Source organism: Anthonomus grandis, chromosome 12 (genome assembly GCF_022605725.1).
Source record: "Anthonomus grandis grandis chromosome 12, icAntGran1.3, whole genome shotgun sequence".
Lineage (NCBI taxonomy): Eukaryota > Metazoa > Arthropoda > Insecta > Coleoptera > Curculionidae > Anthonomus > Anthonomus grandis.
Window position 1 is genome coordinate 29,737,574 of NC_065557.1, and position 72,089 is coordinate 29,809,662.

Here is a 72,089-nt window from a genome sequence, read left to right on the forward strand (position 1 = left end):
TCTATCTCGATCTGATGGAAACCATAAGCAAGGTCGAGAGTGGAAAAATATTGGCATTTTCCCAATTGATCCAATAAGTCAGATATGTTCGGTAGAGGGTATTTGTCATTTACGGTGAATTCGTTTAATTTCCTGTAATCTATGACGACACGCAATTTTTGTTTTGGTGACGCATCCAATTTCTTAGGTACCACCCAAACAGGTGAAGACCAGGGTGATGTAGAATGTCGTATGATGCCTTGGTCTAACATTTTTCCTACCTGTGTTTTCACTTCTTCTTTGTGGATTTGTGGGTACCTATAAGATTTGGTAAAGATCGGTCTGGTGTTATTGATTTTGTTGGTAAATGTTAAGGTGTCTCCTTCGAGATAGAAAATATCTTCAAATTCCAAGCAGATTTCTATTATAGCTTCTTCTTCTTCCGGGTTAAGATGTTCAGTTCTTAATTGATCTTTTATAATATGCCATCTGTCTATTGGTTCGGGTATAACATTGTCTTATGCAATCCATCATGATTGGATTCGATGAATCTAAAGTTTCTACGGTTAAATCGGAGAAATCTACTGTCTTAGGAATTGCATTTACATTAATAATTGTTGTTAGAAATTCACCTTTTTCATTGACTAGGGCATGAGGAAGCCTAACTTTTTCTTTTTCTTGTCCTAACAAGACAGCATCGGTATTCGAAAGATGACATTTTAATTTAAAAATTTTTTTCTGTGCGTGCGTCAATTGAAATGGTATTTGAAGAGGGTTGAGTTTCGGATGGAAAGGTATTGGAAGTTGCTTTATGCAAGGGTATTGTTTTAAAATTTATAAAAAGTTGTTTTGTATTTAAATCAATTGTGCATTGATAATGTTCTAAAAAATTAAGACCCAACATTCCATCGAATTCTATATCCAGGTTAAAAATGAAAACTTTATGCGGGTCTTTTGCATTAAAAGGAACTATAGTAGATTCGGTTATTTGCAATTTTTGGCTGGTTATGCCTTGTATGGTAATATTTTCTTTAAATCTGTGGGGGAATTGTGTTGCAATATTTTATTTGAAAATTGATATTCCTGCTCCCGTGTCTATTAAAAGTTTAAAGGTATTGGAAGCACCAATTAATAAGCATTAATGTAATATAAATTTTTCGCATTGATGGTAAGAAGTGGATTAAGAGAAAGTTTTGTTCGGGGAAGTTGGAAGGTGTGGGTTCAAGTCGTCTAGGTTCAATGTTTGAATAGTATTCTGGATGTATAATAGGTTGTTGTCTTCCGGAGGGTGGTTTTGATCTGGAAGTGCCCGAAAATTGTGGTAGTCGCTTTCAGGTATTACGGTGACTTAGGACTAATTTCCTCGTTTTGGTTATTATAAGAATAATAATTCTGATCCTCTTCTAAGTGGGATTCTTGATTATTATCATATTCGTTGGAGTCTGGTATATCAGAATTATTAGAACTCATATGATTGGTACGATGTTGATTGTTGCTTACATAGTTTGGATTTTTCTGAATAACGTAAGAACGGAAGGGGTATTGAGTTGAGCTAGGTTGGGGTCGATTGTAATGAGTCTGCGTTGGTGGAAAGCGTTCAGCTTGTAGCTGATGTATATTTGGTCTTTGTTGCATACTCTGGTTATGAATATTATTATTGTTATAAGAATAATTAGATCGCTGTGTTTGAAAAACGCGACAGTCATTGGTATAGTGTCCTATAGGGCCACAATTTGAACATTTAGGTGGTTGAAGTAAAGGTCTTCTAATAGTTTGTTGTTGAGGTTTTGGAAGAATGACCGTCCCAGGGGAGGGTTTCTGGGTTTCAAAATAAGAGAGTTGCAGTTCTCTACGAATTCTCGATTGAGCATCTAAAAGGCCTCTTGGATTTCCAGCACGAATGATGGCCTAATCTAGGTTCCAAACCAGTAAGAAGGGTATTTAGAGCCATAGTATCTATTAGATTGCTTTGAGCAAGTTTTTGATCAACATTTAGTAAAGATTTTTGTATGGAAGCATGCATTTTTGAGTTTAGAATTTCTAAGCGATTGAAAAATGTAAGAGGGGATTCATTTGGAAGTTGCCTAAGTCGTTATAGGTCTTGAATAAGAGACGATAAATCTCTAGAATCTCCAAAATGAAGATTAAGAAGTTGCTTTATTTCTGCATACGATTGGGGATTTCTTGAATTTATTAGTTGGGCAGCTTTGCCTTTAAGTTTATTTTTTATAAATGGAGTAAAGTTTTTTTATCATTTATAGCCATATTATTTGCACAATCGTTCGAACTAATAAGTATGTTTAAGGATATTTGATCACCTTCATACTAGGGATAATTGAAAATATCTCCGAAAGTTTATAGGGTTCAATTTCTGTTTCTTCGAAATCTATTTTAGCGGTTGTTGCCATACGAGTTTCTTTCGGTAGCATTTTGGTTAATAGATTTTATTATATTAAAATATTTAAACATAAAGATATATAAAATATTCAAATAAAAATGGGTAACCTATATCAAATTATCGAACAAATGGTATCAACAAATCGTTTATATAAAAGAAGACGGGATGATTCGATTACTTACATTAAAGCCAGATGCATGGATTTGTCTTATTCTCTATTAGTCAGAACAAACAGAGGTTTCCCAACGATGTTCCACTGCCTGTGCCAATGAGTGAGGTCGCCTTGTTTGCTCTTTGGGAGTCCTGAAGATGGTCCGTTGTCCGTTTAAGGGCTTGGAATCCGCCGTGAATAGTTAGAATTCTCTTATTCTGTTGACGTTTTACGGATCCTACCGACTGCGCCAATTGTTATCACTTTAAAAGTCGATTTCGCTTTTTAAAAAAGGTTTATTTAATAAGATAATTATTATTTAATTAAAATAATTATTAAAACTTCAAAATTCAAATGAACATAGATTAAATATACAACTGAAAATTAATCTTACAGAACTGACTTAAAATTATTATGTATGCTGTATTTATACAAAATAGTATAGCGGTGTCAGCGGTTCCCATGGTAGGAGCATCGGGCGTAGACAATGGTAGAGCTGAGTGAGCGGTTCCCATGGTAAAGGAATCAGGCCACCGGTTTGCTAATCGACGGAAATGGTAATGTTACCAATTCCTAGAACTGCTGACTCTGGCTCGTTGCGAAATTACACACGTATGTGCCTTTGTATTTCAACATATAACATATACAGTGCTTTTCTTTGAAGTCCCCCCCCATTTATTTTTTGAACGGGTCAAAAAAAATTTTTGAAACTTGGTATAAGTAAATTGGTCTATAGATACTATTTTTCACTGTAAACTAGGTAGTTGTAAATTCCAAGATGGCGGCTGGGTGACATCTTGAGAAAAAATTTTAAATAGAAAGGGGGGTCGTGTGGTACCTCATTTTAAAGGTCTTAATGAGTACTTTATAACCCTGAAATATTAGACCCATATCTTAACTCGTTTCAAAATGGCGGCCTAATAAAAAAGTATTTTTTTTTATTTTAACGTTTTACATTTTTATGATTTTTAAATAGGTAAAAATCAGTGTACGAAAATAAATGCGTCACTATTTTATTTTGACATAAAAACGACAGTTCTAAATGTCAAAATAACACATAAGCGCCATCTTGAATAAATGCATTAAATAGAAATCTTGTGTTACCTCATTTGGAATTTGTGTTACCTCATCTTGGAATTTACAACTACCTAGTTTACAGTGAAAAATAGTATCTATAGACCAATTTACTTATGCCAAGTTTCAAAATTTTTTTTTGACCCGTTCAAAAAATAAATGGGGGGGGGGGACTTCAAAGAAAAGCACTGTATCTTTGCTACCTGAAGTGGTACCTAGCATCATTCAATTCAAATAATTTTAAATTGAAAATTCAAAAACCAGAAAAAAATTACATACTTTTATATTTAAATTGATTATGACAAGGTGACACGCTGAGGTAAACGTAAACCCCTAAATTATTATTTACTTAAATGTTCAAAATAATGGCAACCAATATACTGGCATGGTATCAATAAGAAAGGTACTTAAATTTCATGTCAAATATCCCTATAAACTGCAAATAGTGCAAGAAAATCCAGTTTTGTGAAATAATGATTACGGCAGAACCTCGACTAGTTAAGATATTTGCTTCAGTAATGAGTGTACTTTATTTAAATGGGCATTAATAAGCAAAACTGTCGTTACTGACGAGAAATCACACGTCTTTTAGAAGGGAGCATTCCCTTACACCCAGAAAATAGGGAGATTCGGAGATGGTATTCGCGGCCCAATATTCATACCAGGAAATTTAAATAGAGACATGTATGCTGAAATGGTACAGAGGTCTATCGGACTCAACAGGATGGAGGACCTCAATATGTAGTTCCCATTAGGCAATGATTGGAATTATCTATTCATATATTCTAACAAACGGATTGGAAGAAGAGGTCCTATTAAATAGCTACCTAGATTTCCGGACCTAACACCTTTTGACTTCCTTTTGTGGGGTCACCTAAAATCTGTGATTTTTAAAATGTAACCAGAGTCACTAGAGCAATCCAGCATAGAATAGTTCAGAAATTACTGATTACTTATTTTTATTTAAAAAAAATTATATTCAAAGTTAGTTCTCTAATTATAGTTAGTTTACAACAAATACTAACTGTTAGCTGATATTGTTGGGTTTTTGTTAAGTATGTATTGTAATTTTCTTTTTGTACTGCCTTGTAATTGGGGGTTTACCTGTAAGGTAGTGTTGGTAAATAAATAAATAAATACTCAGAAAAATGTTTGTAAATGAATGTCAAGCATTTGAAAGTAGGCTTTATTATTGTCTTCACAATAACGGAAATCATGTTCAACGTTTAATTAAATAAAAATAAAAATTACAAAATAGTATTTTTATTTATTGTTTTCCTTTTAAAAGAGGGAAGAATTTTTTGATATGTGGCTTTTTATCGTAACATTGAAAAGCACTTTTCAAGAGCTTCAAGATGTATCACTCGAACTTCTTTCTATTTAAGATTTTAGGGGTGTATCTCACCCTATCCAAAGGGTTATCTATATAAGAATGAGATAATATGATTGTTTTTGTTCTCCCTACATTTTATAAAAAGTGTTTTCAGCATTTTTTTATTAAATTTTTGCGATCTAAAATTAGATTTTTTAAATTCTAGAATTGCATTTATTCGGTATTCTACCGCTTTCGAGACACCATGTACATCATCCTTATCTTGGACACCCTATATTGTTAACTTTTTGGAATTCTGGGCCTAAAGTAAGTTTAGCTAAACCACAATATTCCTGGTGAATCCTGACTAGTTATTACTTAAAGACCATCAAATTAATAAATTGATTTAAGATTTCCTTGAAGAAGTAAAAGAAAGAAAAATAGAAAATGGCTCTTCTACAAATTGAGAACTAATTTCTTTAAGACCTCTGTTTAGTTTTTGTAGATAAAATGAATAATTTTTGGTGAGGTTTATAACTACATTTTTTTAAGATTTGCTAATAGGGTTTTAAGTTTCCCATTTTAGGCTATTATAAATCGGAATCGAAATTAATAACTAGAAATATTATCTGCCATGAACATAGGTTTACTATATTTATTTTTGTTTTATCTAATAATATTTTATAAATTGACTTGAATAAATTATTAGTTCCTCTTACAATATGATAAAGTTCATTAAATGATTTTGATGTTTTGATATAAATTGAGAAAATGGTCTGATGGCCTTATTACAGAAAATTCATCATTTGATTAAGTAGTGTAACTAATTATAATGCTTGTAGAGGTAATTTAAAAATAACAAATTTTTATTGGGTTCTATATTTGAAAATTAAACTTCACTGGTATGACATCATCCAAATATAAAAACCTTTGGACATCTTTACAAATTCCACTTTCCAATGATTTTTGCAATCTAATATTAATGTTACATTGCAAAGCAATCCGATACTGCTGAATACTTTGCTTTGTCTCTACACCTGTTTCTTATTACAGAAAATAAATTCTCTAGGAGATCTTAATTAAGGTTCTTAATTAAAATATATTCACAATCCAAGGAGTTTTTGTTTCTTTTTATTATGAAGTCCTTTATGAACCTGTTTATTATGAAGTCCTTTTTGATTTGTTGCCAGTATAACTGTGTATAGTATGTAAGAGAAGCAGCTTTTAATTACGCTACTAAACATAATAAATTACTGTTTATCACCCATAATGTCCACAAAAAAATTAAATAATCTTTCGAAGTACACCTGTGGAAAACATTAATAGATATCAGCTCAAACGGGTCAAAGCGCCCGAGTTTTCAGGGCGAATGATAACGCAAAGCACAAAACACAATTGTATGCAAACATAGAGAAATGAATATTAAATACATACTTCTAATTACTCTATGTATGCAAAGCAGGCAGACAGTGGCTGTCGGCACCATTCTCGGGTTCACCTAAGCCGACGCGACGGTGTCGCCATCCTATTGTCGGGTACATTTTCATCCATAAGGTTGCGCATCTTCCCAAATATTCAATCAACGTTACTGGGCTGGATCATGGAGAGTGGCAAGGTCTTATTACAGTACTCCCTAGTGTATTTTCTAGAATTTTTGTTCTGTTTTGGCATTGCGGCTTTTCTAAAACTTTATAAAGTTTTTTTTGGAGATGTCAATTCCGACATCTATATAATGCTCTGTGTGTCATTATCATGTTCTTGAGATTATTAGCGTAAACATCTATATACTGTAATATAAGGTTTTACATTTTATTCCTGTCCTCTTATTTGTATATACTGTCCTGGAGAGAATCACTGCCTATACATATTTTATTATTGCTTAATGTCATGCAGAGGTCTACTGATTCAGTACCAGTCATAGATTAGATATCTACTATTAGATTGTTGAATTTAAGTGTGTGATTGTGGCTAAGAATGTATGTAATTTGGATTACTAATCTTTTTTTCTGTTCAGGGTGTCTAGGTCTAGGCTATATTTCTCTTTGATTCTTTTTTTTAGGCGTAAACCACTTATATATAAAATAAATTAAAACACAAATCAAGAAAATAATTTAATATATAAATACAAATAATCCGCGGTATCATAATGTAAAAATTTTATGAGCGAGATCTGCACTGTACAACAAAAGCTGACCGACTGCTAATTTTCTTTAAGGGTACAGGCATAGATGCCTGCTATAGCTCAAGCCATAGCTCCGCACGGTGTACATAGCTGAGGTGCAACATCTGTGGTAAAGGTCATTTCAGAAAAAAATACCATTCTCGGGTCGGCATTCGATGGCTAAATTCTCGGTGAATTATTTCTGATGTTTTCAAAGCATATTCTTTTTTCCGTATGCATTTTTTTGATTAGATACTCTCGTTGCGTAGCTCATCATAATATGACAATCAGTAATTTGACCTCCAGTTTTTTTAATACGTTGCTATAGCTATCTGTAATAAATCGTTTATTTAAACTTAAAAAAAATTGTCGGATTTAAATGGATCTTTATTTTCCTATTTAGTAATTTTATATCTATTAGGTATATTAGTAAGCTTACCATATTTGTGACTTTTCTATCTATACTGTAATACTCAATGGGAAATGCGAAGATTAATAGAATTAATAGAATTAAAAAAAAATAGTGGTATTTCTTTAATAGTGATTGATTTAAGTTAGTAAATTACTTAAGTTATCAAAACATTCTTATTCCATTTGAAGTAAATGATACCTATTTCTAGAAGTAAATGATATCTATTATTTGATACCTATTTTTTATTACTGGCTTGGCAATAATATTATGTACCTTAAGCACACGTCCTAAATTAATACAATTAGATATTCTTGTAAGCATTACATATTACAATTATTATCTTTAAGGATTTACAGAACATCGAACGGGTTAACTAACCTTCCATTTCTCTAAAATATATACTTAACGGTAATATTTTTATACACTTCCTAAATATATGTTAATTTATAGGTTTCTGATAAATAAGAAGAGGATAACCCTTAATATTCTTATATATTATAAAATAGATACGTAGATTAGGTGAATTAACGATACTAACTGAATTACTAACAAAATATCTTTATTTTAAATAAATATGTGCTGACATTTCTACTAATACAATAAGGTTTGAATTAAATACTTAAATTAGAAAGCTAAAACTGGATGTAACAATATTTAACAACAGTCAAATAATGGCTACGACGCTAAGACACACATATTACATTAGCAATACTTATTTACACAGCATCATATAGCACACCTTGTATATATTATTTACAAACAGCTACTATGAAGCTAATCATGAGATTCTTGAATTAAATTGATGTTTGGTAGAGATGGCTAGAAGAATGTGAAGTGAAACTTGGACCTTGGACCTGAAGTTCCTAAATTAAAAAAAAACATTTTAATAATATGATAATAGTAAATTTATTCGGATAAAACACGAATTATTTAAGCAAATTGCTTTAGCTTCATTCGGTTAATACTAGTATTTCCTGGATAATACTGCTTAATGCAATACTTAGCAGTTACGTTTCAGATAGCTAAAGAGAATGACAGATTTGAAAGTATTTTTACATATTAAGAAAAGATTTATTAAATTGATGTATAAATTGGTATCACACAAAGACTTAAACATATCTTGTATGAATGCTACAACGTAAAGTTATTTTGCGGCGTTGCCAAAGGTGTCGAAAAAAACAAAACAAAAACAAAGCTGATTTATAGGTTATAATCATATCTAAAACAGTGGCATATCAAAAGCGACAAAAATTGTTATTTATTGCAGGTAAAAATGACTGCAGAAAGTATACTGGGTATTGTTTGTATGTTAGGGGTACCGTCCATCTTAGTGGGATAATAATAAGTAGAATAATTTCTAAAGGTATTTAAAGCGAAGTTAATTAATTATATGTGTTTTTCTGTTTATCTAAAGTACTGTCGATATTGTCACTTATACAAAAAAAAATTATAAGTAATTTCAGTCAGTTGTATTCTCAAGATACCGATTTACAATATGTGAGAACAAACTCGTCGATATTGATAACGTGTCACCAGAAAAAAACATCTTTACGCCAAATGGCTACCAGCATGTCTATTGGTTGAAGATATAGAAGATAAGATCGAGTGACATTTTGAGTTACATAATACTCCTGAGAACTTACACAGACATTTTGAGTGGTGTACAGGGAAGGCCCATCGAAACCAATCCAATAAGGTTTGAATGTCAATGTCAAGTGAAATTAAAAAAAGAAACCGCGGACTCGTATATTTTTACCTTCAGCGGAACCTATATAAATATAAATTTCCATTATAAAAATTCATTTAGCTAGGGTGACATTTACCATTATTTTTTTAAATGCTTTAAATTTTCTTGAAGATTTCGCTTTTTTTACTTGAGCTACGTGTTGCCATGCACTGAAATTTCAAATATTTTACTAAACACGTCTTTTAAACACTTTCCTGGAAAAGTTAAAGCTGGTGCTATCGAAGGATCCGCAATCTCTCTTCGATTTCCTTTTGTAGAGAGATATAAAATTAAAAATTTATGCCACTCAGCTTTCTTTAATCTAGACTTAAGGAACTGCACCACTAATGAATTCTATCAAATTTTATTGAATAGAAAAAATAAGGCTTAATGCCGCCTTCATTACAGGGTTCAAGTTATAATGTCTAAATATCTCCCTGAAAATAAAAGTATTCAAGTCCGACAAGTTTAAACAAATTTTCATATTCAGTATTAAACTCCAAAGTCAAACTGTTATTCGAGCTTATCTTGCTTGAATAAATACCATAAAATACTTAATCACTTGATTAAATATTAACATTTTCAATCTTAGGTTATCTAGGTCTTAAAAAATAGAAAAAATTAAGTAGACGGTTTAATAATATTTGTAATATTAAAAATAATTGTAGTATTTTTGCCCGTATATTTGAATTGTACTGCTTTGTCTGATTATTACTAGACAGATCTTGAATCATCCTGATAAAACACGAAGCCATCAAACTTTTCCGCGTTTTATCTGGCTGAATTGGTTAATACGCAATCTGCTAGATCAGACTTATTTTATTTAATTTTAGATTTTTCATAACATATGTTTATACAGGTATGGAAATTAAAGCGCCAACCATAGAAGATACAATTATTAACAACACACATCAAATTAGATATACAGGGGGACGTTTAATTATGCATTTACTGAAGTTCTGTCAACCTCCAGCAAACCTCACTTTAATATGTCGTGTGATACATCATAGTAAGCAGAGGAAAATTCTCTATTCAACGGTACCAAAAAAAATTAAATCGGTAAATGTGTAAGCAAATATTTTATTTACGCCAAACTTTGGTATGCCAAATGGCTACCCCATGGTGTGATACATTATTTTAAAGGGCATTCATTATGCTATCAATGGTTGTAAAAAAAAATAAAATTGATTGATTACACCTACAGGGGGGGTCCAAATTAACCCAAACTTTTTTTTTCAAATGGAAAACCACTTTTTTTTATCTCTCATTGAAAAGAGCCCTTTTTCCTGATTAAATTGCTCTATTTACTTTTGTGATTATCTAAAGGAGAAATACGATAAACCAAACCATTAAATTATTAAAAGTCTCGAAATATTTTGTGTTGGTAAATTTTTGGCGTGTTTGTTTAGCGTTTTTATTTTATTGGTATCGAGACATTTCCTGACATGGTTGTAGTGTCACTGTTAAAGTGAATTTCAACCAGTTGTTAAATAAGTTAACTTATATTGAAAAAATGCCCTATTTATTCGAATCCCACAAGATTGCAATCCTAATGATAATTGGTTATGTGGACAGAAGTCTTACTCAGCTAGTCTCAGGAATTTAGCGAGATAAAATTTGATTAGTTTTAACTGAATTTATTCCAGTTAAAGTCACCACACTGTATGTATATACTCTAGGATCAAAATAACAGTTGAAGGGATTTTATCAGTTTAGACGAAGAAAAAACGGATGTCGGCAATCGATGGTTTTGGAAATCATCCATAAGTTTAAAAAATACGGATGTTGTAAAATACAATGAAAACTAATTTTCCGTAATTACTTGATTAAAGATTAAAACTTTTAACGTATTCATGGCACTCTATTTTAAATGTTAAAAATAATGATGTTTCTGCGATTAATAAATTCATTTTCTATGATGAATATATTTTCTATCAAAAGACGTAATCATATATTAAGTATAACATTTAGAATAAGAAAGTGTCACGTCGGATTAACAGAAAATAACTAAATATGTCAAAAGATACTCTTATAACCATTCTATCAATATACCAAATTTAATTTGTTTATCTTAAAGAGTAAAAATTTATTAAGTGTGCCCTTTTCTTGTGAGTCACCAGATATATTTTAGGGTCAAAAAATAACGCCTCTAAGTTGATGTGAAATATTTTATAGGGCGATTTTTCAAATATTAAGGGACTGTTTCATATACAATAAAATCAAATTTAAAAGATATTTTTTGCTCTTAAAACAATATCTTTATACCTTTCTAATATTTTCTCTCAAAACTTTTTAATGCATTCAATATTATATTAGTTCATATTTAAAGGTAGCTCATCTTTTGCATATCCACTATTTACCGTCAACCTGTTTTATTTTAACATAATTAACTATTACTTCCACTCCATTTTTAAGTAAATTCAGAACAGTTCTTGTACTTCTTAAGCAATGTGATTTCGGTGTATTTTTACCCAGAGGAAACCCGCTTGCAAGTCCAAAAAGGAAATGAACACACAAAGATTGTTATATTTCTTCCGGAAAAAAAATGGAAAACAAGTGTAAATTAAAGTTTCAGAAATTATAGAAACATTATTAGAAACCAATGTGATATAGCGAGTATTTTCTCGTAAACTGCTAAACCTTATTTTTTTTAAACGAGACCAAATTTATTAAATTCGGTCAGAAAATTAAATGAAGATCTTTTTTTATATTTATATTATTTTATAAAGACTAAAAGCCATGTATAACTGAATACTGAATAGTTTGTATATTTTTTCAAAACGCTTGTTATCTCCTACAATAATAATTAGTATTCTATTTTCTAATGGCTCAACGCAAATATTTTAATCTATTCAGGCCTAATGAAATTCAATAAAATCTTATACCCATTATATACAGGGTGTTTCTTAAACTATACGCATAAACTTGGGAAATTATTGCTAATGATAAATAATAACTAATAGTGAAAAAAAATTTAAGTAAAATATTTTTAGTTTCTGAGATAATTCTTTTTTTTTCACAAAAATGTAATAACTTTGTCAGGTGGAATTTTGTTTTCAAATTAAGAAGTAAACAAGTCCGGATGTTTATTATGTTTAGTAGTACCTACTTTGCTATCAGTTGATACAGTTGTGGTCGTATTTCATTTTTCATTAAAATTATGCCGCATAATTTTTCAAATGAGGAACTAATGGATATGTTACTGGCATACGGAGAATCAAGACAAAACAGTGTGGCTGCAGCTAATCTTTATGCACAAAGGTTTCCTCATAGGTATCATCCGTCACGTGAAGCTTTTTTGCGTGTGGTTCAGCGCCTCAGCGGGGTAGAGAAACTGAAAATTTGCGGCCGAGGCCAGGGCAACATGGTGGAGCCATTAGACCTAGGCGTATTTTAAATCTGGACAATTTGATTTTAGATATCATCGAAGAGCATCCTGACATAAGCACTAGAACAATTGCAACGCAATTTGGATTATCACCAGTCACAGTTTGGCGAATTTTAAGGCATGAATTACTGTATCCATTTCACGTCCAAAGGGTACAAGCTTTACTTCCAAGGGATCATGCGCCTCGAGTAAACTTTTGCGAGTGGTTGTTACATCAGCAGCAGTTAAACCCAAACTTTACCAGGAACATTTTAGCTACGGATGAAGCAATTTTCACACGCAATGGTATTTACAATTTTCGCAACACGCATTTTTGGGCAGTTGAAAATCCGCATGCCATTCGGCGAACAAACTTTCAACAACGATTTTCAGTAAATGTGTGGGCTGGAATTGTAAACGGAATACTTATTGGCCCTTTCATTTTGGATAGTCTATCGCCTAACTGGTGCTCTTTATTTACAATTCTTGCGACAAAATTTACCGGTACTCTTTGAAGAAGTACCTCTTCACATTAGGCAGAATTTGTGGTTTCTTCACACATGGTGCTCCACCACATTTTGCGCGACCAGTGCGACGGCATTTGGATCGAATGTGCCCCGAACGATGGATAGGCCGAGGTGGTCCAATTGGATGGCCTCCTCGATCACCCGACCTTACTCCGCTTGAATTTTATTTTTGGGGCCACCTACAATCTCTGGTGTATGTAACCGAAGTTGACAATGAACAAGAATTAAGAAATCGGGTATTTGCGACCGCCGAGGAAATTCGACTACAACCTGGATTAGCTGCTGTCTGCAACTCTTGGATTAGGCGTGCTCAATTATGTATTGAAAGTCATGGAAATAACTTCGAACAGTTACTATAATAGTTAAATAAACATTTATTTTGGAGAATTTACGTTTTTTCTGAATTTTAATTAATAAGTCGTTTATCTCCGTAACTAAAACTATTTTACTAAATTTTTTTTTCACTATTAGTCATTATTTGCCGTCAGCAATAATTTCCCAAGTTTATGCGTATAGGTTAAGAAACACCCTGTATATAGGAAATATTTTTTTAAATATGTTTGTACATTTGCCTTAAGAAATATACTGGGTATCCCAGAGTATGTGTCAAATCTGCTAGATTTGGGTCTTACGAAAGAAAAAAAGGAAAGTTTTAATAAAATGTTTCTTACAGATCTTTAAGTACAGTTCTTAGCCTTTAAAGAACGCCTCGAAATATCATTTTGTCAAAATTTTTAAAATACTTTGTATTTATTAAATTATACATAAGAACATATTTGCTGTAACTAAAAAAATTATTAATGGAATTCTCGAATTAAGTTTTGGATAGACATGAATAAATTGCAATCTTTACTTGGCCAATTCTTTTTACTAATTAATTCCTTGATTTTTAAAAAATGACACTATTAACTTAACTCACAAATTACATTTATGGCCAGACAACAATATGGGTCTATTGTATCTTAAATATCAGTTTGAATTCATTAACACTTAACGAAAAGGCTAATTGGAAAACTTTACTTGCAATTTCTCCAAAATAATCTGTCATTTTTTTAAGCAATATTCATAATATCTAAAGCACGTACATTTTTAGTTTAATATTACAGCGTATATAAAATACTAAGAATGTTTTAAAGTTTGTCCCTGGAAATCAAAATTATCTAGATATGTCTCTAATCGATTAATTTTTAAGGATGCTTTTCTACTCATCACTATGTTTCATGAAATTGTTCAAAGTATTTTAAAAGTTATTTAAAGAAAATCATGATTTGCAGAGGTTGTTTATTTTCTTGCAAGCTATCCAAGTTCGGTAGATTGCCTACATATTCCCTGAAATCTTATATACAGTACAAATGTGTGTATTTAAAAGATTTTGATTTAAAAATACCCTTTTAAATTTGTTGTGGTGAAATCTGCATTTATATGGACTGTTAGATAACTATCATTTGCTTTAAAAATTAAACTCATTTCTTAGCTAAATCAACTTATAGGAGCTTTTTTACTAATTGTTAAATTGATTTATTTTGCTAAAAACAGTTTTTTTGGTTTGTAAATTTTCTCTAATAATAATTAGCTATTATCCAACTTTTAAAACTACGATTATTTATTGAATTTTAGCTCCTTACTTAAGCATTATCGACTTTAAAAAATTATTCCATATGAATATAGTTTATAATAGAAAAAAACATTTATCATTACATTAGTCGTTATATAAGTAAATTATTAATAGTAAAGTAAATAATCGAAAGTAAATCGAATAAATACCTATTGTTTTTAAGTTAAATTATTTTCACAAAAAATATGAAAACTTCCTCTAGGATTAATTTTCATGACTAATGACTTTTTATTGGTGACTTATGTCACCTCCTTGTCATTTGATATATATTTCTTTATTTATCAAACTGATCTAATTATAATTTTATTTTCTTTCTAGTAGTTATCTAAAACCATTTATGTTTAGGAGTTTTAAAAATATCTAGGTTTTAAGTTAGCTCATAATAGTAATCGGTGTATTTTGGTATTATAGTTTAATTTAGCAAACACCTGGATTGAGAGAAATTCATATTTTAATTGTAATAGAATTTTTTAGATACTTAATTTAAATATTAAGGTGCAAATAAATGACTCAATTCTACGTGATAATTATAGAAAAAAAATATTTATAGAAATATAATATTTACAAAATCTTACCTCTTAACAAATTCTATAGTTATTTATTGAGCACCTATATTAGATTCTGCGACCTAGCTCCTGAAATAAAATTTTTTAATATTAACCAAACGTTTTTTCTTATGATGATCATTGCCATGCGTGATCTACATGAATGTTGATTATTAATGAATTCAAATATGAAGCTACGGCTACAAATACACAATAAAATTAAGACCGTAAAAATATAAATATTTATTTTAAAATACTATGATTAAAAACTGAAAATGTCGATTTCACTTCTGTTTAAAGCTTTTACGATGTAGCGCTATAAAAACTGCATTGCTATTTAGTAATTTTATTGATGTATATATAAAAGATGTTTTATTTTATTATTAATTTTTAATACATTTTTTTACACACTCTTAAGAGTTTAAAATTGTAAACTAAATTTTGATTGAGGACGTTGTGGTCTAGAAATATACTTTTAAAACTTGGCTTCGTTCGCTAGCAGCCACTATTGTTTGGTTATTTTAAACATTATGACGTTGTCATTTAATTTTCATATTATTCTTGATAGTTTATAAAAATTGAACCGCAATATTTAGAAAAAAAATAAAACTTTAGCACTCAATATCTTGAAAACATAATTTTTAAGCACCGTTTATATAAACGTATATAAACTTTTCGACTTAAAATTGGTCCAACTCCTTGGGAGGTGAGCAATTTCCAATTTTTGAGTACAGACAAGAAAAAAAAGTTGGGTCTTTTTTTGTAAAAAAGAAAATGTTCCCCCAATCATTTTTTAAAAAAATACGGACTGCTAAAGGACAACACAAAAAATTGTTTTTTTTTTTTCAACTTTTTACAACTTTATATAATTTAACAATTTTATTTATTGTCTAACAAAATGAATCCATTATAGGGACAAATAATACAATCATATTAACTAAGCTAACAGAACAATAATTTACAAAAAAATACTATAATTGAATCAAATACAAATCACTGTTAAGCAATTAATTAATAATAATTATACCATTAGATCATTATCCATAACCCAAAAAGAAATTAGATCTCATGTTATTGTAATTTGCCTCATTGGAATCAAAAACGGACTTTTTATAATTGAGGTTAGATAATATTTTATTATATGAGTCTGGTTAAAATAGTTCAATTTTTTTTTCATTTATTAAAATTATTTATAAAATAACAACTTAAAATCACTTCACTGTAGGGGTTAAAATTGCTATCACTCAATAAAGATTTAAAGTTGTCCTTGCTAATAATTTCAATATCATATTTTATCAATTATTTAGTTAAATATTTTTTAAAGAAGTAGAGCAGATAAATTCAATAAAATCAAGAAACACTATTATAAAGCAATACAATTTATCTTGCAAATATTTATTTGTTATACGCGTATAAAGGCCATAAATTAATAGATAAAGTTAGACACCAGTATATATTTAATGTAAAGTGAAATTTAAATAATCGCACAGCTTATCATAAAAGCAAAAGCCTTTTAGATTAAAAGCAGATGTTCCACACAGATGGCGAAATGGTACTTGGATTAATAATTATTACAACTTTTACTAAGTCCAAATGTTAAAATGTGTATGGTGTGATATATGGTAATTATAGCTATTAGAAGCAAACGTTGCTCTCAAGTGGTCGATTTATTACATATTTTAATCTACAACAAAATTGCAAAATAATAATAAACGTTAAATTCATTAAGTGTTTAAAGATTAGAAAATGTTTGAATTACTTATAAAATAATGATTAATAAATACTTATAAAATGTAATTATAAAGTTAAAATTAAAAAAAAATCAATTAGTCTTTTTTTGCTTTTTTTGCTTGGTTTTGACCTATTTTAGTTTGTCGTAGGACCTTTGTTTTAGTCCAAAGTACTTACGTGGACTATTTGGTGGTACGAATCCATAGCCAGAAGCACCTACAACTACACCGCTAGTTTCGCCATTGTCTGGAGGAGCCGGTGGAAACACCACGGGACCAGGGTTCTGTCTAGGGTCTCTCGCTGAGGTTAGTGCGCTATCTAATCCGAAACCTCCAAATGAACTAAAGTCGACTACTCCAAACTGTGCTCGAACAACATTTGCAAGGAAACAGGCCACGAAGGCAAATATGAATGTCTAAAAAAGAAGCAAAATAATAAGATCAATGTTTTAACAATTTATATAACGTAGTAGCTGTACAACTAATAATAAAGTGTGAGCTGCTTAGATTTAAGTTTATTGTTAACTTATATCTAGCCGTAATAAAAATATATATCTTACAAACTATCCTTAATAAGAAAAGGGTCCCCAAAGAGGCTAAGCCTTTTGATATCTTAGATATCTGGGTTAAGAGGACGATGCCATTTGGCATGAAATTTCATGAAAATCAAAATAAGTTATTCGCTTTTCGGAGGGCCTTCGAAGAATAGCTCTCTAGGATGGCCAGCCTTTGGTAAGAGGCGACTATTAAGGCGACCTGGATCGCCAGGGATAACTGGTGGCACACCAGCCATAAAAATGGAGAGTAGAGGAAGCTTCGTAACTTGCAGATGAGCCGCTGCCTGGGGATCGCTAGAGCATGTCTGGCGCGGGCGCTGGAGATTACAGTATATGAGCCATCGATGGCAGGATGCTGAGGAGGTGGCCAGCTATCATGCAAGAAACTACTTTTTTACCTTGACGCAACATATACAAAAGCAGATAATGTACAGAAAGCTCAGCCAGCACTCAGTCAAGTAAGAACACCTAGACAGCGCTTGAATGGTCAACGTAAATAAGTCAATGGTATGCATTTTCTATATAGCCTTTGTATTAGATAAATTCCGCATTAACATAATTGGGGGTAAGTTACAATCAGATAATTTTCAGACGGAATACAGGCAGATCATCAAAGCCATGGACATCAAAAAAAACCTATAAATATTTAGGAATAAAACAAACTCAATGAAATATTGATCGAATTATAAAGAACGGAATAACAAAGAAAGTAATGCAAATAGGAGATGCCTTCTTAAAACGAATCTTGGCAGCCGAAAGCTGTTTAATAATATAAGTATTAATGTGGTATTAATGTATTAACATATTCTTTTGGTATTGCAGGATGGACTAAGGCCAAAATTGATAAAATGCAAAAAAAGCCAGAATACTATTAACATACCTTTTTTGAAAAAAAAAGTAATACAGACCGTTCACACTAGAACGGTAAGAGATACTTTCCAACTAAAAGGTAATGCTTTATTTAAAAAAAAGACAACAGAAATTCAAAAATTAGATTTTACTACTATAACAAAGGCTAAAAACTATTAAAAGGTTAAATAGAAACAACTAGATCCGCAAATTTCTAACCTGCGATCATTCTTCATTCTCCATCATTTTTAGAAAGGCTGAAACCGAAATAAATTGAGCGATATGTAACTCGACGATTGATTGAAACAATTGTCTTAAAAACTAGTTCATAGATTGGTACTAATTGTCTTTAAAAATAAAATACATATTAAATTTAATTAAATGAAAAACATAGATATGCATATTGGTTAAGGTTAAAATACAGTGTAAATACATATTAGCATTGTTACGCCTAACTGACTAAAAGGTAATATTTTAATTAACAAACTTATAGAGTTTATTACTAGTCTTTGGAAAAAATAATATTAAAAAATTCTGTACGGTGCGTATATTTATGTACTAAATGCATGCATGTCCGCGGTTTATTAGAGTGCAAGGCGTTCAATAAGATTTTTTTTATTAGCCGGTGGTATTTATTCTAAATTAGAAAAATAAGATGAAAACTTGGTTTTAGATAGTAAATCTTTTGCATAAATATGGTATTAGCATTGTTTTATATGGTGAACTAAAAACTGCCAATAGAAGCGACCCAAGCAATCCTCCAGTCTAAGACGCTCACTATATTCCCTCAGTATCAATAACTCTTAGAGCCTGTTCCCTATTGCATAAATAAATGTCAAATTTATATAACAGTCAGTATTTAGAGTGTCAAATACTTTTAGTCATGTTAATGACTACTACTAACAATGACTATTACAATATTTTTAAGAGTTAAGTTTTGATATTATACCTTTTCGAAAAAGATAGCATTTTAGCTTTTACAATTTTCTCCAACATTTCGGATGTTATTGGAAGCTGGGCTATTTTGGGGTGGGGCTGAGCTTAGCAACACGTATAAAGAGGGCTCTTTTCCAGATATCAGGCACATCAGCTGGGAAAGACGATTTTATAATAATGTAACGATCTTAACGACCATAAGTGAATATTCTAAGCTGTGCTCCGTAATTTAGGAATCACATTTTAAGGTCAAAGAATATTTTTTACTTAGAAATTTACTTTTGATTTAAGAAACGGATGATGTTTTAATTTAGTATTTTAATATGTAGAAATAAAAATAAGCGGTTTCTATGTAAAAAATAATAATTTCATTATTTGGCCACTGTCTCAATTAAATGTTGGTACTTTCTTGATTCCCCTGTATTGCTATTTGTCAAATAATTTGCAAATATTTTTAAGTCTATCTTCTTCTTGGAGAAGCGAAATTTAATAATGATGAAAACTTTCCCACAGGAATAAATTATGATTTTGTGGCGAACTACAAACGTCATTTTTTACGTAAAACTTAAATAATCTCAAAAATCAAATAACTTGGAAATATCAATAAATGAAATAAAATGAAAATATCTTAGTTATGTCAAGTACTATTAAATTAATGGGATGTCGGGTTAATTAACTTAAGCTTTTATTATTAGATAAAATTAATTATTAACTACAAACATCTTTTCTTAAGACTTTCAGAGATTAACATATAATTTGACATATAAAAAGAAATAGATTTTTCAAGTTTTCATTAAAACACCTGTAAAATATTTATCACCCTATATACGGTAAAAGAGGTCCTTTCTAAAAAGGAATGAAAAACTTAGGGTAAAAACAATTAAACTAATAACTGATGCTTGCTAGATATTTGATAAATACCACACAAAATATTTTTTATAGAGAATATCTACAGAAAAATGTTTTAATGAAAATTGTTTTTGATATAAAAAAATATGTTCGATAATGCAGCTCCTTAATTACTTTGACATTTTCATACAATATATAGACTTAATTAATTTCAAAAAGTATAGTTTACTTTTACTTTCTTTTTAGACTTCTAATGTGAATTAACACTTATCTAAGTCGATAGTTCCTTAAACGTGTAGGCAGTTGGCGCTAAACCTGAAAATTTACACTGTTGTAACAATAAACGGTAAATACTTAAGAATTCGTGAGTGTCACGGTCTGATTCTCTCGTGCAACATTTATCAAAAAGGAAAAAATGTGTATAACAGTAATTGCTGACTGGACATATGCAAGCACTAATATTAATAATGCGAGGGCGGTTGCATAATATCATTTGACTATTAAATTTGGATGCTAACATTCCTTAATTCATTTACTTTTTTTATGAGTACCGATTTCCTTTTCTTACAAGAAAATAATGCAATATTTTATGAATATATGTTTAAATACTAACTAATTCATTTGTAGAATTTGTTTTTAAAGATGCTTCAAAATTGGTGCAGTCTTTAAGTGTTACATTCAGTTCAAAAATATTCGAAATTATTAAAGATCTATTTACTGAATCAATATCAGAATGATTAAAATGTCTTTAAAACTAATTTTACTGGCGCAAAGCAGGATACGGTTGCAACCGCACCTTTCTCAAAGAAATGGTGGAAGGTGGGTTGCGGCAACGATCTCCAGTTGCATTCGTTCATTAAAAGGGAAAGCTCACCGCTCCGCTACTATACGGCCACTACGACCTTCATGCGGCAAGGTCGCTTGGTCAATTGGTAGTACTATGTCACGTCCGTCATGCAAGTAATGTTTGTATAATGTTGCCAACTAATGTTTTTTATTTGAAGTTTTTTTTGTGTTAAAAAATTATCCGCATTCCTCGGTTTGAAAGAATTATTAACGTATTTAGTATAGTGAAAGAAAATAATATTTTTTAAACTATTGCGTAATAGATAATTACTTTTTCGTATTCAAGTATGTCCCCTCTGTTAAATTTTATAATTTTAATCCTTAGATAAATGGTTTTCAACTAATTTTATATCTAAAGATAACCCAATTCAACATTACTTTAAAAATTCTTATTTTATGTCTGAAGAAAAATCCGTTTTTTTCTGTTAAGGATAAATATATTTTTAAACAATATACGATTCTAAGTTAAGATATGGCAACACTGTTACCATAACTAAATAAACCGTACGTATAACAAACTGCTCAGCTGATTTTTGTATTACGTAAGGAATAATAAACATGCGGTTTTTTTATAAAGTTCTTACGGCCAGTTCCTAGAGAAGAATAATTGACACCTTTAAAGTTTTAATTAGTAACAAATTCAGTCACGCACTATAAAATTTATATTTTTATATGAAATGAAGATATATAAAGGAGAAAGGATACTTCATTATTTAATAAGAAATGAAAACAAAGCTTTAAAAGTACATTTTTAAATCATTAGATCATACTTCAGGTATATGATTTTAAGTCTTCCAATATTTCGCAATCATTGTACAATGTACAAAAAACTTTCAATCATTGATATGCAGTATACACAATTAGCTAAATTTTCTATATAATTTATTCTCAAAGTATATAACATTACGAAAATGTAAAGCTAATGAGACGTAAAAGAAACGAGACGTAATCGTCTCAACATTTTCTGTTTTATCTATATAGGTCAGCAAATGCATGCAAAACTAAATTCATGTGTTAAATATATACCACCCTATACAATATGATTTAGCGCGTTAATTAGATCCCTGTTTAATAATGTTATAATTTTGTTTTATTGAGAAATACATTATAACATACTTAAATATAAAGATTACATTGTCTCCTCGGCTTATGGTCTTGGTAAACCTTTGGGATATTCCGAGAATAGCTTCTATATGGCTACAACTTACCATTATACTTAGCAGTTTCAGCAGTTCTTAAGAAGATAAGACAAAGGAATGAACCAAAGGGGTTAATATAGGGGAAAAAGCGCGAAACCTCCTCTTCAAATTCATCATTAGAGAAATTGCTGAACTAAGTTCATTTTATGATCTCATCAAGTTACAAATAATATATTTTATGAAATTCCAAACGGGTTACACCTAGTATGTTTAATAAACAAAAATGATTCGATTCGATGTTTCGATATCTTCTTTTACTCCTTAATGTTTGATGGTATCTTGTTAGGATAATCTATATATTTCTAATAAAGTATCCCCAATATATGCAGATTTTTTTTTGATAACCAGAAGATAGTGATTTGTAATAATAATTTCATAAGACTATTATATTGAATGCATATACGTAAGCTTAAGTTTACATATTTCTCACATATTTTAGTGATTGACTATAGAATAAGAATGAATTTTATTGTAGTTTTAGTATGAGAATTATCAAACTAATTATAAAAATTTTAGTAATCTATTTTGGTAAATGGCCTAGAATATAATGAGTTCTTTTTTCAATAGCCTTTTTCATAACAAAAATCAAACCAAAAGCAATTTGTGAATATCTTTTTTGAAGTATTATTACTTTATTATATACTAAATATATTTCTAAAGTTTCAATTTATAAAATTCACGTCAAAACATTGCCCGCAGAGCGATACGATGCTTGAAGTCACTTGTTAGTTAGGAAATAATTTTGCTGTGTAAACTTTGCGATGGATATTCAATCAAAAAAAAGATTCATCCTAGCATTATTGGTGTGTATCCCAATGTGCCTAACGTCCCCGTTTTTTTGGGTACTCTTATCATTTTCTGCCCCAAAAATGGTATAATCCAATTTTAGGAGAGGATTTAGGTGTGCTTAGCCTTCTAATAGCCTTTATCATCTGTTTCCGATAAGAAAATTACAAATCCAGCAACACTATCTAATTATCTATGACAAAATATTAAATTTTTATTTCTTGCATTTTTTTTATACAATAAACCGTTTTTGAAAATATCGCTGGTAAATGAAAAAGGATCAGTATTAAACACGATGAAACTATCAAATTTAAAAAAAAATGAAGTGGGCCGTGACTGCTTTAATGTTAGTCAAATCAAATTAATTTTATCGAAAAGGAAACGAGAATTTTAAATTTTTTTATGGCTAACAAGACAGTTGGTAGTCCTGTTGTTGAACCTTTGGTATGACGCTCAAATTACGAGACAGTTTAACCACTAATCAAAACTCTTTATTGTTACTCTCGAACGATATTAACATCTTCGGGAGAAGATTAAAACGGGTTAAGATTAAAATTGAGTTTTAATCTTCCCCCGAAGATGTCTTTTATTTTCTATCAAAACTTTTACAAATGTTTTTAGATTTTCTCCTCTTGAATTTGGATCATCTTAAAAACCAAACATATTTCTTTAAAAATACGACGCAATATTCGAAAGTTTGACATTCGCTTGGATTTAGTTAATTTAGTTTAAACCTATTATAAAATTAAATTTATGAAAAAACTGAGTATTTATATATAGGTTATATTATAGTTATAGGTTTATATTGGCAAGTACAAAAGATGTTTAAAATATCTGTAATGTTTAGTATACAAATTTACATATCATATAGTGACATTACTCCAAGAGATGCTAAAGTAAAGCCTACTTTCATGAAAGAATTTAAAAAATGTATGATAAAAAATAGAGGACTAAGAATAATTACTACTAATTAACAAAATTCTATTTTCATGGTCTCGGTGAATATTACAGACAAAAAATATTGTTAGGAAAGTTCTAATCAAAATGTATAAAAACATATACTTATCTACCTTAGTGTTGTTTATTACTGAGGGTCGAATATTAGTAAGACTTAGGGGCTGACATTTATAGTAAGAACGATAAAAAAGGGTTATGCCAAACTTAAAAAGTTAAGAGCCTGCCTATGAAATATCAACAGGGATTTTCAATATACTAGTCAAGAATTAGATTAAATAAAAATGTCATCGTTAGTGGCTAAATACGAAAGGTTTATAAAAAAGAGTAACCTCAAAACACGTTTCTTTAAAACAAATGTATCTATTTACTTTAGTAATAATTGCGCAAAACAATTTCTATGCACAAAACTGCAACTCTCGCTTGTTAAAGATATTTGCTTGTGCAGTCAACCTAATACATAAACGGACACTTTCAAATATCACTTTATACCATCTTCAACAAGTAAAAGCGAGAATTACAAATATAGCAGTTTTTCTTTCGGTTCATGCGTTTTTCTTTCTCATTGTTAAATCTTACTGTGTTTTTTAAAACAGTTTGTAAAGAAATTAATAAATTTGTGCATGATGTGTACCTAGTGATTTCACATATTCATTTTCCGTTTTATATGTTATTTTCCTTTAAGCGTATACTATCTTGGCAATACATCACTAAATACGCTGGGTGGTCCATCGAAAATAGTCCAGCAAGTTTTAAATGTACAAATTTTTAAAAATCCTCGGGCCCTTATAGTTTTGTTTTAAATACTAACAGGTAAAAAATTAATCAGGAACTCTTAGCGGACACATCTTAAACCACTGCCAGGAAAATATCTTGACGTAAGTAGAAGGTATAAGATAGTAATAGAGATTTGTACATGCCCGTACTTCTCTATATTTTGGAAACAGTTAAAAATTAGTGAACATGTTAAATACAAAAAAAGTCATATTTTTTTCCAGCGGAGTGCAAACAAGCAATCACAAATAGGGTATTCTATTTAAAAAGACAAAGTTAGTCTCTATAGCAACCAAACCAGAAATAACAGAAAAGATATATGCAGGTCGAAACGTAATAGGGGAATAGCTTACTGAACAAGTTTTATAAAGGTCACTTTTGCATATCTATATTATATATATATGCGTTTGTCTGCTTCTAGATCCCTAAAATGCGGCGTTCCCCAGGGTTCAGTGTTGGGACCACTGTTATTTTTACTGTATGTGGATGACTTGAGTTCATTGAAACTGCAGGGCAAGGTGGTTCAGTTTGCTGATGAGCCATAAAAATTCTGACTATATTAAGACTTGTATCCTTGAAGACCTTCAGATTTTATCAGGGTGGTGTGCTTCCAACAGGCTCATGTTTAATGTAAGAAAGACGTCTATTATGGGGTTTAAGTGCGATGTTCAGGGTCTGATGTTTGACGAAAATTCCCTCTTGCAGAATAAAGAGTGCTGCAAGTTCCTAGAAATTTCCATTGATGGTCGCCTTCGGTTTGAAGATCATATTTTACATTTAGCTGGGAAATTATCTTCTGGATGTTTCGCAGTAAGAATGGCAAAACAAGAGCTGGGAGGGGTGGTTGCACGTTCAGTGTACTTTTCACTTATTGAATCTCATATTCGGTATGGCTTGCCTTTTTTGGGGTTTAACCAATAAGGGGCTACTTAACATTATCTTTGTTATTCAAAAAAAAGCAGTTAGATACCTGTGTTCTGCTAAGTTAAGAGATTCTTGCAAACCCCTCTTCATTTCTGAAAAAATCCTAACTCTTTTTTCACTCTTTATCTTAGAAACAGCTGCTCTTATTCACAAAATTCCCAAACTACCCTCTGACACTGGCCATTTGACTCGTCGTGTAAATGATGTTCCCCTACCTATTCCTACGTCTTCCCTTACCAAAAACTCATTAATTTACATAAGTAAAAAAATTTACAATCATGTTCCTCTGTGTGTTAGACATATATCGGATATTAAGAAATTTAAAAGAGAATTAAAGTCGCTTTTATTGTCTAAGGCATATTATAACCTGGATGACTTTTTTAATGATAGGTTTTAACCTTGGACATGTTGGAAAGTTTTCTTTTTTTCCTTTTTTCTTCTCTAGTTTTGTCAACAAGTTTACCTTTATTTAGTAATTGATTGTTTTATTTAGTTATCTTTAATTTAAGTATGTTCAAAAAGTTTTGTCTTTTTGTGTTTAATTTTGTTCATTGTTTTGTCAATTTTTGAAATTGTATTTGTGTTTTGTTTTTTTAGCTTATAGGATGCTTGTACACAAGATTATTCTTACGTAATATAGCACATTTTCTTTCTTTCTTTCTTTCTTTCTTATACTTTTGTATACCAGGTAATTAAGAAGTTTTACATGCATTATGCACTACTTTCTTGCTACTCTTATAATATACATAATGGAAAATTTATCTTGGATGACCATATCTTGGATGGCAATATCTGCATTAATTAATTATATATATATATATATATATATATATATATATATATATATATATATGCATGCAGTTGCTGCATGTTTAAAGACATTTTTATTGGGTGTCCCCTAATGACCATACAACGTTGCCAATTTTTTTATTATTTTTTTAAATGTAAAGTTTTACAACAATCACAAATTGGTGATTGAGGCTTCGGCGCCCTGTAGCTCGGGGGCGGGTGGGGGTGGGGCTGCGGCTTTTGGGTTCGTTTGGCTTGGGGTTGGGTCTGGTGTGCTCTGGCGGAGTTTTGGTGCGGTGGTGAGGGACACCTTGTATATCTGTATATATTGTAGACTTTTAAGAATAGTTGTATAACAAACTAGTTTTTTTTCCCAACTTTTTTGAGGACAGTACTGCATACAAGTTGTTAAATTAACTTAGGCATGACCCCTCTATTGTAAAACAGTATGTGGATATAATGTTTGAATAAATTGAGAAAAAATAAATTGAGAGAAATATATATATGCAATTAATAATTATTATTAATATAATTAATAATATATATATATATAATATTAATTACATATCACGAAACGTGGTCCCTTTTAAAGACCCATGGAAAAATTTATAAATCTTTATAATTTTCTTCACTGTTTTTGCCCATGGACATCAATATCTTCAAGAGAATGAAATTCTAGAAAATTTTAAATACAGGGATTTACAATAATATAACATAAATAACCTAAATTGTGGCCCAAATAAACTTTTTTGAACTAACTTTTTTATTAATCTAACTTTTTAAAATTATTAATATCGTTTTAACTTTGTTATTTTAAGACTTAGGCTATTAGTATAAATAAACTTTTTTATTAAGAAAATTATCTTTTGATTTATCTTAAAATATACAGGGGTTTCCATTTAAGATAAATTAATTTTTTCTTTTACATTTTCTCGAAAACGCGATATTAATTTTTTTCTGTTTCCACTATTTAAATCATCAAAAAAATCATACCGTATAGTTTGCGAATCTTATTAATCCTTTATACTAAATATTAACAAAGATACCAATAGTGCCGACTTAATCGCGCTTTCGAGAAAATGCAAAGTGATTTATTTAGGAAAGGAAAAGTTAAGGTTAATGAAGATAAATAGAAAAAGTTTTTATCATAAAAACATAGTTAACATTTTAAAAGCTAATAGACAAATACCCAGGATAACCAGAATGAAAGCATTTCTTCTCGTATTTTATTTCTACCAAATTCTGATAATAAGCGTTCCGGTATTATGATTTATTGCTTACAACTCATTAATTTTAAAAAATAATACTTTTAAAATTTCACATTGTTTTAACTAAGGCTTTGTCTATAATTTTCTGCTGCATATATGAATGCATGAACTCAAGCCTTAAAACTAGAAGACTATATTTTGTACAATAACTTGGGTTCACGCAGAAGAGAATTCGGACTTGATGATGATGATAAGCCGCTTAATCCTGCTTAATATTTAAAAAATTTTAATGGTAAGTAGGTTCCTTGGAAAATATACCATTAAAGTAATGTAATTTAATTTAAATCTCTTGACTTCAACTTATTAGAGCACCGTATTGCTTTAATGAAATGATAAATGAATTATTTGAAGTCCTTTATGACTAGTGATTTAGGCGCTAACGATCATGAGGCTGCGAGATCCTTGTCTTGATTCGCACCTTTTTTTAATTTATTTCGCTAAATATTTTTTTAGCTTTTTTTTATTTTACCGACCTACTACTAGATTACTAAACTACTATTAAATTACATAACTACGTGTTATGTAATCTAATATTGTGTTCTTGTGTTTACAAACTTTACAAATTTTTGACTAAGGAATCCGTCAGGGTTATTATATATACAGGTTGTTGTTGTGTCTTGGGCAAATTGAAACATAATCGAATCCATGTAGAAAAAAGTCTTAGACTCTAAAAATATTGGATGCGTACTTCTTTTACTAATGATAAATAAGAATATACTTAGAGAGCTGTGACTAGGTCATCCTAACGAAAATAAAATACTCACGCTTCTTGGCACGAGTCTTGGCGAGGTAAAAATTTACTTAATTCCAAATTAAAATATTGTCTTCTGTTTTAATTATCAACTTAACCTTAAGTTTTATAGGATGTAAAAACATTAAGAATGTGCCATATGGTTATCGCGCGTACCTTGTTATTGGTTCGAAAGTGATGAAAATAAAGTTGTAAAAATGAAACATAGTGGTTTACATAGAAGTGGAAATAAATTGTATAAGCGCGATGATTAAAAATTAAAATGTTATATCTATTCAAGTGATTAGAAAAAAAAATAATATTAAACTAATATTACCTTCGTCATTTTTAAAATGTGCTCTATAGTATAAACATTTCCAGCATCTCTGTAGCGCAAACAATGTAATATTTTCATCCGCGATGCCTTCTATAAAGAACACATCATAGCATGAAAAATATAGTCTTAAATCTTTGATAGTAGCATTTTGGTTTAAGTGTATGAGCGTCTATACTATAAATATTTTTTTGTTTATTGTATATCTTACAAATTTGAAAAAATGCATACTTTTGCGTCGATCAGTTGATGCAGGTTATAGTAGAATACTCGATATCGCTTACGAGGGGTTCAGATATCATACAAATAGATAATTTCTAACTATAGTCTGTTGAAAACTAGACGTAAACAAATATTCAACATGCTCTCTCAACTGCACAAGCTCGCTCATAATTTTATGGGGCGTTGACCAATTAGCAATGCAAGTAACACGCACGATTTATTTCTGCGTTTTATGAATGGACATAAACATTTGTTTCGCATATAAAGCTTTTAGTATAATTTTTGTATTTTTCTAAAGATACTACTCGAGCATGGTATTAAAAGAATTAAGTTTAAGAACCATTTGTGATTTTTATTAAACATTTTCTTTCGCGATAATTTTTTTAATAAGTTAAATATCCCACAAACCAAAATTTTTAATCTGCAGAAAAGTTCTTTACCTCTAGAATTTTTATTGAGTGAGGTAGCAGTTTTAAAGTTGAAAAAAGAAAAAAAAACTAAAAAGATTTAGTATTTGCATTTAAAATTGATGTTGCATTAAAACCACTTATTTTATTATCGATGATTAAAAATCTATTACCGCATATATTTTTTGATATAGCGAAAAAAAATAGTTGAAAGGAAATACTTATATATCTTTCGCCTAAATTTTTGGATACCTTACGGGCTATAACTCCTGATATATTACGGGCTATAAAATAAGAAAATACATACCATAACAGGAGAGCATTTGTTGGAAAAGGAAATGTTAAATAAAAAATGCAAATAATTTGTGACTTTGACGCTTAAAGTTTGGTTGTAATCGATTGATGACACTTTCTAACTGACATGTAGTCAAGATAAATATATATCCACATACATAAATATAATGCATAGCATAAACATACAAAATAAATAAAACGACTATTTCTATTTTGAATTTAACCAAGAAATTACACTTTTTTTACTAACTGCAGTCAACAAAATTGGGTTTTATTTAAATAATTTACCTTTAATTTGCACAAACAGTTAAAACACATTTTTTTAATAAGAATTTCTAATTAATTATCATATTATTCTTTATATGATAATAGATTGCGGTAATAAAATAACTGGTTTTATGCATTTTTAAGCTCTCATATGCTCGGAAGTGACCTCTAGACCTGGTATCCGAGTAAGAATAATTCTTCGCGGCATCTCGGAAAAGATTAGCCGTATGACCTGCGGAAAAAAGGCCATTAAAGAATCCATGGTAAATTGTTGGAAAGTACATTTAAGGTACTAGAACGGCCAATAGGGAAAACAGTTTTGGGTAACTTGAGTCATAACTCCTGGTCTAATATCCTGCTGTGATTTTTGTTTTAAAGTTTCTTTGGAATGTTTTTCACTTTTCATTAAAAAAAATCGTTAAATATATTTTTACATTTTAAGTTTTAATACAATTGACCTCTGGCAATTCAACAATGGCAGACTGATTTTTTTATTACTTTCAAAAACAAGATGCTACTGATCTCAATAACAGTTCGTTAATTATTTATTGCATAATAATGTATAATAATAAGAGTCTTCGTATATATCTATGTATATTATTACATTAAATTAATTATCCCACCTGTACGCGTTTGGCATATCATTTTCATTGTTTATAAGGGAAAAACAATAGGTGAAACAAGTAATAAATTTATTTAATACTGAGTGTGAAACTATCTGCACTTGATGAAAAGAAAGCATTTTGCAATGAAACAGTAGTCTTTGTTTATATCTGACATAATAAGGTTTTATTGCTCTATACATTTTTGAAATGTAGTATGGCCCAATTTAAAGTTTTAATGTTTTAAAGTTTGTTTTGACACTATCGGTCTAAATACAGAAATATTATCTTTTAATGATTTCTATTGTAGGACATTTACAATTTAATAATTTTTCCGCTATTTTTGGTTATAATAAATTATGCAGTCTATGTTAAACAGGTCCTTTTATAATAATATTTTTATATGTTTCGTTTAAAAATTTTAAATTATTGTGATGATTTGCTGAAATTGAATTGAATAAAATATATTATTTCACTCCACCTTAGTCAATTTTTTTTACAGTACAACTTTAACTAGAGAATAAATATTTAATAACAATTTTCTTTATTTCATAATCTGACATCTTTGTAAGATAAAATGTCTTAATGGATATACTAATTATTGAAGTACTAAATTAGTTAATTTTGCTGAATAAAAACGCTGATGCAAGAGATCAATTATTATAAATTTTGTGATGTACATGTTAAAAACCATACCATCTAGTTCTACTTTAGATTTCCAAACTTATTATTTTCCTTTTTTTAGTCATGACCAATTTCATGCATTTACATACTTAATTTTTACGTAAAGTGGTACATACCTAAAAAAATAGTCTATTTAAGGTGCCAATGAAAAAAGAATTAATATATGAATGCTCTACTTAACACACTTAATAGCTTTAAAAATTGTAATTTTCGTATGCCGAAATTTTGGAATTTATTCCTAAAGTAATCGAGACAGTTTATGTAGAAAAACGCGTTATAGTGGATGTTTTGAAATTTGAAAGTAATACTAATTATTGTATCCCGCATAATATTTTAATCATTGTTTGTGCGCTGAGGCATATCGCTTCACATAATATTAAGTTGCTTATGTGTTGCACAATCAGTTTTTATTTTTATTTAAAATATATTCATAAAATAATTGTTAAAATTTATAAGAAAATATCAAAAAATATTGGTGTATATTTATAGTAATCCATTTTAAACAAGCTTTTATTATATGAAATCATAAAATTTACTATTTTAAATAAACATAATATTTTGTTTTGAAATTATTTTATTTCATTTTTTTATCGGAAGCAACGTTTTTCAGATCAGAAGTGAGTCTTTGTATTTCTTAAGCCTATTTCTTAACGATATTCATAATCTACTTATACGAATAAATGATAATGTTACTAGTAGTAAGAACGCGTTTTATAGAAACAGTTTAGAAAGTATAAATCAATAAATTTAAATGAAAAATATACTTTTTCCAACAGAATTAGTTTTTGAGTCTAATTTAATAAGTTATTTGACATATTTAATATTCATATAAGTAAAATATAAAAACTTAATAAGGGCTTTTTATTATTTTTGAATTTAATTTGATTTGATATATTTTTATTCTTGCTTACTAAATATGTTGTTGAATTAGGTTTATAAACATTATTATTAATATTATAGGTATTTTTATTTTTATGAATTTTTGGGATTTTTTTTTGTATGTAGCTATTTATGCTAAATAAAAATTATTGTCATTACTATTATTATTAATATTATTTTATTTATATGCATGATTAAAATGCACATTTATACAAATGGAAAAATTACATTGCATCTATAGAAAAAAATATATAAATAGGTATATTAAAAACAGAAAAATGCCCCTTTTAGAGTAGTTTAGCGTTACTTGTACTAATAAATAATAAAATAATTTAAAAGATAATAAATATTAAAGGTAACTTTTAGAGCTTCATGATTATATTTTGATGGCGTATTAATTTTTTTCTAATCAAATAAAATTATCTTTATTTCTAATTATCCTCTCTTTTAAACACTTTACTATTTGCAAGATATTATAGAAGTACTACTAATCCCGGACTAACTAACTCCTACTAAAGTACTACTTAGTCCCGCATTTTAACAAAAGCCTTCAGTATAAGAAAAAAAATCTTTTTTGACGTCCTGCAAGCGTAATTTTTTACATTTTAAATATAATATATAAAACGTTTTAAGATTTTCAGATAGATTTTAAAAGTGTAATTATAAAATGTCCCATTTAATAAATGAAATTGACTGTATTCTACTTCCGGTTGGTGCTATAGCTATTAAAATATTTTAGTTATGTGGGTCCCGATAACCTTGGCACATTGTTAAATTTTCAATATTTTCTTATTCATAGTTCGTTCATCATAACTTTCTTTTACCTATCTGTAATATTGAAAAAAAAATATTATGATTTCTGCAAATTTGTTTTAACCAAGAATGTTTCATAACCTAAGGAAGGCTACAGTAATTTAAACAGTTTATGATGTTGAAATTATGAATTTGTAATATTAACTGCTTACTTATTAATACTAGGTGTAAAGGAAATTAATTTACAAAAATTGACGGTATATTCTCGTTAAATTATAAAAGTACCATATTACATTAAAACACAAGACAATGCCTCTTGCGAGACTGCACTACTCACATAGATACTTATAATTTGAATGGTTGGTTACTGATTTCTTGTACTATACTACTGCTTATGTTAAGACAAATCGACAATCGAAATATTTTAAATAGAACATTTAAGTAGTATTAAATAACAAATCCTTAGTAAATGGTTTTACGTGCAGGAAAAGAAAACCCAATATTTTAAATCTTAAAATTTAATAAATAGCAGTTAAAAGTAATGCATCAATAATAATCAAAACAAAGAAATGTATATAAAAAGTACTGAAAAATTAAAGTCGTTATGTTATAAAACATAAAGACTTTAATTTTTTCATTGGTAAAAATATTTTAATAAGTGGAATTTAAAAATTAAATGAGGTGTTTATAAGTAGTTTAGAAAAAAGTTAAAAAGTCTATATATTTTATTAGTGATTTTCTAGTAAACCGTAGGGTAAGAATATTCCATTTAAAGTTTGATAATATAATTTATTTGATTATCAAGAGGAATAGATATCCAAAGCATAAAACTGTTCGTGAAATTAATTACCACAAAATGCATTCTCCATATAAACACTTAATCCAAAGTAATAGCACTAAAACTCGCGATCGTTCAAAACAAATAAAAATCAATCAATCGGGGTAGTTTAAAGTAAAGCAAATTCATAAAAATCGCACTAGCACTTAACAATGGCAATAAAGCTCGTAGTTTTCTTTTAACACTTACGAATCTCATGATGTTAGAAGGTACTTCTATGGGTGCACTAGGTGGGTGAACCGCTGCTGTAGACAGATGCGGGGCAATTTTGTGGTGGAGAGTTATATATAATGAATTGCAACCTCGTACTCGAGGTCACTTTACGTCTTGCGACACACGACGGCGACGTCTTAAGACGCCGGAAGAAAACAGCGTACATGCCGTACTACCTAACCACGGTGAAGGTCGAGAGCACGTGTGTGATTGTAGGCGGAGATTTTGTGCTAGGATTTTTTTTAGACCTGGTACTTGCTTCCGGAAGTATTCATTTAACACATATTTTTATTCTATTAAGGAATTTAAGTAGTTACTAGTAGTAGTTAGTCAGTTTATATTCAGTCTTATATAGGTATTGTTCATTTAACAATGCTTTGCCATTTGGAATTAGCCAAATTTGTATTACTTATTCCCCCGCTCCATGCCAACTTCGCTATAAATATCGATTTTATGTTTTAGACGAAAAATACAGCAAATACGAATAAATAAGTGCAACATTTTTGAAGAAATATTTTGTTATTGAAAACTTGGTTTTTACTTCTGGACTCTAAAACAAGGTTTCACCTTATTATTAAAGTAAAAACACATGATAATGGATTAAAAAAATGTTTAAAAAAATGCCCCGATCTGCATATCTTAATATATATATATGTATTTGTTAAATGCAATAATTGTTTTTTTTTAATATGGAACTTATTTATTGCTCGTATTTTTGATTATTTGTGAAAACCAGTTATATTATCAAAGTATTTTAGGGATTAATACCAGAAAGAAATCAACTGAATATCTAGTGAACTTTTATTGTATAACTTTAACTATTTTGTTTTTTGGTGGCTGCGGTATAAACCCTTATTCAAGATACTATTGACAAATAGAGGTATCGGTAAATAAATCATAATAATTTATTTACTCAAGTATTAATTGAGTAACATTTTAAAAATAGTTGAATATTTTAAATGTATTGATTTACATACAGGGTGTGAAGCAAGTCTTATTACATTAAATTCGTGTTTAGCTCATATTGGCCTCTTAGGGTATCCTAATTACCAAGAAGATGCGCCCGGAGTTAATGCATTGCGCACTGCAAATTTTTGCAAAACAAATCCTCTAAAAAGAACAGTAGTTTTAAGTGACGGGTACGTGACCTACTGATTCAAAGAAGAAATCTTTCAGAAGGGAATCCAAAACGTTCAAGAAATAAAATCAGTTACCATATACAATAAATACATAAATCATACTGTGCCTTTCAAACATTTCCTGGAATCCCGGAGGCGACTAGATACACTGAGAAAAAGTAGGTGCAATTAAATACAGTACACATTTTAGATTATAGTAAGCCAACTGGCTAACACACACATTTTTATGGTCCTTCGAGTCGATATTTTATCAAAAATCAATTTTTACTTTTTGCAAAAATTTAACTTTATTTCCAAAAAGTCATCGCCATTTATTTTCTGCTATTCAAATATTAGACAGTGTGAATTTTTATTGTTTACACTAAAAAGGTACTTCAAAAGGTTTATTACTTCTAGCGTTTTTTCACAGTTCTTTACAAAAGAATAAGGAGTAATTATCGATAAGGAACTACAAAAAGCAAATTAAAAAAGGTTGGTCTTTACCACACATATTACCGAAATTTATACAATAGCTATAAAGGCATAAACTGAACCCAATCAACATTAAATTTTTAAAACAAGATTTGAAAGTTTAGATGAGTTTTATGATAAATTTCAGAAATTTCATAATAACGTAAATGAAGTTGATAAATTTAGGGAAGAAGATAAAATACGTTTAGATCTAAGAGTTCTCTTCAATGCTTTTAATGAAAATATAGCTTTAGATTGCTTAGGTTTTACCACTAACAGTTTTCCTTTTTCAACATGTTGCTGATCCACTTAAATACCTCGATTCGATTTAATTTGAATTGGCACACAGTAAAGTTGAACTACTTACTTAGGACAATTGATAAAAGATTTTTTAAATGCTCACTGCCGACCTTTAGAAACATTTTAAATAATGCCTAATATTTCTTATTCAAGTAACTCTTATTCTAAAAACATCCAAATTCCAATAATCATTCAGAATTTAATCGTACACAACACAGATTCAAATATACAAAATAATAAAATATCTCAATCTAATGCTACCCAAAATTCAGTTCAAAATACTTATTATAATTCTAACTTAGGTAATAACCAAAATTACTTTAATTCTAATAATCCATAAATGTAGGCATTTTGGATGCCTACGGGAATTATCAAACTGTACGAGCAGTACTTGATAGTGATTCACAAGCTAATTTTATTTCTGAGAGTTATCTAAATCAATTGGGTCTTTCTCAAAAAGCAGTTTACAGTAGCGATTTTGGTAATTAACCAGTCTAGTTTTACGACAAAAAAGCATTACAACTTGTACAACTAAAACCATTTTGCCTAAAGTTGGTAAAATATAAATAATTGGCATTGGCAACATCTTCTAAATCTAAAAATCGAGCATGAGAAATTTAATATTCCAGCTCCTGTTAATATTTTACTGGGATCGCATGCGTATCCTCAAATTATTAAGCGAGGTGTGGTTTCAGGAGATCAGCCTATTATTATGGGGATTGTCTTTATTTCGGTAGTTTTAGGCAAAGATTTAATTCGTCTTTAAACCAGACAGCAAAGTTTTGAGAAATTGAGTTACCCATAAAATAGTATTTCTTCACAGATTTTCTCGTAATTTTGTTGTACGTCCAAATAATAGTAGCATAAATGTATTGTTATAATGTTTTTAATGAATCAGCTAAAGGCTCAAAATTATCCTTATTAACATATGATAATAACCTTATTATCTGAATACAAACTACAAACGGACATCAATTAAGTTCTTTTAAGCTTAGATATTACTCCATTGTTTTACTTTCTGATATTCCTCAAATGTTTCTTCAAATTCGAATGGTTTCTCAAGATAGGGGTTATTACCTTTTTCTTTGGTGATTCGGCACAAAAGAACCTATTTGAGAATATAGGCGGTCACTTTTCATGTAAGTTCAAGCCCATTTTGGACCATAAGGATAATTAGAGAACTTGCCATCGAGCAAAAGCAAAAATATCCGGAAGCATCGAGAGTTTTATTAGAGAATATTTTTGTAGACAACGTCTGCACTGATGACGATTCAATAGAATTTAATAGACTTGGCTGTACAAAAGGATTTAATTGAGCTTTTAAAGTCTGGTTGCTTTCAATTAAAAAAGTAGGCTAGTAATGATTGTAGGTTACTTTCGTCCTTATTCCTTGAAAAATGTCTAATCCCATTTTCACTTGATAAAGAAAACCCTATTTCTATTAAAGTTCCCGACAAATCCAATGTAACAAATTTACTCTTAACGGAAAATCAGGTAGTAATAGTGCCTGTACCCGCTAGATATGAGAGAGAATATAAATCTTTTGAAATTGTAAATACTGCGCTCACCTCTACGTTTATAGCAATTTTTCTAAACCTTGTTGTAGAGTTTTTTTTATTTTCATGAAGCATATTTTGTTATACTTGTAGAGTTGCTGCTGTGCAGGGACTCGGACACACGTATCGTGTGTTTTACTTTACATCACTAACAGAACCAATAGTGGCAATAGTGGCAATAAAACTTTTATCATTTTTCATGTCATCGTGGCAACGTTGCAAGTGTATAACATTATTTTGTTTTGCGATTTTTCTAAATTTAATGTTTACGAGTAAAAATAATTATTTAGTGCTTATTGTGCAGTCTAAACAACTTTAATTGCCTCAATATTTATGTGAATGATTATGACAATTTTGTACTAAATACTCAAAAGTCGGTTTTTACGTAAGTAATCTTATCGTCGAAACTAAACTACAAGAGTGTCACCATAGCGTGCTGCTTTAAAAGTTCAATAGGCAATCAAGTCAGTAACTGATCTCCTGCTGTAGTTGTCAGCTTGTCCAAGATGTATTTTTATTTATTGCTAGTTTATATATTGCTGAAGTATCCCACTTAACGTAATTGTTGATACTTTTGAAAAATGTAACGATAATTTTATCGAAAATAACAAATGCGTCAAATGTAGTAGATATTATATTTATAGTCAAATGCAGTAGATAAGGTTGCTAGATCCCCTGGAATCCAGGTTAAAGGCTAAATTACAGCCTAATATTTCTGAATTGCCCAAAGAAAAAGCAAGGAAATTAAAGATTGCGTATCATCTGCGTATACATTTTTTGTATCCTTAGAAACATAATCAGATGGCCAATTACCTAAAAATGACCTTAAACTAATATTTCAATACTCAATACTAAGAATATAATTTAGTAATAATAGTAATCAATCCCTACAAAATCAAAATGATACTATTCTCAAGTAAAAAATTGCGTCTAAATATTGTACCGACAGCTGATATTTAATATTAAACCAAGCTTAAACTCATTTTTTTTGCCAGTCTGTTTTTTTTTTTAGTTTTTTTCTAGTAAACAAAAGACAGCACTCTACATTTAGAAAAAATATAAGTTTTTTAGTTTTGCAAAAATGTTATCTACACTATCTGAAACTTTAAAACTAAGAAAAAACTTACTGACGCTTTAGTTTTCTCAATTATCCAGTATTGTTTGGTACTATATTTCCCATGTTTAGACCCGCAGGGACAATGTCGCTAGCAGCGCGTGCATAATAACCGCTAGAGATTTGTTTTTAATTTAAGGATGGTTAATAAATCAATATAATAAATGGTTAATATAGTAAAGACGTGTTAAATTGAATTTAATTTTGATAATAATTTTGACAATCAAGTCTCCATGTTTACTCCTATCAACTATCGATCTGTCATATCATAACCATGTGATTCAAATCTTAAATTATTGAAACAGCCTTTATTATGCCACAATAACTGATGAGTCTCTTCTTTAAATAAAGCTATCTTAATACTGGTATAGTCTTAATGTAAAACAACTTTATTGCCTACTTTATATTTTGATAAATTTGAGGTAGCATGCACCAGATTATGATCAGTGTTGGTCTCAAATATGCATATTAACTCGAAGCTTTCATATTATAAACTACTTCTGGTTATAATAACATTTAAAAGAGATGAACTATTTGACTGAATATTAATTCTAGTTGGGTCATTTATTAATTGATTGAGATCAAAAATATCTAAAATGTTTTTAAAAGTTTGTATAGATACTTTCGTCTTAGTAAATCTATATTTAGATTACCCATCAAAATAAAACTATCAAAGCAGAAAACTACTAAATTAAAGGCGTCTTGAACAAGGTGTGAACACATTTATAAAGAGCAATCTGTAAAACTTTATAGGCAAAATATTTTTTTTCTTTACATTATATGAAAGAAAAAAAATATTTTTGGATTATATGTTTGGATGGATATATTTGGAAAATTAACTAAGGAGAAGTTAATATTTTTAATAATGTAGAAACCAACTTCTCTACTTCTACCATAGCTATCGTTTCTTACTAAATAGTACTTCAAAATATCATAGCTTAAACTGTTGTCATCATCCTATCAATCATGTTTCCAAAACTCCCAAAATATCAAAATCACATGCATAATCATAATTTATAAATTCATTAACAATAAACGGTTTTTTTGGAATGAAGGCTTAAGTGAGTAATTTTAAATGTTACTTAATGTTATGTCATAATTTAAAGAAGGCATTATTAACAAAGTACTTAAGTTTTTTTTATAAACTTCAAAAAACAAAAAACTTCACAGCAACAACAGCTAAACAACACTCGCTGGCAACGAATAAAGCTAACTATATTTGTTTATGTCTATCTTGAATTGATTGAGTCACCTATTTAAATTAGAACCCAACATATTAGCTAACATAAGACGGCGTATTATAAGCTATTATATTATTTTTTCTGTAAATTATCCGTTACGTGGAAAACTACAGGTAGTGAAGCTGTGTTTTAAGTAATAAAAAGAAACAAGTAAAGCAAAAATGAGATTTCATTGAGGGAACTTTGGTGAAGACCAACCTAGAAAGCCCACCGAAAACGAAGAACTGCGTATACCAAAAGCTGTAAATATAGAGAGTAATTGTAAATATAGGCGAGACAAAGCGACTACTAGAATGAAGGTCAAAAGAAGCCGAAAGTCGACCACACGACCACACTTGGTCTAATGGCTTAGATTGGTCCATGAAGGAACAGAAGCAAAAATTTTATGCTTTACTACTTTATCAGTGTCTATCACTTCCAAAAGTAAATCTTCTTTCACTCTACTGGCGTATTTTTATGACCTTTGAAACTATTAATATCTTAAAATTAAGCCAGTGGAAGTTTGAAAATAAGACTTTGTAAATTAAAGATACAACACCAAATTTCGTAGTAAATTATTACAAATAATAAAAACGAAACTCATTCCGCAAACTCTAAGCTAAGATTATAGATTGGCTGTCTTAAATATGCTGTTTTCTCTCTTAAATACAATATCATACTATAATATGCTGTGTCAAAATTCAGTTCAATATTTTAAACCGTTTTTGCAAAAAGAGTAAAGAATCATATTTTAAAAAGCAAGCAGTTTAGAACTGAAGTTTATACGAATACAAGAAGTTTTAAAAAAATACATCCCTTTATTGGCATAATTTTTATTGATTTATTTAAACAAAAAAGTTGACGTACTTCCCAATTAGAAACTTCATAAGATGTACAGCCAATAGGCCGATAGAAAATAAAACATAAATTTGAAATTATGTTACAATAATTAACTAGTTAGAATGCAAAAAATAGAAATATTAAAACAATGCAATGACTGCTAACACAATCTCGTAATTTGATCGTTTTGACTGATTTTTTGCAAACCTAGACCAAACAATTATTGTTTTAATTTATAAACGTTTATCTTAAATATTCTTCTTATTTCATAAGTGTTAGTTACCGTAGTCAATTTACTTACCGTAGTTTCATTGTAGAGTGTTTTTGCCGTATTTGTAAAAAATAAATTATATGTTGTCCTATCATTAAATACTGAGTATCCTATTATAAATATTCTAATATGAGAACTTTATTAAATACAATGGCAAGAGAAAATAATACTGATGAAGGATCCTTTAGATAATTGGGCGAAGTGTAAGTCAGGGTTTGATAAAGGTAAATCTTTTATTAAGCTGTGATCTCTGTGTTAAATACAAATATAAGGTTCCTGAAAGTGTTCATTTAAATAGGATATGTCATAAGGAATAGTTTTGGGTTCTGTATTCTTTCATATGGTGCAGCTCAGTTAAGTCAAAAATATAAAGTAGTGCTATTTTGAGATACAATGTTGTATGAATTGCGCCAGGATGTTTATCATAAATGTATCAGGTTTACTCAAATGGCTCTGCGACAATAAATTGAGTTTAAATACGAAGAAATATATATTTTGTGTTTTTGGTAAAAAGTCTAGGGTTGATTCTGTAAATTTTGGGAATATCTCGATTATTGTAAGTGAGGAAAACATTTTGTAAAGAAGCAACATTAAATACTTGGGCACGGGTTAAATAATACGACCTAAATACTGAACTCAGAGGCATGATATAATTTAACAACTTACCTGCAAATGTCAAATACTGTAATAATTTTAACGCGGCTCTTTAAAAGAATTTAAGTCTAAAGTGAGTGATCTACTATTATTTTGTATCAGCTTTAAGTTTTTTATGTTAATTTTTCGATTTTTGTCACCTATTATTTATAAAATTGGTTCACCAAAGCTGTGATTAATCAAGAAATGCGGGGACGATACCTGATATCTCCCAGGAAATTAATCGAGATGACCTGTATAGCCTGGGTCAACAAAGACGACCTAGAAAACATGTGTTGTAACATTCTCGAAACATCAACACGAGCCGACCATGCTATGTAACCTCACCAGCACCATTGATTGTTAATATTTCGCAAATGAAGTGGAACGCAACGTTTAACAATTTTATTATATTGTGTATATTTGAATCATTTTATATTTTATTAATATCTAGATTATTTTAATTTGTTATTATTTTTGCGAGAGCTTAAAATATAATAAATAAAAAGTAATAGAGCTAAATTAGTTTTTTTTTATTATCAACCAAATTCAAACTTATTTATAGATTAATTATTTATTGTTATTTGTTTAACCAAAGTGGTACCTATGCAGTTTAATTAAACAATTGATCGAATAGAACATTCAACCATTTAAGCATAAAACCGCAAATTGAAATTGATTAACGAAGGCGCTACATTTTTCCGAACGATTGTGCAATCATCCGTCTTAACATTGACTTCTTTGGCAATTACACCGTAAAACTTTTATTTTCTTCTATTATTTCAGTTAATAAACTATTTATTCCACATAAATTCACATTATTACCTTCAAATTATATGTTTAGTAAGAAGAATTATTTTAAAGATATATTAAATAATGAAAGGTCAGTATACAGGGTGAGTCGTGAGGAAAGCACAAAGCTTAGAAGAAGTAGAAAATATTCCGGCTTTAATAAAAGATGATGAAACGATACCAGCCCACGAATAATTGCTATTTAATTCTACAGAAAAGACTAATCAACACGAGCATGGCCTATATCCATACCATGTACAGAATGTACAGCACCTGTAATCGGTAGAATATTGGATCAATAATAATCGGCCTGTTGTATCGGCCAAACCTTTATCGATGAAGCAACATTCACCTGTGATGGCATCTGGCATCAGTAATCACACGTAACAGTCGAAATTAATTTTTAACACAAGTTTTCGGTAAACGTGTGGTGTGGTATAGTCGATAATGATTTAATTGACCAACACATTTAAGAAAATCGTCTCACAGGAGAAAACCTCTAATTTTTTTTTGCGAAATAATATAAACGAATTTTTAGAGGAAGTTTCCCTAGAAAATATAATGCAATTGTATTATCACTACGATGGAGTTCCCGCACATTTTGCTCGTCACGTCAAGCAATATTTGGAAGAAAATTTTGCAGGACTACAAATTGGTTCTATTAGTGGGCCTTCAAGATCTCCAAACCTCATGCCACTGGAGTATTGTTAGTGCGGCTGGTTTAAAAATGAAGTTTACAAAGTAAAAGTCCGTACTCGAAAGGTCCTAATTCGACGCATTACAAATGCGGCAGTGTTTGTCAAAGATATGAATCACTTAGAAAAGCATCAAGGGCTCTTCGCAAACGAAGTAAAGTATGTTTAACGGTTAACGTCGGTGTTTTTGAATACCATTTAAACCAGCTACAATAATGTAGGAATTTTTTTGTTTGTAATCACGTTATATTTTGAAAAGAAATGAGAATCGCATAAGAGCATATGAGTTTTCTAAAATCATTTTCACATGCACAATACTCACCTGGAGTTTGGTGTGTTCCTGCCCATTCACTCTGTATAATAAAGGGGAGTGCTTATATTGAATCTATGATCTGTTAATAAACAGGGCTTGATAAAGCACCTTTATGGGCTTCTCAGGTAAAACGATCCATGGGATGAAATTTCAGTACCCTGGAATTTTTAGTTCGATAATAATTATCATTTCTGCCTGACCAAAATCGTTAGATTTTATCTTTAGCCAACGTTAAACTGCCAATTAACAAACAAGCAAGATAATAGCTTAGGGTTTCGGACTCATTCGGAAAAAATGGACAAAAACACAAAAAATCTATTGTTTTATTTTCCGTCCTTATTTAAAACAAATTACTCTTTTTCACCTTTTGCATCTTATATGACGGTATTTTAAAATTGATTGCTATTTAAAATTACATCACTTTTTTTCTTTTGGCATCCATCCCCAACTTTTTTTGGGCACCATATTGGATTATATCAAATGCAATTCGTATGTTTTATGAATTCGTATTTTTTATCAATTATATATCTGTTTATCAAAAAATTATCAATATTATATCTGTATATCAAAAAATTATTTCGAACACTTTCCATAAGATCTCCATGAAAAAAGGAGAGATGAGTAGATAATTTTTACATAATGCAATATAACGTCTGTATGAAAAAAAATTTGATTATGGGCGCTAAAAATCAAAAAATCCTTTTAACACTTTCATCTCGTTATGTAAGAAGAAACCAAACAATCTTTTATTGCAAAATGAAATTAGTCCAAACTGTAACACTGTTCCCAATTTTTAGCAACAAAAACCGATCATGAGGAGGATTTTAGTTGAACAAACTGCAGATCCTTTCAAATGGTTATTTATTAAAAATAATAATAAATATTTTAAAACCCTTAAATTATGAAGAGATTCTTGCGGAGGAGAAAATCTCAATATAAATGGTTCTTTTGCTAAAATATGTATTTGAAAAGTCTGCCCACCTTAAAACCATAAAGCTGCGTTTTTTGGTATTTCCACAGTTTTTATCCCACCTATATAATGAAGACAATCTGAAATTTAAAAAAAGGCCTCTGAGGTCAAAAATAGCGGAAACAGATGTCGCAAAACTTCAAAAAATTCGGAAAATCTAACAAAAAATAGATAAATATTTATTTAAATCTGAAAGTCACCTGCATTTTTTTTCTTTTTTTTGATAAATTAGTAAATCTACCAAATACAAGATATTTATTATATACAGTGCTTTTCTTTGAAGTCCCCCCCCCCCATTTATTTTTTGAACGGGTCAAAAAAAATTTTTGAAACTTGGCATAAGTAAATTGGTCTATAGATACTATTTTTCACTGTAAACTAGGTAGTTGTAAATTCCAAGATGGCGGCTGGGCGACATCTTGAGAAAAAATTTTAAATAGAAAGGGGTTTCGAGTTTTTTTAAAGGCTATTTGGTTTTTGGAATGTCTAAATAATGTTTAATAACCTTTAACGTGAAATGTGACATACGAGGGCGGTTCAGTAGGTCTTTAGAAACCAAAAAGTTAATCTTTAAATCCAAAATTCAAAAATTATAAATTATTTGTATATTATTATTAAAAACGTTAATAAAATCGCAACAGTGTATTTTTTTGGCTGTTACTTTTAGACAGGTCAAAACGAAGTCCACCGAGTCCATGTAATAAATATTAAAAGTACTCAATAAAACCTTTTAAATGAGGTAACACAAGATTTCTATTTAATGCATTTATTCAAGATGGCGCTTATGTGTTATTTTGACATTTAGAACTGTCGTTTTTATGTCAAAATAAAATAGTGACGCATTTATTTTATGTAGGCTGATTTTTACCAATTCAAAAACCATAAAAATGTAAAACGTTAAAATAAAAAAAAATACTTTTTTATTAGGCCGCCATTTTGAAACGAGTTAAGATATGGGTCTAATTAGAGAAAATTAACTTTAGTAACCGAACCTTAACGTCTAACTTGGCTATTTTTTGTTAAAGATCCAATTAGTATATTAGCTAGATGGCCTCTTAAACTTGAGTAATACATATATCGTATCGAGCAGAAGCCCAAAAAATAAATAAGAATGCCGATGAACTTTCCCAAATAAAAATGTACTAGAATAAACTGCCCTAATGTTGGCACCTACCCAATCAGTCCATTAGTTAAAATAGCATCCTTAAAGACCCCTTTTGAAAAAGTTAACAATTACGACGTTTTCGAATAACCAACAGAAAGCTATGCCTTAACATTTTGAGATAAACTAACTAATTTTACACAAGCCTTGAAAATAAAACAGCTAGCTAAAACCATAGTCAATACACTTTTAGTATTGTTTGAACACTATGGTATACCTTTATCAATACATTGCGATTACGGACCCGAATTTAACTAGACGTTGTTAAAAGATCTGTGACACTTATCTGACATTAAACTTATTTAAACTTATTTTCGGAAGTAATTCAAAAATTTATGTCAAGGAATCTTAAATTAGCTCGAAATCTGAAAACATTTTTCATTACCGTTTTGAAATAATCCAAATTTTCCAAAACTGCAAAAATATTAAATATCGATATAAATCAATTTTCAAATATTAATTTTAGAGCCAGTTTTTAACCTGTCAAAATTAATATTTGAAAATTGATTAAAACTGACAGTTGATTAAACTTGACAGATTGACAGGTTAAAACCTGGCTCTAAAATATATTTTCTTGTGTTTGCAATGTCCTTATTCCAAATATTTCTTATCTTTATAAGCAACAAAATAGGATTTTTTTCATGGAAAAGGATACATACAAATTTACAATAATAAATGGACATACAAATTTACAATAATAATTATTTTAGTCTATAAGGACTTATTTTCAATAAAAGGAGCTGTATCAAAACACAAAATTATTCTCATCTATTAGATAACTTTAACAATCTACAGACCCCTTAATAAACTATTTTTTATAGAGAAGTTTCAGCCCTCATAAATCTTCATAATTCATCAAATTTCACACTTAGTAAAGTTTAACTAAATCATAACCTACATTTAAGACTATTCCTTCAGAGAACAACTTAGTAACGGTTTAGTATTGGTACCATTTAGAAACCCATTACTAGTAACCTAGATGCTATTATCAAAAAATTGCAAATTTAATCCCCGATGAAAAATGAACTAGCATTACATAACATTTCCGCGCAAATATAGCCATACAGGTTCCTGTGACGGCCAACTGTAGGAGCGCGCAGACGCCCACGCCAGCGTGACTGTAAAATCGCTCTCCAATTCTTTTATTAAAAAATCAAAAACTTTAAGTGAAAACTCATATAATTACTATATGCGGGCCTCCCGCAAGGTAGAAAGGCAACCAGAAACACATCGTAAGTGCCCTTTTTATTAATTTAAAATCATATGGCTCGTTCTACATATAATTTTTAAATCACTAAAAATATCAAAATACAGTCTATTAAATAATTTACAAACAATATATCATCTTTATCCTATATCTATATCAGAAAGTATAACAGGATTTTACCACAACATTTTAATAACAAAAAACTATATTACGCGAGATGATGATTCAATGATTTACGTATACTTGCAAAATTTGGGATACCTTATAAGTCAAGGACGAAGTCAGAAAATCTGAAACACAGTAGACAGTCCAATCGATCGAGATAATAAATCGACATGTCTTCTGGCTTACATTAATCACGCTGACCATCCACCTCGTTAACATCTAGATGAAATTTTGACGCAAAAGACAAACGGTGCTAATGCTCACCCAACCCAACCCAACTTCAGCAATTCACAACAGCAAACTCCAAATCTTTAGACTGAGCGGTATGTTACACGAAAAAAGACCTGCTCTTCACCCTGATGAGCCTCTCTCAGAAACCACAGAGTTGTCCTCACCCTAAGAAGTTGCTGAAAGGCATCAGGTTTAAACTAAAAGAAGGAGCTATTGATAAAATGTTGAGCTGATATGTTGAAATATAAAACCATCTACGTATGTTATTTTGCAACAAACCAGTTAGCAGTTCTAGGAACTTGGAACATTAGTATTTCCGCTGATTGGCAAATTGCTGGTCTTATTCCTTCACCATGAAAAACGCTGACGCACCTCTATCATTGTGTATAAACACATCAAACCTTATAATTTTAAGTTAGTTCTGTATGATTGGTTTTAAGTACCATAATAAACTTATGCTTATTTAATTTTGATTACTAATTATAAGTAGTAATTCTTTTAAAACGTTTTTAAAATAGTGAAATCGAGCTTTAAAAAGATAAAATATATATATAAATATATATTAGAGTAGTTATTACGTATAAATAATCTAATATAATTTTTTGCTCAGCCCAAGAATTACACAAATAATTTTTCCTTTCTTTTTGTAATCTGCACGTAGGCACTTTGCTTGTCCTAGAACTTGGCAAGTGTCAGGGTAAAATTACTCGTCCAAGGTTGACTTATAGAAAAAAAACAATTATTAATGCTACTGCTGCTTAATTAAATAACGTTCATTTGCCGGTGGATTTTATGCAGGCTATAAATTGGATATAGGTTTAAATTTTAAACAAAATAATGAGTAATGGCAATATAAGTACTAGTGTGATAATTTTAAGGGATATAAACTGACGGCCTTATAAGGTCGTAAGTTATTAAATAGGACTTGTGCTTTAAGATCTTAGTTATTTTAGTATAATTGACTTATTGTATTTGGTTTGTAGACACAATTGATTTATTAGCTGATATAGTTTTACATTAAAATTTTGTCATTTTGTTATACATACATATTTCTCAATAATATTTACATTTATGTTTCTAAGTAAGACAGTGTATTGTTACATTTCGGTCAAAAACTTTGATAAGTGTAGTGTGTGGCGTTCAGATTATTTGCATTTCACATTAATTAAAAAACAACATTTATTTGCCAAACACAGTAATAAGTACAGTATAAATTATTAAATTAAATAGTATGACGCCATTGCTTGCGTCGTCAGAAAGTCAAGACGAGAGAGTCCGTCGTTCCCACTTCTACACCTCGCGCGGCGCTCTCCTCGCGCATGGTGACGTCGTGATATGGAAGGGATGCGGTATTGCCAAGCGTTTACAAAAATAACCGTCGACCAGACAACCAGACATATCGCCCCCCTTAAAGGCCTCCAGGCTTTAAAAATCATAAATAGGCAGGACAGCAATCTTCGTAACTGGACGCTTATACTCGCCAGCAGCAGTCCTCACTAATACTGTTCGGACAATACCATCTCCTCCAGGAAATATTTGTACCACTCGGCCAGTTCGCCATTTTAATGGTGGTAATCCATCCTCCATGATGAGCACAAGAACGCCTAGTTTCAGGAGCTGCGGGTAATTCTGCTTCCATTTCGTACGTATCTGGAGTTCTGCAATGCATTCCTTGACCCAACAAGACCAAAAATGTTGCACCATTTGTTGCCTATGTTGGTAATTTGATAGTCTGTTCTCTGCTACTCCCAGTAGATCAACTTCTGGGCACGTCGTCAATGGTTCACCAATAAGAAAGTGCGCAGGAGTGAGAGGATTTGGATCATTCGGATTATCAGAAAGAGGACATAAGGGTCTGGAGTTTAAACAGGCTTCTATTTGAGTAATTATGGTAGAAAAATCTTCAAAAGTTAATGATAAACTACCAACTACACGCTTAAGATCATACTTTACCGATTTAACGCTGGAGTCCCAAAGCCCACCAAAGTGTGGAGCGCGAGGCAGTATAAAATTCCATTGTATACCTTGATTTGCTAATTTATCCGAAATAGTAGAACAGTGTTCTTTGAGAAACGCATTTAATTCATTTAATGCACCCACGAATGTTGTCCCTTGATCAGAATAAATTTGTATGCACTTGCCTCTTCGTGACATGAATCTGTACAAAGCGGCTAAGAAACATTCGCTAGTAAGATCACTTACTAGCTCTAGGTGAATAGCCTTGGTAGCAAAACACACAAACAATGCTATGTATGCCTTGTTAGTTCTAAAATTACGTCCTTTGCGATCCCTAAGGGAGAAGGGCCCTGCGTAGTCAACACCGGACACAGAAAAGGGTCTAGAGGGTGTAATTCGTGTCATGGGTAAATTACCCATAAGGTACTTTGTCGATTTTGCAACAAATTGAAAACAAGTTAAACAGTCATGGTAAACCTTTTTAATTAAGTTCCTGCCATTGATTGGCCAGAAGCTTTCACGAAGTGATGCCAATGTAAGTTGTGGACCAGCATGAAGTAGCTTAATATGTTCAGAATGTGCGATCAAAAGTGAAAGTCTATGTTTAGGGGGTAAAACTATAGGGTGTTTCTTTTGATATTCAAAATTAGATTGTTGCAAACGACCCCCAACTCGAATAAGATTAAGAGTGTGGTCAAAGAAGGGATTCAAGGTAAGGAGTTTGGATTTATTAGAGACCTTATTATTATTCTTCAGTTCTTTAAATTCTTCCAAAAATGTCGAGGCTTGTACCAAGCTGACAAGTGTATTCAAAGAATTCTCAATTTCCAGAGTTGAAAGCTCTCTATAAAAAAAGTCAGATTTAGATTTTAATTTAAGGATGTTTTTAAAGCGTAGCACAAAGGCAAAAGTACGAACCAGTTTAGTTAGATTAGAAAATTTGTCAATTAAAGTAAGTCATTATAGGTATGTTTTTCGATGGACACATGAAAAGAAGTGACATTTCCTAATTCAGGAGTATCAATATTTGATAAATCTACTATGTTGGTTGGCCACTCATCTTCAGTCAGCCAAGGAGGTCCATGAAACCATAAAGTCGAATTTAACAAGCTTAAAGGTGGAATTCCTCTAGTAAGTAGATCAGCTGGATTGTCGGCGGTTCTAGTATATCTCCATTCATCAATATTAGTTATGGATTGAATTTGAGCTGTTCGATTAGCAATAAATGTCTTTAGACGATGAGGAGATGATCTAATCCAGGCAAGTACTATTGTAGAGTCACACCAGTACTGCTTAGAGTCCAAAGTAGAGGGTATTGAAGCTAACACAGTTTTAGCGAGTTCTGCTAAGAGTAATGCTGCACAAAGCTCGAGCCTAGGAATAGTCAATTCTTTAAGTGGAGAGACTCTAGTTTTTGCACAGAGTAGTTTAGACGAAAAATTGCCTAACGAATCCTTTGAACAAAGGTACACGCAGGCACCATAACCTGGCTTCGCAGCATCAGAGAAGCCATGTAATTGCAGCTTAATAGGATTACCGCAAAGAGTTAGTCTTGGTATTTTAAGATTATTCAATTCCACAAGTTGTGTCCTGTAAGATGACCAGATTGTGAAAAGATCCATTGGAATCGATTCATCCCACGATAGTTTAAGCTTCCACAGCTGTTGCAAGAGGATTTTTGCCGAGATTGTGACAGGAGAAAGTAGACCAAGAGGGTCAAAAATCTGGGAAATTGATGATAAAATTGTACGTTTTGTTACGCGAGTGCTAGATTCAATAGGACCTATTTTATATTCTAGCATGTCAGAAATGTGATTCCATAAAAGGCCCAAGGTTTTAGAAGGAATATCTGTATCAAAAGAAATCGAATATATTGAGGAATCAGAAGTTAAGGTTGGCTCATTTGAAGCCCATTTTCTAAGTGGAAATCCATACTTCATAAGAAGATCATGGATGTCTTCTTTAATTTGTCTAAGTTCATCGACTGTTTGTGCGCCGGTTAAAAGGTCATCAACGTAAAAATCACGCTGTATTATGTTAGAAATCTTTGGACAGTCTTTAGCATGTATTTTACCTACTTCCTGCAAAGATCTAGTAGCCAGAAATGCAGCAGAGGCTGTGCCGTATGTAACGGTGGACAAATCGTAAGTTAAAATCGGCTCATTAATATTAGCACGCCAAAGAATTCTCTGAAGTTTACGATATTCAGGGGCTACATAGACCTGTCGATACATTTTTTCAATGTCACCACTGAGAACTACAGGATGTATACGATACCGTAAGAGAATTGAAAAAAGACTGTTTTGGACATTAGGTCCGACCATAAGTAAATCGTTTAAAGAAAAACCTAAGTCAGATTTACAGGAAGCATCGAAAACGACCCGTAGTTTAGTTGTAGTGGAGCTTAATTTAAGCACACAGTGGTGCGGTAAAAAATATCCAGAAGTATCATTTTGCTTCTCAGATAGGGTCATGTGACCGAGTTTTTCATATTCTGTTATAAAATCTTGATAAGTACGTTTTAAATCAGGGCTTTTATTCAGTTTCCCTTTAAGATTTAAAAAACGACTTGTAGCTGTCAACTTCGAGTCCCCAAGACGATCAATGGAGTCCTTAAGAGGAAGATGTACTACAAATTTACCATCAGGGGCTCTAGAAGTGTGCTGAGAGAAATGTTCCTCGCAAAAGATTTCCTCTGGTGATAAGTATTTAGTTTTAAGAAATTCCTCTACTTTCGAAAATTTAGTTAGCTGATTGTCAATTGAAGTTGTAAAAAAGCACTGTGTCTTTGAGCAAAGGCTTGAACTAAGATTAGTTTGTAAAGGACCAGAAATAATCCATCCAAAATGTGTCTTTTGCAAAATTGGAAGTCCTCGACCCAATTTTATTTGACCAATATAGATCAGTTCCCAGAAAATGTCTGCTCCGAGCAGTAAGTCAATAGGTTTTGCAGAGCTGAAATCGGGGTCAGCCAATGCAATATTTTTGGGAATAGGCAATATACTGGAGTCAAAGGATATAGCTGGAATATTTCCAGTTATAGATTTAAGTACAAGACACGATATGTTCGCCTCAAAGTTAGAAAAATTGGATTGGACTTTAGCAAAAACTCTAGAATTTATAGTTTCAATTTTCTGACTGATACCAGTGATAGAATGTTTAATATTTTCAATAGGAAGTTGTAACAAGTCGCAAAGTCTTTCTGAAATGAAATTGGATTGGCTTCCACTGTCTAGGAGTACTCTACACAAGTGTGACTTATCTGTAGTGTCAAAAACTTTGATGATAGCAGTGGATGATAATACAGTGTTTGAATTAAGTTTTTCATTTACCATTAAACTACAAGGTGAGTATATAAGAGGAGTGTGCATCACATGTGTAGACAAAGAGGTTGTGGCTACGTCTTTTAAGTCAGTCTCAGTGCTGTTGGAATAAGAAGAGGTGGATGTGTTATTATTATTGGTTTGTACAGTCCCAGAATCGGTTCCGTTCAAATGGAGAAGGGTATGGTGGAATTTTCCACATTTTCTACATCCAGACGAACTACAGTTTTTAATTGCGTGGCCTATAGAAAGGCAGTTAATACATAACTTCATTTGTTTAGCATTATTTAATTTTTCAATAGCAGAAATTTGTAGAAACTGAGGACATGTGTAGATGAGATGTTCTTCAAAACGTGCATTTTTTATTACTGTTAGTGGCTACAAAGGATTGAGAAGTGTTTATGTGAAAGTTGGGGTGTGATTGGCGAGGCCTTTCGATTTTGTTTGAAGCGTTTCTTAAAGAGCTGTTTTCGAAAGACTCTAAAATTCGGCATCTGTCTTTTAAAAAATCTATAAGTTCCTTGTAAGTAGGGAGTTCTTCAATAAAGGTTTTGGAATCCCAAGCTCTTCTATTCACATTGTCAAATTTACCTGTCACAGTATGACAGATTAAGGCATCCCAATGTTCTGTGGGCATCTTTAAAACCGTCAAGGCGCCCATGTGCTTATGTAAGCCGTCAAGTATGACTCTAAGTCCACGTCCAGATTCACGTGATAAAGATGGCAAATTAAAAATAGCCGTTACATGGTTTCTGACTAAAATCTGTTTGTTTTCGAATCTCTCATTTAAGATGTTCCAGGCTACATCATAATTGGCGTCAGAGATTTCAAGTGATGAGATAGTTTCAGCTGCTACACCCTTTAGAGAGAGGCGCAAGTAGTGAAATTTTTTGGCTAGTGTCAGTTTGAAATTTCTATGTATTAAAGAATTGAAAGTGTCTCTAAAAAACAACCATTGATCATATGAACCGTCAAACGTTGGAAGGTTTATTGGAGGCAGCCTAATGTTGGCTAAATCATCATTAGAATTAGATGCTAAATTAGTTTCCACGTTTGGAGTTAAAACCTGCGGCTGCATCTGGTCAATTAAAAATTTGCTCGCTTCAGATGTTATGCGGTAGAATTTATTTTCAAATTGTTCTGACTCACTGTCATGTTCATCAAAATCAATATCAGTCTCCGTAGCGGCAATCTTTAACTGAGCAGCGTTAAAATCTTCCAACAATTGATCAGCCTTTTGCGCACGCATTTTGAGTTCCACCAAATCAGTTTGAGAAAGATTTCTGTTTGACTTAATAGCTTGAAAATAGTTTTCAAACCGTGTAAGAGCAGCTTTAGTAGCCTTTCTTTTATTTCTTGCGTCAGCCATCTCGAATAGTTAATAATACAATTCATTTACTGTGTACGTTTCGTACTAAAATTGAACCGTTGACAATTGCGCTGAGAAAGTTTGAGATTTAATTTTCTTTATTACTTTGCAAAAATAGAGTGTTTTAATGCGTTTTGCTTACAGCTCGTCGGTTAATATGAATGTTAATCAAACAAAAGTAAATTTAAAAAAATATATGATAATAGATAAATGGAACGATATAGCCAAATTCATAAATGGCTAATATTATTCAGCAGAGATCAAAAATAATGGAATCATACGTGTAACAAAACTAGTTTATACCAAAAGAAACTAAAAATAATAACTATATAATAGTTATTAATTTACAGTAGTATTTTTAAGTCAAAATATTTTCTTTTATAATAAAAGTAAACATGAAAACATCTTTTATTGGACTTGATTTATTGGACTGAAATCGTCTTTCTTTAAAAAAAAAGAATTTCTAGAGAGTTGCGAAAACCTGAAAGCAAAATTGCTAAAAAAATCTGAACTAGAAGAAAACTGGAAGAAAACTGTAAAACACTAAGAGACAATTATGCCTGGTTGGGAAAACAACAAGGAATTAAAAGAAGAAAAGGGTAAAACCTTCTTCACTAAAAAAATAGATTCTTTCATTATTGGAAGACATGATCTAAAAAGAGAATATTAGACGTCAACACATTTGATGAGCTGCCCTGTAGATATTCAGTAGTGGACAACAAGAACGAAATTTGTGCCAATACGGAATCTGTTACACTGATGCTTTAACCGCCTCAATTTGTTAGTATTACTTCATGGAATATTTATCAGCGCTGGCTAAGGTATGATGATGCCGCCATCCTGCAAAGAATGTCTCCCGAAGGGTAAGAAATCTACGACTACCTGGTGAGGCATTTTGGCAGATAAGTTAGGGCTAGTCACATCTTGAATATGTCTACAACACGCAGTTAAAAAATCGATGCCTTAAGTCAGGAATTTAAAGCTGACATTACACGTTTGGTTTGACTGGCATATCCAGATGTCCTGGCAAGAATCATAAACGTTTGACAGTGCAAGCATTCCTGGATGGACTTCGCGAAGGTAAAATGAGGTACTACTTACTAGTGGTATATCTCCCTAAGCTAGTAAATGCACTAGCACGGGAATTCAGACTCGAAGCTGCCAAGAACATGAAAAAGGCTTAGACTCGTGACGCCAGGACCGGAAAAGAGGAAGTTTCCGATGGTCCTAATCTGCATAAAAGAAGGGAAGAAATCAACTTGAAAGGAAGTTGCTAAGCATTCTCTTAATGTCAAGTCGAATTAGACATAATGGAACTTCCTAATTATAGAAGATTAAATGATAGGCTCTTTCGATGAAAAATAGTTAGCTATGATGGCAAAAAGGGAAGAAGGGAAATAGTTGGGTCTAACTGTCGGATTTGGGACAATGCTAAAGGAAATCTATGCCGGTATGTCATGAGGAAATCTTGGACTAACAAAGATCTTGGAAAAAGTAAGGCAAAGGCTTAACTGGGTCAATAGCAAGGCAGACGTATGGAACTGATGCAAAAAATGACTTGTATGTTGGGCAAGTAATGGGCCGCAGAGAATGCAGAAGGAAAGTCCCTTTGAAAGGACGCCTAAGGATTCCTACTGGCATTACCGGTCTGTTTTCCAAATCGGAAGCAGTGAATAAGTATATCGTGTTCGTGTTTTGATACCCGGCGCTACTTATCAGAAAGTAAGCGGAAAGTGGTGTTGCCATTTATAATGCCTATGTATAGTCTTCTATTCGCCAACCTGTATAACTCCTCCAACCTTACAGCAAAGCACCCCTTAAGGTGTGATTTTTTTTAAACTATAAATATAAAAATAATACAAAATAATAAAAAGTCCGTCAATAGATTGTAAAGAAATTATCCATATTTTGCAGTTAAAAAATGAAGAAGCAGAAACCTGTGAATATGAATGTTGGAAAAAAGGTTCTTGACTTGGCTTTAATAAGTTGAATAAAATAAAATAAAATTGCCTAAGGGTGGCAAAAGTTCAAATCCGCTACTGTACATAATTCTATTGACTTTAACATCTTGGAGTTCTGCATCTATGTAAAAAAGGCAAAACGTGTCGAATTTTTTCAGATAAATAGTGCAAGGAGGATGCTAACTAATGTAGGAAGCAGCGAGGTACAACTCTATAAAATACTCATAGAGTTCTAGCTCGGTACATATTTCATCTATATAAGACTATTTTACTTTAACTTTTTTATCACTAAGTGCAAGGAATGATTTTGGGGTAGGTTTAGGATAAATTGATTTTGGCGGAATAGGAATAGGTAAAGGATATAATTGATAATAATGATATTGAATTTAATATATGATTGATATTTCATCATATATATATATTTCTACTTGTAATGTGGGACTGGAGAATATATTGATTTGCGGAAACATTGATATATTATTTTGAAATGTATTTATTGTTTTTTTTAATAGTTGTTTAATTTTTAAAGTTGCTTGATTAACTAAGTTTTTGTTATTTTTATTAAAATTATATCTTTTTGCATCATTTTGATCAAAATTATTTCCAGTAATTACTGTTCTTAAAGAGACAAGAGCGTTGAAAATACATCGTTTTGTTTTTCAATATGTTTGGATTAATTGGTCTAATACTATTTTCAATTCGTTTTGCATAAGCAAATAATAGTAATAAGGTATTTTCATAATCTCTCATATAAATAAAATCAGTATTTAAAGCATTAATTATTCATAGTATTACAAAATATTAAATTCTTTTATAATAGAGTTAAATCTTTAATCTGAATTAAGGATCAATAGTTAGTAATTAATCTTTTTACACTTAATTTATACGATAGTAATCTTCGGTAGGATTATTATTTAGATCATGAAATTTTACTCCATTTGCATTGCTGTAGATGCTTCCAATCCATGATAGAAGTAATATTCTTAAGGTAGATATTTAATTATGAAATTCGGCGACTTTTGTCCTCCTTCCCTGCCAATATATTTCTGGAGGATGCTTGTTCACGGTTCCCTTATCAGTTCGTAAGCTACGAACTCTAGGTGATATTTATCCCATTATCTGTACTATTGGACTCTGGACGATGATTCTTCATGGTCTCCTAGTGGCTACTTATATCTTGGTAGATTGGTCTTATGGACACCTCTTTGATTCAATAGGCTTACTTTAATTATTAAAACAAACTATCGGACGACTTTTCCGATTTACTTAAATATTCAATATTTTCCTTCTTTCGACACCACCTTTTTTTAGCCTATTCTACCGACTGCACCATTTAGGTGAGTTTAAAGACAATGACTATTTAGTAAAATTATCTAAAAAAAAATAGTCGTTGTCTTGCCCACCACGTAAATATCTTGGAAACAAATTTTTTCGTCTAAAAATAAAACGGCTTCTTTTCCTTGACTCTTTGACCATTTTAATATGGGTATTATTTTTATATGATAATATATGATAATATTATTAAAGAAGTTTACTTCACTAAATATTTGGGTGTTACTATTGATAAGCATCTAAAATGGAATCACCACATTTTAAATCTAACCAAAAATATTCGAAAACTCTTACACAAATTTTACATTCTAAAACAAATCTTAAGCCGGAAATTGTTGGTTGCAGTTTATAGGGCATTGGTTGAGTCATTGATTAGATACGGTATTGTTGCATGGGGTGGACTGTACCAAACTTCTTTGAAACCCTTAAATGTGGTACAAAATTATATTTTAAAAATCATGTTTGGGAAAAATAAACTATATTCAACCAATTTATTGTACTCATGTGATATATTTGATGTCCGATCACTTTATGTTTTGGAAGTTTGTTGCTTTGTTCATAAAAATCCTGAACTGAATATTGCTGTAACACATACCTTTAATACTCGCAATAAGATGAATGAACACTTAAAAACTCCCAAAAGTAATACAAATTTAAATAAGCGTTTTATAAATTATTTTGCACCAAAAATATTTAATTTAGTTCCAAAAGATATAAGAAAAATAGCGAATAAAAAAAAATTTAAGAAATCTTGCAGACATTATATTTATACAAATAATAAAAAAGTTAAAGAACTATTTAACAGCAGTTAAAATTATAAATTGGAATTTATATAGGTTAGGTTTAAGTAACCGAATATGTAGTTTAGGTCTTAAGTGAATATAAATTAGCATCAGATGGATTTATTGATATTTTGTAATATAAAAAATCTTGTTAACAGGCTCATTCAGGTTTTAAGTTACCTAGGTGCCTATGAGTATGTTCCTACATTCCTACATTCATGTAATTTATATTATTATGTATTGATGTATGAATAAATTAAACAATTTCTTACATATTTTAATTAATTAAACATATTGTGAAAATTAATTGTTCTTTGAAAAATGCATAATTTAAAATAATTAGCTAATCGCGTTCTTCTTCTATTACAGGTTTATTACTTTCTTGTATTACAGGTGAATTATAATATGAGATTGTTTTAATCCTATTAAATCTTGCATATTCATAATGCTAATATTTGAAAGCTTAGAATTTACTTGAAATTAGGTTAATAAATCTACATGAGCACCAACTTAATTTTACTCATTTGCTCTTTTAATAATTTCGACTATTTTAATATTTACAATAACTAAATTTGTTAGTCTTTTCTTTCGGAACTTCGCGCCGGCAGACGCTAAGATTGTTATTGTAATTTTATGCAATTAATTATATTAATTAGAATTAATATTTACTCATGTCCTATTAGTTTTTGATTATTTCTCTTTATTGACATTTATATGCGGAAAGTATGTTTTTCAAACATCGAAAAGGTGAAAAATAAATTTTTTGCAATGCCTCTGGTTTAACATTATCTTTGCGAAAATGACGACCTACAGAAAATATGTTCATCTCATCAACAACTACAACTGTTATTTAGATTTTTTTTGTGAAAATTAAAAACAAACAAAAAAATGTTTTTTTCGTTCCTTAGGTTTATCAATGTAAAACTTAACAGTTAAAAGAATTTTAGTAATTTTAGTTTTAATGAGATAGCGTTCTTTCAAAAAATTATTTTCAATGTTTAAATTTAACGCTATCGTTTATATTATAATACTCATTATGTTTATGAATAATACTCATTTTCCTATCCGCGCATATTTTTGTTTAAATAACTTTTTAGTAAATTTAGTTACGGTCGAGTATTTATAAACGGCTTATAGCTCGTATTAAGGACAATATTTTCCTATAATAGATATCCTTTTCTGAGTTATAGATTCTTTTTTTTATAGTTCCCGTTGCCGAAAATTATCAAAAATCACCAGATTTTATTAGAGTTTTGATCTTAGTAGCTCTGGCTCAACAAAGACGTTTCCAAACTTTACATACAGCGACACAGACTTTTCCTAAGATGATAATTTAAATGCTTATCATATATGCATCTTAACAAATCTCTCTATTTGCTTTATGAGATTTAAAAAAAAATCTGTATATTAAATCGTGTGTATGTAGTGAAACAATACCATTCATGTAAATAGAGATTTGTTTTTATTTTAGCTTGTATTTATTTAAATTTATGTTAAAAGGAAATGAACTATACGAACATACCTGTATCTACTGAAAATACGCATTTTACTTCAAATAAATATTAGATTTTGAAATATATAGGATTTAATTGACATGAAAAAGTGATTTTTTTATCCTTAACTTTTATTTTAACTTCTCATGTGATATATTTTCAAACGAAAACTTTTTAAAAGTTACTACTACACAAGCTTATTCAATTTGCAACTAATTTTTCTTACTTCATTTTTATTGTAAAAAAGAGCTGCTACAAAGTCATTGTAATGTTGAAAAAATAAACTAGCACTTTTTAAATTCGGTTCTAACAGCTTACACAAAAAAACTCAATTTAAATCGGAATTTATATTTACATGGGAAACGGATGTTTTTAATGTTTTTCTTAATATTAAAACCAATGCAATAGCATTACAAGAAATCAGTAAGCTTACTCGTGCCCTTTTCATATAGGTACTTATCTCACTTATTACCTTACATCATGCACTGTCTTAGTTTTTGTTGTATTAGTCACTTTCACCTTTACATCAGTCAGGCTTTAAAAAAAATGATAATACGGGTTTGACCAAAATTGTAGACAACATACTTGAAGCATCAGATAATAAAGTGATATTTTTAGTCCTCTAAAACTATAGGAAAGCACTCGATACTTTTAAACGACCAGCTATTAACATCAGTGCTTACATTTTTGGGTATTTCAACGGGTGAAATTAAATTACTTAATTACTTACAAGTAGGCTTTGTGATAGATATGATACACAAGCTGATATATCTTTTAAACTTAAAGAGTCAAAACAAGCCGTGACAATACTAACCTACGATCTGCAAAATAGAGTACAGATTTTAAAAAATACTGTTTAAGTAACTGTTAAAAAGCCGTGAGCAATTTAAGAAAAAAATTAAAGACTGAATCAATATGGATTAATTCTGAAATTTTGTTATACAAAATCTAGGATTACCGATGGACTAAGATTTAATTTGCGATTTACAGAACACATTAACAAATATTTACCGAAAGGCAATTAATCTAAAAAAGAAAAATAAAAGTCACAAATTCCTCGTTAGTTTTTCAATAAACTACGATTTAGAAACAATGTCAATAACTTGAGTCTTCGCTTTTGTAGTAGACTCTTTTTCCCTATATGAAAAGTCATTGTTTAAAATCAAGGGACTGAACCTTGCCCAACTAGTAATATTTATTTATATTTGATTTTGTGATCAATAAAAGACTTATTATCATTAGTCTTACATTATTACATTTACATATTAAAATGCGATTAGGGATTATTAGATAACACGGAATAAAACTCGCTTATGATCCTCTATCGCAACCTAATCATGCTCATCCGAATGAATTTTCATACCTTCGGCCGTTGACAACACATCAAAATACCTTATTGTCGAACGTAGATAGCATCGAAGTATAAAGGTTAAAGAAAAAAACTTCGGCCTAGAATTGTAGGCCGAAGTTTTCTCAAAATAACTGTTTGTTAAAAACGTTTTATAACCTGATAAAATGGTTTTATATTACAACAATCGCCATATCACCATTTAAAAAACAATTCTATTATTAATTAAAAAAAAATACATAATGTGAAAAACAATATAAAAATAATATATTTTTTTAATTATTATAATAATATTTTGAAAATCATGAACATTAATAATAAGATACATTTTAAGATGCAATTTGGTGAAAGTCTCATGATTGATAGGTCAAAAATAATAAACATAAATAAAAATCAAATAAACCGTCATTTAAGATTTTCTTTTTTTCACTACAGATTTAATAAACCGATTATTACAGGTAGACAAATATGTATTTTTTACATATTATTATTAAAGTCAAAACAAATTAAACAAAAGTATATTTAAGGAAGCTTTTAATTTGCTTGAAACTTAACGACAAAGAAGAAAACTTAACGAAAAAGTCACAAGAATCAAAATACTGAATAAAACTATAATATAATACAGTGTATATGTACAGTGTTTTCATTTCAAAACAATCCACCCTTAAAACTTTCTTAAAAAAAAAAAAACACGTCAAATTAGATATACAGGGGGACGTTTAATTATGCATTTACTAAAGTTCTGTCAATCACCTCCTCACCTCCAGCTAACCTGACTTTAATATGTCAAATGGGAACCCCCATCGTGTGATACATCATAGTAAGCAGCGTAACATTCTCTATTCAACGGTACTAAAAAAAATTAAGTCGGTAAATGTGTAAGCAAATAGTTAGCGAAAATGTCTAGAAATAATGAATATTTTATTTACGCCAAACTTTGGTATTTTAAATGAATACTTTTAGTGTGGTATCTATATCATTCTAAAATTCTTACATTTTTTATAATAGATCATAAAAAAATACAAGCAATTTAGAGGTTAAAATGTGTGGTAACAAACAGTACATTTAGTTAAAGCAAATTATTTATTTTTTTAAGTAAAGAATGTGTACCGTTATTTGCGAGAAAAAAGAGTGTCTTCAATTTTTTTGCAAAAATCTTTGCAGTCTTATAACTTTGTATGTGTATTTATTTCACTTATATTTTTTGCGAAACCTACCTAATAGGTACAAAAAAACACTGCAATACCTTACATTTTTAAGGCGTTTAAAATGCAGGCGATTTATTATTGTTAAAACTGTCAGTTTGACGCGTGCAATTGTTCAATTTTAGTTAAAACAGTGAGTTAATAAAATGGTGTATACGCTAGCCGAAAGAATAGAAATAATGTTCCTTTATGGAGCTCAAGATCGGTGTGCTCGCAGAACCGCGAGAACATTTAATGAAAAGTATCAAGATAAAAACGTGAGCCATAAATACGTATTAGAATTGATACGAAAATTTGAAGAGACGGGATCGATTTGCAATAAGAAAAAATATGAAAATAGAGTTGTCGATGAAGCATGCTAAGTTGAAGTACTAGGACAATTTGCTATGGATCCAACTTTGTCTATACCAAAGGACGCAAAACTAACAAATATTTCCACTGGTTCCGTACATAAAGTTTAAAAAAAAATAAGTTTTTTCCTTATAAAATTCATATTCTTCATGAATTCGGAGAAGATGATTTTGATAGGAGAATTCAATTTTGTGAAGTGATGTGCCAGCGAATTGACGACGATCCCCATTTATTGAAGAACATTTGCTTTAGTAACGAATCGACCTTTTTTTTAAATGGCCTGGTGAACAGACATGACTGTAGATACTGGGATAATGAAAATCCACATGTTTTTCGGGAAGGCCATACCCAATATCCCCAAAAAATTAATGTTTGGGCAGGAATTTATGGGAATTAAATAATCGGGCCATTTTTTTTGGAATAAAATTTGACTGACGAAATTTATTTAAACCTTTTAGAAAATGCTTGCCAATGTTCGTAAAAGGTTTGAAAATAGGTTTTTTTATTGTCTTGCTAATAACGGCGCGCATTTTGAACATTTAATAAAATAAATTTGTTAAACTAATTAAATTTGTTTTTCTACCCTACCGATTTACACTTTAATTGCTTCTTGGTCAATCAATTTTATTTTTTTTACAAGCATTGATAGCATAATGAATGCCCTTTAAAATAATGTATCACACCATGGGGTAGCCATTTGACATACCAAAGCTTGGCGTAAATAAAATATTCATTATTTCTAGACATTTTCGCTAACTATTTGTTTACACATTTACCGATTTCATTTTTTTTGGTACCGTTGAATAGAGAATTTTACGCTCCGTACTATGATGTATCACACGGAGAGTAAGGAGGTGATGGACAGAACTTCAGTAAAGGCATAATTAAACGTCCCCCTGTATATCTAATTTGACGTGTTTTTTTTTTTTTTTTTTGTTTTTAAAAGTTATTAAGGGTGGATCGTTTTGAAATGAAAGCACTATATATAAATAACCCATAAATAAATTATATTACCCCCTTTATCGAAACTAATGAAAGGTAAATTTTCTATACCAACCGAACAAGAATTATTAAAATCGGTCAAAAAATCTACAAATTGTAAAAAAATATCTTTATCTACTGGTGATTATCTAAAAAATGTGGTTACCTCGTATATATTATAATACCTGTATCTCATATCTCATGCCTTTAAAACGATGGTTGTGGTATTTTTTTCTTTTAGAATATGAAGCGAATGTAAACCAGTTTAACACTAAAGAACAAATACAACTTTTAATCTACATTAGGCAAATACCAAATTAATCGTTAGCCGATAAATTCGAATTAATTAAACGGTAATTAATAGTAACTTGAAAAAGGAGCTGAGAGAGGTCATATTCAACAAAGTTTACGTATCAAGATATAAAATTTACATATCTGGGATGTAAAATGTTGAATTACCTTCCCAACTTCCTTGTTCCGTTTAGATGATTAAAAACATTTGGTAGCACATATTTTTCTTTGAGAACTTGCGTAAACAAATTTTCAGCTTTTTGTAATCTGTTGGTAATATAGATTATAATAGTGTGGAATTAAATATTTCCTATAAAATAAACTACATTTAGGTATGAGTTTCGTTCATTTAGAACAAGGTATTTCAGGAATTATTACTTGGAATTTTTATTTAATGAGACAGATAAAGATGCTATAATACATATTTTTTGAGTCCGACAATAGGTATTATAGGAGTTTATCTGTGAGTAATTTTGAATTGAATTTTTTTATGTGTTTATAAAAAACCTATAGCCATTGGTATTTTTTACATTACCCTGGACAAAATACCGTCATGCTTAAACTTGGTCCAGGATTGGAGTTAAGGCTATGAAATTTCGGTTATTTTTCTCTTATTATTGTTATTATCTATTTGTTTGGCACCTTTCCGATAAATATGTTTAACTTCTTCTATGGGATTATTTACATAATCATTAAAGTCATTTAGATAGGTTCGAAATCGGGATCTCTGTAATTTGTATGTCCAATTTTTTTGCTGAATCTATGAGTTCATAGAGGCTGTCACTGCAAATTCATTAAAGATGAATTATTTTTGGATTTCTGTTTATATCTAATTGTCGCAAGCGCTTTGCTATTATTAGAAAAAAATATATACATTATATCGTATATATACATTATATTGTATATATATTTTTTTTTCTCTAATATATATATAACGAATGCAGCTAACGAATAGCCATCATCAGTGCGACCTTAAAGGTGTAAAGAATATAACATCAGAACTTCACTAGAATTATCACACTTGCGAGTCAAAATTTAACAAAAAACCTTCTCCCTAAATGGTCATAAGATAAAATGTCATGACAAAACTTTTTTACAAACAAATTTAGACAAATGTATGTCACAATTTAAAATTTAGTATACAATTTAAAAGTTCAAACATAGAAGATAATAACCATCATTTAAAAGACGATATATACAAAAACAGAACGGTTAAAACTATCTGTTTAAAATTAATAAGAATGAGTCGTGTATGTATCTTTAACGATAATCTGATGAATGGTATTCATTATTTGGAATTGTTGGTTTTCTGAATCTATAGAAATGGATGGTAAATAAATAAAGTAATATATCAGATGGGCCAATGTGGGTGTGCAAATTTCATGATTAAAGTGAATGAAGTCTATTTAATCTCCTGTACAGAGGGACAAAACTTCTTCTTAGTTCAGTTTGTGTATTTAAGCACTTCCCTAGAGCACATTCCTTTATTGATTTCCATGTCTTCCAAGAAATCCAAATAAAATTTATACATAAAATTTTTACTTTTGAAATTGACTAAAATTTTTAAATTTTTGTCAGGGCCAAATATTTATTTAGAGAATTCTATATGTTGTCCGAACGGGGACTTATTATAATTTTTTAGGTGCTCATCAATCCTAATATTTAATGATCTACCAGTTCTGCTAATATACGATGTTTCGGATTCACCACAGTTTAACCTGTATTTGTTATTTACTTTGTTATCGCAAATGGCGTCAACATCCTTCCATCGAAAATCGGAGGAACTTTTTAGCCTCCAGAAATAGCTGCAAGCGAATTATTTAATTAACTAAGAAGTTTAAGGGTTTATTATTTTCAATTTCTAGAGTGAATCTGATATTAGGATGAATTAAATTACATTTTTGGAGTAAATTATTTACGATATTTGTGTCGCCATCTAATATTAAAGAACACTCATCAGTGTATCTTTTATAATTTTCCTAAAATAAAAAACTAGACATCGCGTATTCGATTCAACAAAAACTATGAACGAAATAAAAGTGGCTGCTTCTATCAGCCGTTATTTGAAGAATGGTTTAGTTGTATTGCTCTACTGTTATTGAAAAGACATTCGATACCAAGGGTGATCATTGGCAATAACTTATGTAGTCATTTGTCAACTCAACTCAGAGTTATTTAATTGTCCAAAGAAAATGGTTTGAAGGTCAACTCTACAAGAAAAAACTCTTAAAACTACTCTTAAAAAAAAGAACACAAGTCTTCTCGGCCGAAGGAATATTATAGGGACTTTAAATCAGAAGATTTCTTAGCAAAAGCAGGGCTGCGGGCAACCCAATGTAAGAAAAAAAATTTAAGTGGAGCCAGGCAAAAGCGTTTCGACAGATTTTTTAGAACCGCAAGGGCAACAAGCGGTATTGCAGTGCCTCAAGAGCATGAAACTTCTTAAATCTTAAAGAAACTGCCTAAACCAACAGAACTGCGATGAGAAGGCTACGAATTTCCTTTGAAAATAAGTTAAAATTTTATGCCGCCTAATGTCATATTTCATTATATTAACCCTAAAAATCTGTTTTTTATGTTATATTCACTATAGTCACTTTTCCCTAAATTTTAATTTTTTTCGATAGTTTTTATTTTATATGAATAGATAGTTTTAAATTTTATATTTTGATCGTGGGTATTCTTTTTATTAAATAGCTTGGCCAAACTTTATAAATAGATCGATTAAACAAATAAAGATTTTAAAATATCAATATGATTATTAAGATAAAGTTAAGGCCAAATAAAGGGTCTATTTGTTTCCCTTTGTTTTTTCCGTCAAACTCAGAGAGAAACATGTAGTTTACTGCTAGAATATTTTGAAAGTTCGCATATTTAGTAATTAATTATTATATAATTTATAACCTCGTTTTTCAATGAGAGCTAGTAACAATTTCTTTTGTTACTAGCATAAAGTTTGATATATTACTCTTTTGTTATATTTACATTATTATTGACTATTTGGTATAATAATTTTAACCCAACACTATGAACATTTTTAAGTTAGACTTAATAAAAATAAAGTGAATTTTCATTAAAATAAAAGAACACTTTTCATACCGTCACACAACTTGACAGTGTCATAGATGAAAGGCATTTGCGGCTATTAAGATGATTGATGACTTCTTAAGTAAGTTTGTGTAAGACATCTGTAGTACCATATGCTGCATTCTGCTAAAATGTTATTCGTGAGAAAAAAGTAAATTAATTTGTCTTAGAGACTTTTTTAGAAGTTATAGTTATTAAGCTGATAGGATATTTACATAGGATAGAATTATTATTACTGATGGCATTTAGATTCTGATTTATAAATTAGGATAAAAATATGTGAATTATACAGGTTTAAAGACTTGATTTATTTTGTGAAAAAGAGGTTCAAGGATTTTTACAAGGGTTTGTTTAATCAGATTAGCAAATATAACATCGAGGCCTGGAGACTTTTCATTTTTAAGGTTGTCGTTCGATTATAGGAGTTAATTACACAGTTTGCATATTCGGGTTTTTTAAACTGTATATTTCAGTAAAATTTGTTTACGATTACATATATTGATTTACGAAAATGACCCATTTTATGTTCATCTTTAAAATATTCCTAATTTTAGTTTTTTTTAGTTTAATGTAAAATGTATGTCTACTTTTGATTAGTTGTATTTTCTATTAGTTATATTATTGTATCTTTTATTAATTCATAAACTTTTCGCTTAGGCTATTAACATTTTAAGATATTCTGTTGGCGCAGAACATTATTTTCAATTTTAATGTAATATGTACTTCCTTAGTCCAAAACCATTTCGATTTTTTCACAATTTTTCTTTCAGAGATAAATCTCAAAAAATATTTTATAAAAAAATATTTAACAAAAAATATTTTTTAATATCTCAAAAAATTTGTCTGGAAGTAAAGTGGATCATTAACTAAATCGTAATATTTTCTGCGACCTAAACGTTTTATTTAAAAGTTACTATTTTTTTAAAAATAAAATTTTTGAAGTAATTTTCTTTATGTTGATTACATTCTCTTTGATATATTCGATGTATTTAGTAAAATTTTGTATGAACTTATCAGTCCTAAATTTTTATATGTAAGTTTGATCGATTTTCAATGTATGAAGGTTAGAACATATTGTAGTGAAATATTCAAACCTTGCGTCTCTCCAATCCATTACATATAAAGGCAGTTTGCATGTACTTTAAGCATAGTGGTTCACGTGTGTCGATCATGTTCTGTTAATCTTGTAGTAGATATACAGGGTCGCCTATCGAAAACAGTCCATCAAGGTTTACGGCTTTAAATGTGAAAATTTAAAAAAATTCCTTGGACCAGCATACTTTTGTTTTCAGGGGAACATATTTATATATACATTTCTCGAACTGTTTTCGATATGCCATCGATGTTGTTTGATAAATAACCTAATGGGCTTGGAAAATTTAAAAAAATATATATATTTTTTCCTAAAAATAAATACAACATAAGTTTATAAGAACAATGACGTTTATTTCAAGTTGTTAGGGTAAGTATTTGCAAAGTTATAAGGCTGCTAGTCTGGGTTTTTTTTATACCTCCCGAGATTCCGTCCCAATTACGCGCTAAGTCATAGACGCCGAAATGATGCCTCAAAATAATCCGCCCAGCAAAACCGATTACAAGTACTCGAAAGAACTTTGTTTATTTTATTGTCTCTCTTCATTGCATTACACCACTGTTTCCGTATTTTCTCTACTCTGGGTACACTAATAAATATTTTATTTGGAGTAGTTTTTGTCGTATTTCTACACCTTGGCACAATACAATATTTATAGCGGGTATGTGGAGCAGACATTTTGAAAAACACAAACAACAGCAAAAACATGCATAATAATATTAACAAAGCAGCGTGTCGCATGTCGCGGTCGACATGCTAGCGTCGGTCGTCGCGTGCACTTGGGCGCCTGTGACGTATCATCCCGGCCGCGCTGGTACAAGGAAAAAATTAAACATGGCCTATTTATTCGATTTTTGAAAATTAATTGTGAAGTAACTATAAATGCTAGAGAACTGAAATAAATTGCTAAATTTAAGTTGGAGCCTGCTCTTTTTTACTAAAAAATAATCGAATTATCGTTTCCAAGCTCATTGGGACTTTAAATTGGGATATTAAATATATGTTAAGATCCCTTATAAACATTTTTTATTTTTTAATTGTTACTTGAGCTTAATTAATCTTTCAAGTCCTGTATAAACGGATCCTTTGAGATACGGAGAGGTTTATAAAGAGAAGATGTAATATACCGGACATAACACATAATACTTAACACAATAGCCTGAGATTTGGCAATATTACTATGGAGAATGTTTATTATAGTTTTATGAGAATTATTATGCCCTCGTTTTTGTATGTCAACATATTAAATAAAATTAGCTTAATACAATTTGTGTCTGTAAAACCTATATGTAAATTGAAATTTGCTATAAAATAATTATTCGTCACATTTTTTCTACACAACTGTTTAGATGCACCAAATTACAAATATTTGTATTTCACAAAGAAGTAATATCTAAATATATTAGAAATCTAAAATATGAAATGAATACACTGTCTAAGGACATACTTAAAAAAAAAAAATCTACAATTAAATTCAAAACTTAAAAAAAATCCTTAAAATAGCCCTTTTAAAGTAATTGTAAAAGTTAAATCTTTTAACAAATATTTTCCACTAATACTTCTTTTTTGATAATATTTTTTTTACATAATAATACTGATATTTTTCTATTTTTAATAAGTATTTTATGGGAACTTTATGCCATATAGTAGGGATATTCTATTGAAAATTCACATAAAACAGGCAGTAGTATATCTGGATCTAATTTGTATGGATGAAATTCATTCAACGGCCACTTGGTAGTCTCATAAATATTTCATTGGCTCTCTAAGTCTGATTTGATGGGGGTTGTTTGTCTTTGAGGAGAATTTGTTGACCTATCCTGTTTGGTAATTAAGGTCGAGCCTAGCTAGCAGAAATATATATTTGAAATATAACGTTCTCTTAATTTATAGATATTAAACCTTTAGCCAGATGTAACTGTAGTATAGCATAAATAACGACTGCCAAATTGCGGCAACTGTACTCAAGAAAATTATATTGGAGCTATGAGCTAGTAGTAATGCAATATTAGATGAAAACCTTGTATCTTGTCATAGGTACGTAATAAGGACTGAGTGACAAATAGCCAAAATCTTATTGGTTTTCTTCAGATAGGGGAGTTCGTTTGGTAGTCCCTCGCTGATGGGTATGGGATCAAGTCATATTACCGTAAGGCCATACATTCTAGCTCACTGCAATGCAACTATTTTCACAGTAATACAAGAAGGTATATCCCGATAATAGATCTAAGATTACTAACAACCACAAATTAACAACATTCCAGCACCGTGTATAATTCAAAATGTATGGGCAATGTAAATCGCATACATTTGGAGATTCTTTTGAGTAATGAGCCGAACGAGGTTCTTGACTCAGCGACAATCTGAATTAGGACCTGTTCATTCATCCAAAGTCCTTATAAGGGATAGAATGATTCACCAATCAAGTAGAGGAAATCAGAGTCCATTGCCAAATGAAGACAAAAATTCTGGCAGAGGATTAAAGAGTGGAATCTAATAACCCCAAAGGCCGATGAAAAGAGGCTGGTCTACTCTGGCCTACTTACTGGATAAAGCCTCTTACAAGATTTGGAGAAAACAGATCCTCCTCAGTTGATAGAATACCCTGAATTCTACCACCAACTCGAGAGAGTTAAGGCGTTATAAAATATACCGCCATGAACTTGTTCTGTTGTATTTTTTTATTTGACCTAGTAGAAATGAGAATATATCAGGGATATTATTATATAGGGAATATAGTTGGGAGACTAAAGTTATTTATTGTCGGAAGTAGAAAACTTTGACTGTATAAGAAAGTGGGGTTATTGATATAACAATTTGTAATTTTTACTTAAATAACTTTTTTAAAGACTGACTTTTATCTATAACAGAAAGTTTTTTAGACCATAGATATGCCTATTTTAATATTGACGGTATTAATCGGGAAAGAAAAACTAATCAAAACAACTAGTTTAATTGGTAAAAAAATGACTGAATAACTGAAAGAAGCTGACAGATATAATTGTGAAGTGAGTCTTAAGTGTGTCAGAAGTCATCTAGATGAGTGTCATAAAAAAATTGAATGAGAGAAAAGTCTCAAAAATGGGAGAAAAACAAAACATACAATTATACATAATTACAGAACAAACACCCTTATTAATATAAATAGAAAAATGCAATACCAAAATCAGAAAAGCAGAAAGGTGTTCTAAATTTTATCAGATACTCGCTGAACAAAAATGCACCATAAACTCAATTCGTAAAGAATATAATGGCTACATAGTCACTATAAGTGGCACTGTAATCAAATTATTTAAGGTTCACTTTCTTCAAATCATTTTTATAGACCGAGTACCTGGCAACGAGGACATTCTAGAACAAGCCCACTACAGAGGTCTTTGAGAAAACTGTGAAATTGCCAAAAAGGTAATGAAATTTCAGATGATCAACCTAAAAGAATACTTCAATACAAGTCTACACAAATATTACTAAAACAGTTCTTTTAGTATCTCAGGCTTTGTTTTCTCTGCGAGAGATCAAAGTACCATAGCACGCAGTTGCAACTAAGAAGACCGGCAAGAGCAATAACAGCTAGTCCGGAAGAAACCAGTGTAACAAAGGAAATACAAGTTCTATATATGTAATAAACTAGTAAAACAAAACAAATAATTAGAACCATATCTGATCGACTGACATATGCAAATTCATATAAGTATCCTCCTAAAATGAATGATGATATTCAATCGAAAATCCAAAAAGTACTCGACAACAAAATAGTAAGACACTCATCTCCTTATTCTGCCTTAGTCTGAATACTTCCCAAAAAGGTAGACGCACCAGAAAAAAGAAAACTTCAAAATCCTTTAGAATCGTTCTAAATTTTCGCACAATTCATCAATTTAAAATGAGCCTTTTGATCTTCCATCAAAAAAACCATCTTATTAGTAAACAACAACTCTATCATGAATATATACGAATGCCTTTCGGTCTTAAAGTAACTCTTCTATGAATACTATTTTCTATATATTTATTTTATTTCCATAAATATTCAGAAACAAAATAGATGGTGATATAAATAAAAATCTATAGCAACTCATATCAAAAAATGTAAAAGACTGAGCAAAACTCCCAATTCAGCCTCCCCATCGTGATCCTGTAAACAATAAAGGGCCCATACCAAGTATAACCTGTCTGTAATCTGCCCAATAATGTATACCTCATAAAAGATCTAGATTGATCTTTTATAGTTGAGAATTACTATAAAAACCTGTATACCATTTAATATTAAGTTTATTTTATAGCATTTACTCAATGACTTATTAATCTTAAAATAAAAGGTGAATAAGCATGATAATAATTTTACGAAAACTAATTTTTCCTCTTATACAACCTTTTGAATAATAGTTTCGATAGCTATGCTAAATTCAACATTTATAAAAATAACCGTGCGAATCGCGGGCTAATGAACTTTCTTGGTTTGGTTAAATTCGTCACAGTAAACCTAGGTAATGATGACTTACTCAAAATGT

The 72,089-nt window shown here is 30.3% G+C and overlaps 1 protein-coding gene and 1 long non-coding RNA gene across 3 annotated transcripts; both read right to left on the reverse strand.

Annotated features, from left to right (window-relative positions):
* Positions 1-8,029: 8,029 nt before the first annotated feature.
* On the reverse strand, positions 8,030-34,096 carry LOC126742625 (uncharacterized). 2 transcript variants are annotated; one of them, XM_050449361.1, is made up of 3 exons: positions 33,928-34,096; positions 17,176-17,413; positions 8,030-8,350 (listed from the first exon to the last, which is right to left on the reverse strand). In XM_050449361.1, exons 1-3 carry the CDS (start codon positions 33,934-33,936, stop codon positions 8,307-8,309), a joined length of 291 nt encoding a protein of 96 aa, XP_050305318.1. In that variant the 5' UTR covers positions 33,937-34,096; the 3' UTR covers positions 8,030-8,306. The 2 variants fall into 2 exon arrangements, with proteins under 2 accessions (XP_050305318.1, XP_050305316.1); XM_050449359.1 differs by lacking the exon at positions 33,928-34,096 and adding an exon at positions 33,751-33,912.
* On the reverse strand, positions 26,582-29,809 carry LOC126742629 (uncharacterized). Its single transcript, XR_007662621.1, has 2 exons — positions 29,729-29,809; positions 26,582-26,779 (listed from the first exon to the last, which is right to left on the reverse strand). It is a non-coding gene; the product is annotated as an uncharacterized LOC126742629 (long non-coding RNA).
* Positions 34,097-72,089: the final 37,993 nt, after the last annotated feature.

What these genes read in the sequence shown, in the direction of transcription:
- LOC126742625 (XM_050449359.1), bottom strand. An exon ending in CGTACCACCAAATAGTCCAC is followed by an intron (nt 8,351 to 17,175) that starts GTAAGTACTTTG and finishes TTTTTAATTTAG; the next exon opens with GAACTTCAGGTCCAAGGTCC.